Here is a 72,089-nt window from a genome sequence, read left to right as displayed (position 1 = left end):
AATATCAAAGAGGTGAACGTAACCAAGCTGGTGCAAATGCTTTCAGTGCTTGATTTGGATATTTTGAGTATGTCAGCTATGTCCTGCATAGTATAATGTTCATTATTCTCAATTATTGTTTCAATTTGATCACTATCAACTTCAACTAGTCTACGCAACCATAGAGCATTGTCCATCAGGAAATCTCCAGCACAAAACTTCACAGACCACTTTTGACACGTTTGATCAGTCACAGCACCTTCTCCATACACTGTGCAAATCTTTTTGTGCGTTTCAGTTGCGTTTTTACCTTTCTTGAAATAATAAAGCATAAAATGCCAAAAATGTTGTGTTTATTCTTCCATCTTCAATATTAAAATGGCTATACAAAAATTCACCAATTTTGATGTCTTTTTTAAAATGCACGCTGATGTGAGAGCTGTCACACACAATCTAACAAAATTATTTCAAATGAAGTTAAAGACAACTAAGTGCTACTAGAGCCATCTTATGGAAAAAACAGAACTTTTCGGCTCACCCAATACATTCCCACCAACAGTGCACAAGGGTTCTTACCTTTTCTCCACATCTTTGCCAACACCTGTTGTTTCTTGTCTTTTTGATAACAGCCATTCTGACAGGTGTGAGGTGATATCTTATTGTGGTTTTGATTTGCATTTCCCTGATGATTAATGATGTTGAACATCTTTTCATGTGTCAGTTGGCCATGTGTATGTCTTCTTTGGAAAAAAATGTCTATTCAGGTGTTCTGCTCATTTTTAATTGGGTTGTCTGGTTTCTTTGATATTGAGTTAAATGAGTTCTTTACATATTTTGAATGTCAACCAATTATTGGATATATAGCTTGCAATATCTTCTCCCATTCAGTAGGCTGCCTTTTTGTTTTGTTGGTGGTTTCTTCTGTTGTACAAAAGTTTTTTGGTTTGACGTAGTCCCATTTGTTTATTTTTGCTTTATTGCCCTTGCCTGAGGAGACATATCCAATAAATTTTGCTAAGACAGATGTCAGAGAGGTTACTGCCTATGTTTTCTTTGAGGAGTTTTATGGTTTCAGGTTCTATATTTAAACCTTTAATCCATTTCGAGTTTATTTTTGTATATGGTGTAAGAAAGTGCTCCAGATTCATTTTTTTCTTGTACCTGTCCTGTTTTCTCAGCACCGTTTATTGAAGAAGTTGTCTTTTCCCCATTGTATATTCTTGCCATCCTCATCATAGGTTAACTGACCATATTTCTAGACACTCATATTCTGTTCCATTGATCTATGTGTCTGTTTTTTGTGTCAGTACCATATATTTTGATTACTATAGCCTCGTAGCATAGTTTCAAGTCGGGAGCATGATATCTCCAGCTTTGTTCTTTTTTCCCAAGATTGCTTTGGTTATTCAGGGTCTTTTATGGTTCCATACAGATTTTACGATTATTTGTTCTAGTTCTGTGAAAAAAATGTCATTGGAATTTTGATAGGGACTGTATTAAATCAGTAGATTCCTTTGAGTACTATGGACATTTTTTATGATATTGATTAGCCCAATCCATAAGCACAGAATATCTTTCCATTATTTGTATCTTCTTTAATTCCTTGCACTAATGTCTTATAATTTTCAATATATAGGTCTTTCACCTCCTTGGATAAATTTACTTCAAGGTGTTCTATTACTTTTGATGCAATTGTAAATGGGATTATTTTCTTAATTACTTTTGAATAGTTTGTTATTAGGGTATAGAAATGCAACAGATTTTTGTATATTAATCTTGTATCCTAAACTTTACTGAATTCATTTATTAGTTCTAACAGTTTTGTTGTGGAGATTTTGGTTTTTTTTTTTTTTTTTTTTTTGTATAGTATCATGTCCTCTACAAACTGTGACAGTTTTACATCTTCCTTTTCCAATTTGGATAACTTTCATTTCTTTTTCTTGCCTAATAGCTGCAGCTAAGATTTCCAATACATGTACAATAGAGGTGGCAAGAGTGAGGATCCTTGTCTTGTTCCTTGTTCCTTTCAGCATCCTTGTTCCTTGTTCCTTGCTCCTTTCAGCGTCCCGGTTCCTAGTTCCTTTCAGCTTTTTACCATTAAGTATGAAGTTAGCTGTGGGTTTGTCATATACAGCTTTTATTATGTTGAGGTATATTCCCTCTATACTCACATTATTCAGAATTTTTATCATAAATGGCTGTTGAATTTTGTCAAAAACTTTTTATGCATCTACTGAAATGATAATGATTTTTATCCTTTTTTTGTTAATGTGGTGTAACACATTGATTGATTTATAAATGTTAAACCATCCTTGCATCCCCGGAATAAATTTCACTTAATCATGGTATATGATCCTTTGGCTTGCTAATATTTTGTTGAGAATTTCTGCATCTATGTTCATCAGTGATATTGGCCTGAAATTTTCTTTTTTTGTAGTCTTTGGTTTTAGTATTGGGGTAATGCTGGCCTTGTAAACTGAACTTGAAAGTGTCCCTTTTTTCTTAAAATTTTCAGAATAATTTGAGAAAGATAGGTATTAACTCCTCTTTAAATATTTGGTAGAATTCACCTATGAAGTCATCTGGACTGGACTTTTGTCTTGGGGGAGTTTTTTGATTACTGATTCAATTTTGTTACTAATAATTAGACTATTCAGATTTTCTACCCCAGTTTTCTTTTCTTTTCTATTTTCATGGAATATTCTTTTCTATCCTTTCACCTTCAGTCTATTTTGTCTTTATATCTAAGAAGAGTCTCTTATAGGCAGCCTATTGATGGGTTTTATTTTTTATTCATTCTGCTACCCTATGTCTCTTGATTGAGCCATTTGTCCATTTACATTTAAAATAATTATTTCTAGGTATGTATTTATTGAAATTTACTTTATTGTTCTCTGGTTATTAGTTCCTTTCTTAAATTAATAGTTTGTAGACTCATTTGCTCTCCAGATTGATGTATATCATCATATAGTTAATATTTAAACATGAAATTATTTCAACTATAGAAGTTAGTCACAAATTGTTTTGAAGTTTATTAAAATGTTTTATGTTGCAAGAGTATGGAAAACTTCTAGAAAAATTCAAAAAAAATGACACAGCACTGCCAACAAAAATAAAGTAATTAAAATTTGGAGGGCCCATGTTTTATTCCCAATGTATGTACTATCCTTGTCTAACACTCTGTCAGAAATTTTACTGTGTTAGAAAATTAGAAAGCAAAATTTAGCTATTTTATAAGTATATCCATTAACTATATGCCTTGGTATCAAACAAGTATCTTCAGAACTCCTTATTAATGGACTTCTTTTAATAAGACAATAACAGTTGTTCCAAAATCACAGTTTCTTCCAAGTTTTTTATCATTCTTAAAATGGATACTTCCTAATTAACCTAATTTTGCTTCAGATCACATGTGCTATAAATGAAGTGTCTGATGTTCAGCAATATCACTTTTACACCTGCATAAAATTAATATTTCATCATTTAAAAAATACAAAATGCCATTTCATTATAGAGTATTTTGAGAATACAGGAAAAAATAATCATTCATAGGCCTACAATCTAAAACAATTACCATTAACATTTTGACCTACTGTTTTTCAAATATTTTCCTAAACATAGTTGTTTTGTAATTCTTGTTTGCTATATAGACAATATTGCACAGGAATTAAGAATGTGAGCTCAGCATCAGCCAGAATAGGTTTGAAATCATGTTCAACTACTCATTTATTTTATTCCTTAGTTTCTTCACCTGTAAAATTGGTATCATAAGTGTAGGAATTTTTAACTCTGAAGGCAGTAGTAAAAATTAAATAGGATAACATATAAGTAAAAGCTTTGGCATAGGAACTATTCTAAATTAGTGCATAACTGTGTATGTATAATACATTTGTGAATTTAATTCTGTAATCTTTTTATACATATGTTGTAAACATAAGACTTTTTCATGTGTTACAGAAACTTCTCAATCATTTTCAATGTTATGATATTCTTTGAAGTTTATATATATCCATTAAAACATATTTAAATGTTTAAATATATATTAGTAAAAGCAACTGTGATAAAGGATCCAAATAATAATAAACTTCTGTCAATTGTGCATCTGAAATCAGCAAATTTAAAATTTTTTCATAATTATTTAGATATTTATTAAAAATAAATAAAAATTTACAGCAAAACTAACATTTATTTTGTTCTTTTTCTGTTTCTCTCGCTAGAGGCAATTGGTATAAATTTTATGTGTAAATTTTATACATTTACATTTATATACCCTATACATATATGAACTTATAAGTATTATAGTACTATTTTTCAAATTTATACAAATATTATCATACTTTGATTAACATTATCATCTGTACAAGAGTTATATTTCTCCAATTAATAAGTCTCGTTCATTATTTTGTCTTTGTTAATCTGAATAACAGCCCCCAAATATTGCCCATGTCCTAATCCCTGGAACCACTGAATGTTACCTTACATGGCAGAAGACACTTTGCAGATGTGACTATCTGACACTGATCAGGAGATTATCTTCAATTATGCAGGCATAAGAATCCTTATAAGAGAGATGCAGAAGGAGTCAGAGTCAGAGGAAAAGGCCATGTGATGTTAGAAGCAGAGACTGGAGTGATGTGCTTTGAAGATGGAGGAAGGGGCCACAAGCCAAGGAATACAGGTAGCCACTAGAAGCTGAAAGGGCAAGGAAACAGAATCTCCAGAAAAAAACCAGCCCCTCAAGTTATTTTAGACTTCTGACCTCCAGAAATGTCTATTGATATGTTTGTGTTCTATTAAGCTACTAAATTTGTTGTAATTTGTTACAATAGCATATTTTTGGAAACTAATACACTATCCCATAGTAATATTCATATTTTATTTGATTTTTTGTTTCACTTAGTTTTCATAGTTTTAGGTGTAACATTTAGTATCGATTCTTTTATGAGTAGATCAAGCAAACAACAAAAGCCAAGTTTAAAAACACCAATTTGAGGTGAATGCAATCCTTTTGATGTACTATAATTATTCATATAATGTATTTATCTTAGTTTGAGTGTTCTGTTTCTTTTCCATAGTTTTTGATTTGCATGCTTATCTCCCCACCCTGTCTTCTTCATTTCTATTAGGTTGATATGATTTTTCCATGTGTTGTCTTCTGCTAGTTTGACAGCTACAAATTTAATTCTGTATCTTTGTAATTATCCATAATTTTTCAACATACAGAAACATATTAACTCACAAACTCTAAAGTTATTTGGAAATTTATCCTCTTTTAAATGGAATAACTTAGCCTATTTTAACTACCCACTACATCAGTCCTATCCATTTATCACATATTGACCATTGTTTTCTGTATCTCACTCCTTCCTTTTGCATTTTATTCTTACTGAAAAGTATTCTTTAATAGTTAATTCAGCATGAATATGTATGCTCTAAACTGTTTTCACTTTTGTATGTTTGAAAATGTAATTTTACCCTAAATCTTGACTGTTCTTTAGCTCGATGTAGAATTCTAGCTTGACAGTCACCTCAATATTATTGTTGCCAAAGTGATGACAACTCACTGTTGAATGTTATTCCTTGATATGTAATTGGTGTCTTTTGTATAGCTTTTTTTTTTCTTTTTTATTTAGCATTCAGATTTTTCCTTAGAAAATGAATGTATTTATTTTTATTTATCTTAATGGGCTCTCACTGAATTTTACGCCAGTTTTTCTTCAATTCTAGAAAAACCTGTTATATCTTCAAATATTGTAATTCTAATAAGTCATCTAATGTTGACTTCCAGAACTATTTCTGGATGCTTTAAACATACCATTTATTCTTTTATCTCTTTAACTCTTTGTGTAGATTTCTGGGTAAATTAACCAACACTATCTTCCATACTTCTAATGCTTTCTTTAACTGAGTAATTTCTAGAATTCAGCCCAAATACTGTGATACTATTTTTTAATATTCAATGACTATAATTTTCACTCCTAATATTTTTAATTGTTTATTTTTATAAATAATCTGTTTTTGATTAGTATCTGCTATTTCCATATCACAAATTATCATTTTTGTGTATGCTATTTTTTCCATTATCACTTGGAGGAAACTAAACATACTTAAATTATTTTTAGAGTACTCTATAACTTACACTTATTTTAAGACAAATTGCTGACAATTGGATCTTAGTGGGTAGTTTTCTTCAAGCTCTTTGAAGAGGTTTTTTGTTGTAATATTCATCTTGGATGTGAGCATGCTCTTGCTTTCTCTCTCAATCTGTGTGTGTGTGTGTGTGTGTGTGTGAGTGTGTGTGTGTGTATCTGGTTATGCTTCCACTATGGTCAACTGCCACTTCACCCCCAGTCTTGTGCATTCCTTCATGAGAATGAGGTTTTCTAACCTCATATCATATAATTAATGTCATAGATCTTTTCCCTGACACAGTGAACACCTTGGCACAAATCCCATTTTCTGGCCACCTCCTCCTTCTTTCAAACTTACTACTGGCAAAGTTTTATAGATTTGGCAACTCCAGAGAGCTGCCACAGTTTGTCTCTACATTTTAAAGGAGTACAGCCCCAGATCCTAATATAAAATGATGGGCCTCACTGAGTCCTCAGTGATATGATGGGAAATTTGGTGATAATCACCATACTGGAATCAAAATCTCCAAGGCTCTTGCTGAAAATCATGAGCTTCATGGGATTACCCGCCATGTAACACTGTGAGAATAGTTTTCCACTTCTGAACTATAGAGAAATTTGTCATCTTTTGAGCATAGTCATGAATTTATTATACTTTAATATTTGCTCATTATTGCTATATGTTATCTGGGGTTCCAGAGAATTATAGTATGTGCTAATCATACTGTCTCTATTACAATGCAATAGATATCTATATATATATTTTTTTTCTACTTTGGGTTATTTTTTAGGCCACATTTCCAGAAATGGAATTATTAATTATGAGAATTATGTACTTTCTTAATTCTCTTGATATTACTGCCAAATTTCTATTCTAAATGGTTAACATTCAATTTTGTATTGCTGTTTCCAACGGCACTTTTTATTTTAAACTAAAAATGCTGTAAAGGGCTGACAAATATTTTAATACCATTTTTATCTGACACAGTCATAAAACCTGCTCTAATTCCTGAGGCTTTAAAACATCCTAAGTGTACTATATTTAAGTGTTTTATCCCATTCCCCATAACTGTTGTGCTTATGAAACGCAAGAAATAATTCATGTTTTCTTCTGTTACAATCAACACTGTAAACTGAATTATCTTTCAGTCAGAAAGTCTGCAATAGGAAGAATAATCCCCAAAGATCAGGGCTGAATGAGTCATCGGTGTGATAGACTGAACTTCCTTGAAGATTTTTGGAGAAACCCACTGATGAATGGAGAAATACAGAATTCTCACAGTGCTGCCAGTATAGGAACTGGGACACAGACACAATTAAATATACATTCTTAGTAAAATAGAAAATGAAGGGAAATTGTAAAAACTAATACGTATTTTTCACACTATAAAAGTAACTGACCCAAAATATATGAAAAATTACTAGTTCATAGCAAAGTGAGAGAACCAAACACACAGTATCAGGAAACTGTTTGCCCTTGGCCAAGAGTTACTTATTAGATTACTTATTTTGTTAAGAAATAAAAATAAAATGTGTTAGTCTATTAGTCACTTGATAAATATGACAATATTTAGCTGGCTTTTATTCACTACATTTACTAACTTCTTTTGGCAACACGCTAACATAGCAAAAGCCTTCCTGAAAGTTTTTCAAGATATTTAGTGATATATAGCATGGGTGAAATAGAATCAAATAAATTCTGCACTCTTTCAGCATGCATTCCAGGACAGTTGCTGAAAATTTGAATGACATATTGAGCCTGACTTGTAGAAGAATGAAAGTGTTACTGTGTCCTTAGTTCTAAGTAAAGAAGTGTGCTAGGGACATAAGAGGAGGAGAGGAACAAAAAGCCAGAGTCTCTTAGTTGAGCTTGGATTGGTTGGTTCCACTGATTCAGGGAACTTGGAAGCTGAGATATAGATGGGAGTACTATTTAGCAGCAAGAACTTCCTTATAAGGGAATGCATACATTTGGGTCTTAGGACACAAATATTCCTTGACTACTCCACCTAGAATTACAGAATCCAAACAACCAATTTCAGCAGCTTTATTTTTCCCCCTCTGTCATAGGAGATGGTGGTTTTGCAAAAACAATTATGATAATGTAATAGACAGAAAGACACCAGCAGACAACAGATCTAGATATTAGTTCCTTTAATGCAATTAAAAGCAAAATAATTTTTGCAGTTATGAAAAGATAAAATAGAGTTGACCCTTGAATAACACAGTGATTAGGGGTGCCAAACCTCACAGAGTGGAAAATCCACCTACTGCTATCTCTGCCTCAAAAACAAAGAAGTTGATAAATGATTCACCCAAGGGTAGGAAGCTGAAACAGTTTGGACAGAATCAGGACTCAAACCATACTTTTTTTTTTTTATACAGCAGGTTCTTATTAGTTATCTATTTTATACACATCAGTGTATATATGTCAATCCCAATCTCCCAATTCATCCCACCACCAACCCCCCACTTACCCCCTTTCATGTCCATACGTTTGTTCTCTACATCTGTGTCTCTATTTCTGCCTTGCAAACTGGTTTATCCGTACCATTTTTCTAGATTCCACATATATGCATTAATATACGATATTTGTTTTTCCCTTTCTGACTTACTTCACTCCATATGACAGTCTCTAGGTCCATCCACGTCTCTACAAATGACCCAATTTCGTTCCTTTTCATGGCTGAGTAATATTCCATTGTATATATGTGTCACTCCCTCTTTATCTATTTGTCTGTCGATGGGCATTTAGGTTGCTTCCATGACCTGGCTATTGTAAATAGTGCCGCAATGAACGCTGGCGTGCATGAGTCTTTTTGAATTATAGTCAAACCATAATTCTTTTGATTCCACATAATGTGGTCTCTAATTGAGCACAAACTTTTCCTCACATTTAGTTAATTTAAACATCTGTAAAATGAAAATACAGGTACCATATTTATTTGGAAAAAAATTCATGTATAATTGGACCCATGCACTTCAAACCTGTATTTATCAAGGGTCATCTGTACTTTCTGAAAGACAGAGTGATACTACTATCTGGGGACTAGCTTCACTGTATTGAAATTCCAAGAAGGCACCCAACTGTAAATGATAATTTCATATCTTTCAAGGGGTAAACTTTGCCAATCTCACTTTATGGCAGGGTGATTAAACCATTTTGATTTCTTTTAACACTACTGGGGACTCTCTCTGGCTACCTGCCTGCCTGTCTACCTTTTGCAAATAATTTCAGAACATTACCAAAGGATTACTATAAATTTGAGTGAATCATTTAACTATTTTTCAGGTACACAATTCATTTAAGAGGCTTTGGATTCTGGACAGCCTGAATTCTACTACTTCTTTTTTTTTTTTTTAACAAATTTATTTATTTATTTATTTCTGGCTGCATTGGGTCTTCGTTGCTGCGCGGGGGCTTTCTCTAGTGCCAGCAAGTGGGGGCTACTCTTCATTGTCGTGCGCAGGCTTGACTTCTCTGGTTGTGGAGCATGGGCTCTAGGCAGGCGGGCTTCCATAGTTTTGGCACATGGGATCAGTAGTGGTGGCTCGTGGGCTCTAGAGCACAGGCTCAGTAGTTGTGGCACATGGGCTTAGTTGCTCTGTGGCATGTGGGATCTTCCCAGACCAGGGCTCGAACCCATGTCTCCTGCACTGGCAAGGAGATTCTTAACCACTGCACCACCAGGGAAGTCCCCTGAATTGTATTTCTGCAGGTGGTATTTCCATCAATGAAAAGCTGTTGGGTGTTTAAAATCAGGCAAGTCCAGTTTTATATCCAAGAGTATACAAGAAAGGTCATCAGTCTTGGCAGTTGAACTTTTGAGAAAGAAGAAAAAATTAAATATCGCTAAGCAGAGATATGTTATTTTTTCTCTGTGTTTGGATCTCTTTTTCCAACTCATGTTTTTTTAATGATAAATTGAGATAGGTGGGTACGTTTACTTTTGGAGTTGGCCTTGCTCTTTGAGATTCTCTGCAGAAAGAAAGGCTGGAAGAGTCCGATCAGGCTCTCTTCTTATTTAATTTTTATGTTAAAGGTCCAAGAGTCTCCAGGCTTACACACATTCCAACCCAGTTGCTCTTCGTTGGTGAGCAGACAACAAAATTTTGAGAAAATTGCCTAGATATCAACAGAGGATACACTTTCTTGCTATTTATTCCATAATATATATGGTAAAAGGCTGGTTTAAGATTCAGATTCAAGACCTCCTTTTCTTACCTCCCTACCCCCAAATTTTAGGGCAATATATGCTACTATAAGAACTTGAAAGAGTCCATGTATTTTGCAAGTGCCTATCTTACTCTTGTCTATACTTTCACTCAGATTATCTTCTGGGTTTTAATATTAATATAACCAAGGAACATATGTACATAAATAAACAGCACTAAAGTCTTTGGAATATAGTTTAGGATAAGAACCTTGCTTCTTTTATACTATCATTCAGTTTATTAAATAAACATTGACATTTATGTCACAGAGTATTCTGCATTTGTTTTCCTCTAAGAGTTCTATAGTATCCGGTCTTACATTTAGGTATTTAATCCTAAATACCTAAATTTTGAGTTTACTTTGCTGTATGATGTTAAAGTGTTTTAATTTCCTTTTTTTTACATGTAGCTGTCCAGTTTTCCTAGCACCATTTATTGAAGAGACTGTCTTTCCTCCATTGTATAGTCTTGCCTCCTTTGTCATAGATTAATTGACCATAGGTGAGTGGGTTTATTTCTTGGCTTTCTATCCTGTTCCATTGATCTATATTTCTGTTTTTGTTCCAGTACCATATTGTTTTGATGACTGAAGCTTTGTAGTGTAGTCTGAAGTCAGGGATCCTGAGTTCTCCAGCTCGGTTTTTCTTTCTCAAGATTGCTTTGGCTATTTGGGGTCTTTTGTGTCTCCATACAAATTTTAAGATTCTTTCATTCCAGTTCTGTGAAAAATTCCATTGGTGATTTGATAGGGATTGCATTTAATCTGCAGATTGCCTTGGATACTACAGTTGTTTTGACAGTATTTATTCTTCCAATCCAAGAACATGGTATATCTTTCCATCTGTGTGATCTTCGACTTCTTTCATCAGTGTTTTATATAGTTTTCAGAGTATAGGTCTTTTGTCTCCTTAGGTAGGTTTATTCCTAGATATTTCATTCTTTTTGATATGACGGTAAATGGTTGTTTAATTTCTCTTTCTAATCTTTCATTTTTAGTGTATAGAAATGCAACAGACTTCCATGTATTAATTTTGTATCCTGCAACTTTACCAAATTCATTGATGAGCTCTAGTAGTTTTCTGGTAGCATCTTTAGGATTTTCTATGTATAGTATCATGTCATCTGCAAACAGTGACAGTTTTATTTTTTCTTTTCCAGTGTGTATTCCTTTTACTTCTTTTTCTTCTCTGATTGCCATGGCCAGGACTTCCAAAACTATGTTGAATAAAAGTGGTGAGTGGACATCCTTGTCTTGTTCCTGACAATGCTTTCAGCTTTTCACTGTTGATTATGATGTTAGCTGTAGGTTTGTCATATATGGCCTTTATCATGTTGAGGTAAGTTCCCTCTATGCCTACTTTCTGGAGAGTTTTTATGGATGGATATTGAATTTTCTCAAAAGCTTTTTCTGCACCTATTGAGATGATCATATGGTTTTTGTTCTTCAATTTGTTAATGTCATGTATCACACTGATTGAGTTGAGATACTGAAAAATTCTTGCATCTCTGGGATAAATACCACTTGATCATGGTGTATGATCCTTTTAATGTATTGTTGGATTTGGATTACAAGTATTTTGTTGAGGACCCATCTCCCAGAGTAATGGAAATAAAAAAACAAATGGGACCTAATTAAACTCAAAAGCTTTTGCACAGCAAAGGAAATGGTAAACAAAACAAAAAGACAACCCACAGAATGGGAGAAAATATTTGCATACATTGAGACTGACAATGGATTAGTCTCTAAAATTTACAAACAGATGATGAGGCTCAGTATCATAAAACCAACCCAATCAAAAAATGGGCAGAAGACCTACATAGACATTTCTCTAAATGGCAGATGGCTAAGAAGCATATGAAAAGATGTTCAACCTCATTAATTATTAGAGAAATGCAAGTCAAAACTACAATGGAATATCACCTCACACCAGTCAGAATGGCCATCAGCAAAAAAATCTACAAACAATAAATGCTGGAGAGGATGTGGAGAAAAAAGAACCCTCCTAGCCCGTTGGTGGGAATGTAAATTGGTACTGCCACTATGGAGTATGGTATGGAGGTTCCTTAGGAAAGTAAAAACAGAGCTACCATGTGATCCAGCAATCCTACTCCTGGGCATATATCCAGTGAAAAACATGGTTTGAAAGGATACATGCACCCCAATACTCATTGCAGCACTGTTTACAATAGCCATGACATGAAAGCAACCTAAATGTCCACTGACAGAATGGATAAAGAAGATGTGGTACATATATACAGTGGAATATTACTCAGCCATTAAAAAGAATGAAATAATGCCATTTGCAGCAACATGGATGGACCTGGAGATTATCATCTTAAGTGAAGTAATTCAGATAAAGACAAATATATGATATCGCTTATATGTAGAATCTAAAAAGAATTATACAAACGAACTTACTAACAAAACAGAAACAGACTCACAGACTTAGAAAATGAACTTATGGTTACCAAGGGGGAATGGTGGGGTGGGGGGAGGGACAGATTGGGAGTTTGGGATTGACATATACACACTGCTATATTTTAAAAAATAACCAACAAGGACCTACTGTATAGCACAGGGAACTCTGCTCAATATTCTATAATAATCTAAGTGGGAAAATAATTTGAAAAACAATAGATACATGTATAACTGAATCACTTTGCTGTATACCTGAAACTAACACATTGTTAATCAACTGTACTCCAATATAAAATAAATTTTTTTTAAAAAAGCATTGACAGAGTTGTCTATTATGTACATGCCATTAGAGATATCTTACTTGTAAGGCTTAATCTGTGTCAGACAGTCTTCTATGAAAAAGTTAATGTTATAGCAAATCAAAAGACAGGTTTCAATATAATTCCCATTTTAAAGATGTTAAAAATGAGATATGGAGACATTAATTGACTCTCCCAAGGTAACAGAGTTAATAAAATGGGGAGTTGGGATCGGAACTCAGGCAATCTGGTTCTAGAATACTTATTTTGACCACTGAACAATGGAAGATGAACATTACATAGTTTTGTTTCATGTTTTTCCCCCTTGAGAACATTACAATCTATTGATGACAAAGTTTAGGTATGAGATGATCTTTCTAATGACAGATGTCTTGTTTTATTACTATGCTTGCTGCGTCACTATTCATTACCTCTCTATCCATCCCAGAATCACAGGCTCTCTAGGATACTATCCCAGACAGATATGACCATCCTAGTTTTTCAACAGAGGAGTTTGGGAAGTGAATCTTCTTATTAATCCCATATTTCTTCCTATTAATCATACTAAAAGTAATCCCATGCTTACTATTTGCATTCTCTTTCATGAACATACATTCCTCAGGCTGCAGATTCGTCTCTCATTTGCTCTCAACTGTTATAATATATAAACATTAAAATAAATATTATTAAACACTGTTATTTATTTTGGTTTTCTTTCAAGGATATTCCTACATTTCTTATTGGGTAACTACATATTTATTCAATCCTATCTCATGAATCTTTTCTTAAGTTAATTTTAGAGTTCAGAATTGGACATTATTCTTTAGCCTAGTTGTACTCAGTCTAAGGTACAGGAGAAAGACTGCCTCTGGTTTTCCAGGTATCATGTAAATATTTATTGATCTCAATATTTGATTACTTTTCTAGCAAGGAAATTTGCCAAACTTGCAAACTTTCTAGCAAGTTTGCCAAACTTGTCTTTACTATGTAACTAAATATGTTTGCTTAATTTTATGACTGGCAGAAATTATTTTCATTTCACTTTTATACAATTTGAGAGACTGTTCTTCCAAAATTATACATTTATCTCTATGTCTACTGAAATGCATCTTTTAAGACTTTTAACAAGTTGAATTCTTTACCAATGGCATTTTAAAATGTCTTACTCCAAACAATGCTTTTCAAAAATACTAGCCATAAATTTAGATGTAGTTAATTAAGATAGAATCAACATTTTAAATGTAAGAATACTCTATTTCAGTAAAACATAACTTTGTATTATAACTAATATAAGTCGGTACACTGAAGTATAAAGATTTTCTAATATTTTGGAAATCATAATGATGGCATTAGCTGTGTAGTTTTATAAATCTTGCCTAAACACTCTGAGTAAATTAAGATATTAGACTAGATAATCCCTTAAGATAATTTGCTATGTTATCAATGCCAGTCTATCCACATAATGCCAGCTTGTACATAAACTATATAGTTTGAGGGAATTATCCATCATGTGGAGCTTTGTGAAGTAATTCAAACCATCATGGAGACACTCAGAAATTTCACAGTATGATCTCACCACATCTAATGCCAGAAAATAAAAATGGGCTAAACTAAAATAATGATATTAAGAATTATCTCTGGGGGCTTCCCTGGTGGCGCAGTGGTTGAGAGTCCGCCTGCCGATGCAGGGGACACGGGTTCGTGCCCCGGTCTGGGAAGATCCCACATGCCGCGGAGTGGCTGGGCCTGTGAGCCATGGCCGCTGAGCCTGCGCGTCCGGAGCCTGTCCTCCGCAACGGGAGAGGCCACAACAGTGAGAGGCCCGCGTAACGCATAAAAAAAAAAAAAAAAAAAAAAAAAGAATTATCTCTGAATTTACCTTACATCAATATCTGCCCTCTGACACTTGACATTTTTTATTATCCTTCTTCTGATTGTGACAAAATCTTTTAGACAAGATGCTCTCCCGAGTTGATTCATACACTCTTGTTTCCTATCCTTCTTGATACTGCATTTGAAAGGAAAACTTAAGAAGTTTTGCTCACTTTCTCTTGTTTCAGCACCTCTATTGTACTGAATCGCACATTCTGTTCTCTCTGAGTAAAATACTTTTTCTCCCCTTAGATCTGTGTCTTCTCAGACTGAGAAGCAATATATTTACAGTTGTTGTGATTACTATATGAGTTAGTGTATTGGAACAGTACCTGATGTATATGTTAACTGTTAGAGAAAAGGGGGAAAAGCTACATTAAAATAATGTGGCATACCCCTTTCTTAGATAGAGTTTGGTGAACATTATTAGACATCTTGTCATCATATAATACTTGATGGATTTCTTTTTTATCTTCTCTGCTGGACAGTGAGCTACTCGAGAGCTGGTACTATGGCTCATTCATCTCCACATCATCAATGCTTAATACAATGGCACCAATGGAGTTTAGTGGTTTCAAGTAACAGATAAAACTCAGTTGAGAGATCTTAAATTTTATTCATCTGAATTGCTCACCAATAATTTTTGTGAAAAAAACACTTATGTTGAGAGAAGTATAATTACTGCTTCCAAGTTTTCCTCGAGCTTAATTCAATTCCATGTCAAATTGTTTTTCTTCTCCAAGTAAGATATACTGGGGCACTTGAGATATACTGACTCATATTTAACTTATATTTCTGAATGAATTAAATCAGGGGTCAACAAACACTCTTTCTGTAAAAAACCCAATAGTAAATATTAGAAGCTTTGTGGGCCATACGATCTCTGTCACAACTACTCAACTCTGCTGTTGCAGTGAGAAATGAGCCATAGACAATAAATAAATGAGAGTACAACTGTTCAATCACACTTTTTTTATAAAAATGGGCAGTGGGGGGCTTCCCTGGTGGCACAGTTGTTGAGAGTCCGCCTGCCGATGCAGGGGACACGGGTTCATGCCCCGGTCCAGGAAGATCCCACATGCCGCGGAGCAGATGGGCCCATGAGCCATGGCCACTGAGCCTGCGCATCCGGAGCCTGTGCTCCGCAATGGGAGAGGCCACAATAGTGAGAGGCCCACATAGGAGAGGCCACAACAGTGAGAGGCCCACATACTGCAAAAAAAAAAAAAAAAAATGGGCAGTGGGCCAGAATTAGCCCATGAACCATAGTCTGCTGAGCACCTGGATTAAATCAATAAATTGTTTATACTAAAAGCTGCGACTTCACTGCATGGTGTTAGGTTAATTGACTTATCTAGTTCTCATTAAGGTATATAAATGCTTTGTCCTCATTTGTTATAATATCTTGTAAAATAAAGAGTTTGGATTAGATCAGTTTCCTCAAAAGGCTATGTCAAAATACATTGATAAGTGCTACTTGAATAAAAATTATGTGATTAATGCATTTAGAATAAGGCATTTAATTAGTTCTCTTTACTATGTGTTGCAATATGTATTAATATGCTTAGACTTTATAACTGTCTAATTGGAGATATAGTAGTCAATGTCTCCCAAACCTATTTGATAAGAAAAAAATTTTTCCAATAACACTTTCACTGGACTAGTATCCAAGGGAACATATCTTGGAGAACACTGGAAAATACGAACACTACTATGCCTTTAAGCTCTGACTTTCTACTTAATATGAAATTCAAACAAATTTTTTCAGAATATAGTGCCTCATTTATTAGAAACAATGATGGTCACTGTTTCAACAGGGAAATGGGACCTTTTAACATTTTTAGAATCTTTCCATAGGGAACTTCTTACAATCAGTAGGGGTAGTCTCATTTTCTTTCCTCAGAATCTCACCTGATTTCAACCATTTCTTGCGGAAAAAATGTCCTGGCTATTCATTATAATTTATTGTAATCTTTCCTCTTTGTTAGCTCTTCTGGGAAAGACTGTAATTATCTTCAAATATTAATTTTTCTCTTCTTTCTTTAGTCTTTGAACTCCCACATTTTAGTTGAGTAAATGAGCCCCTAGTTGGAGATTATATTCACAGCCTCCATTGCAGCCAGCTTGGAATGCGTGTTTAAATTCTGGGAACTAGGATACTGGCTCCTCCCAGGTCACCTTCATTGAATGGAAACTGCTGGTCCTCCATTTCCTCTTCTCCCATCTGCGGGCTGAGAAGTGGACATGGTTGTGGTGAACCACCTCTGGTCATGTCACGAGGCGACTGGCAGTAGGGGCCTAAACAACAAAGTACAAGAAGCCCCGATGCCTACCTGACCTGATGGAGCAAAGAAACCTATCACCTTGCCACTCCTAGAACGTCATGCTTAACACAAAAGAGAAGTAAACTTCTATCTTATTTATACCACTGGCATTTTTTTTTTGATGTAGTTAAACAAATAACCTTAGTAATATACTTTAAAAATGTCAGAATTTGGGGCTTCCCTGGTGGTGTAGTGGTTGAGAGTCCACCTGCCGATGCAGGGGACACGGGTTCATGCCCCAGTCCGGGAAGATCCCACATGCTGCAGAGCAGCTGGGCCCGTGAGCCATGGCCGCTGAGCCTGCACATCCGGAGCAAATCAGAATTTGGAATTATTTCTGTTTCTGCTTTATAGTCCACTGTGCTGACTCTGGTCTACTGGTCAGAATTACCAATCAAACTGGCTTATAACCTTAACCCATACTTTTCCCTGTAGACTGGTAACACCCTGGTATTACAACTGGACCGCCTCAGATGGAACCAACCTAGAGGAAAGTCTGGATTACTTATATGGAATCATAATTTCATAGATTAGGTCCTAGAGGTAGAAACAGAGACATTCTTCTCTTTCTATGTTTAGTCAGATGGTGACACATATTTTACTATCTGCATGTACTTTGGCAGAAACCACTTCTCTTTCATCAACTACTTTGGATCACTTACTTACAAGACTGACAAAGGGGAGATATATTTGAACAAACATCTGTGAATGTGTTTCTGTGTATGTGCATTTAACTGCACAGCATTTTCTGAATTACCTATTTTAATTAAAAAAAATTTTTTTTTAAGATGTTGGGGGTAGGAGTTTATTAATTTATTTATTTTTGCTGTGCTGGGTCTTCGTTTCTGTGCGAGGGCTTTCTCTAGCTGTGACAAGAGGGGGCCATTCTTCATCGCGGTGCACGGGCCTCTCACTATCGCCGCCTCTCTTGTTGCGGAGCACAGGCTCCAGACGCGCAGGCTCAGTAGTTGTGGCTCATGGGCCTAGTTGCTCCGCGGCATGTGGGATCCTCCCAGACCAGGGCTCGAACCCGTGTCCCCTGCATTAGCAGGCAGATTCTCAACCACTGAGCCACCAGGGAAGCCCACATACTATTTTTGGTTATCCGTGCTTCTGTAGTCTTCCATCAGCATAGATAATCAAATGTGTTCAGTTAACAAACATGAATGTCTGGAAGGCATTAATAAAGCTTGCGAAATGCATTAGTACGTATTATTTTTATGCTGAATGGAATTAACTAGAAAGATTAGTGTACATGTTAAAGAAATACAGAGCAATTTGATTACAGCTCCCTGTGGTTACAACGTTTTATATGAACAATAACAAAATCTTAGGTGAAACATGATTATAATTTTTTATTGCAGTAAATAGTCCATCTGATGGCTGTTACTTGAATTAATAAAATTCAAAAAGCTGTATTTTATTATAATGAAGATTCATTCACATAATTACTTATCTGCATAAACTTTAGATTCAATATAGGAAACAGGCAATTCAAGTGCTATCACTAATAAGAAAAAAAGTTTTAAAAATTAAACCTTTGATTCTAGCTTGATTTTATCCCTTTGCAACCAATTTTATAAACTAATATATTATGCACATTTTGGAAATTTTATGGCTTTTTATTTTTAAAAATAACCTAAATGCCACATTAACAATTTTTAAAAACCCAACTCAATTATAGATGCGTAAGTTCATTTCGGGATATATATATTATGAGTTGGGAAATGTCATCACATCCTTCATCTTCACATTTTTTATGGCTTCCTGTGGTGAACACCTGTGGCTTGTTGGCAATGAGTTTGCTTCTCAGGACTATTAAGCACTCTATATTTTTAGAGTGGATCAACTCAGAGTTATTTAACACAGGTGTTTCTATAATTATGATACATTGGGAAATCTATAGTACTCAATAGCTTTCAGGTTCCCACTTCTACCAGGGTGATAAAATCCTCTGTCCCTTATGCAGTGCAGCTTCACTGACGTATTAATAGAAAGTTAAACATAAGTTTGCTTAATTGACTTTTAATAAACTAGGCAGATACTTCCTTTTAAACATTTGACATTTAGTAACACACAGAATAGTTTTTGCAAGTGGATTATTTTCATAAGGCAGGCCAAGTTACCTCAAATATCTCAAAGAAATATCAGATATTATATTTAAAGACTATACTGATCATATATTTACATTAATAGAATTTTTGGAGCCCCTTTATTTTATGCACTATTGCATGTACTTTGCCTTGGAATACATTTATATATCTGGCATACCCACTTAATTTTTACATTCCAAAATATAAAAGAAATACTTTAATATTATATGTTGTGGAAAATATAATATGCACATGTGCGGGCTTAATTTTAAGGCAGAGCATACATAGAGAGCAGTTATCTTCAGACAAATAAAATTATCAATCCTAGCCCATCTCCTTCATCTGATTTTAGATATCTCAAAACTTTGCTTTAAAGCCATTAGTACTGCAGTATGGTCTACACTGACTTTTAGATTCTTAGCAATAGAAACACTTGAATGTGACACCACCAAAGGTAAATATCTTTCTCAAAGAAACATGAATTTATAGGGAACTCATTTGGTTTAGTAGTACCCTAATGTCACCTTCACTTTCATATTCAGTACTTCCCCTCGTCCCATCCTCTCTGAAGTGGAGGTGAGGGGCTTGTTCAAATTAATTACCAACACTAATAACAAGGGAGAGGAGGGGAGAACTGTGGCCTCAGCAACCTTGGTGTATGCATGAATTGACTCCGCGGTGGAGCCGCCGCTGGGGCTTTGGACTCTTTCATTCAGGTTTGCATACCCTTGCCTAAATAAGTCACGGGATAAATAGCAAGCACCTAATCAATATTGCCAAGTACGTGTCTGGGTAAATGGTAGCTGAAGAGAGAGTCCTCAGCCCTCCTGAGATTCTCAGACCCTTCTGTCTTTACAAACGTTTCCAGAACATCATGGTGATTCCTTCTGCTACTATCGCTGCTGACAACTCTATCTGCACTAACAGATAAGAACATCATTCAGAAAAAAAAACAGCAAAAAGTTACAGTATAGATATTGAACAACAGAAGCACAATAACGTCTTTAACACCTGATGGACAAATAACATAAAATAGAGGAGTTAACAACCATAAAAAGTAATACTCTAGTCCTCATATCCTCCTCTGGGCCTCCCCTCCCCCCAAAATTCAGTTTGATGAATAGTGTTTTTATAGTTCTAATAATGTAATAGCAAGTTTTGATTTTCCTGCATTCGTAGGCTAACATGAGTCTGCAAAGACAACACCATTCATTTTGACATATAATTTTACTTTATTTTTTGGTATGTCTTTCTACCATAACGTTGGATGACATTTAACTTTATAAATAAGGTTTAGCTTAAATTTTCCAGAAAAACTGTGTGAATGAACTAAAATAAAGAAATAAAAAGGCAGATTCTCTTCTCAGCTTTACTGAGGAACACGATAAGCACCAGAGACCAAACAGGAAAAGTGAGACTTCTCTCCTTACTCACAATAGTTGTTTCATTCTCTTGCTGGAAATGTCCTCATCTCTAGCATCTTTTATATGTCTTTGCCCATCAAAATGGACTTCAGTAAAGAAGTATCTATCAGCTCTTTATACTTTCAAGTGATTGAAGGTGGAAAATATCACTCCCAAGGAACTACATGCTAACTCACCTTTAAAAAATGCAAGAGGGAAGAGATATGGGAACATATGTATATGTATAACTGATTCCCTTTGTTATAAAGCAGAAACTAACAAACCATTGTAAAGCAATTATACTCCAATAAAGATGTAAAAAAAAAAAGAAAAAAGAAAAATGCAATAAGCTGTCTTCTATTGACGGGGCTTCGGTTCAGCAATGCTGTGGGAAGGGCGGTTAGTAAAGTGCTTTAAGGGAAGACTTTTCATCAGGAAGTGGAAAAACATTGCCCTGGAAAACAGTTTTAAGCATTGAGGCACTAGAGTTCTAATGTCTCTTTGTAAGAAACGTGAAGGCCAGGTATATTCATGTTTTCCTTTTTTATCATCCTCTGGCCATTCCACTCCATTGAATGTACCTTCTATTCATTTCAGACTATTATAACTTCCCAAGTGTCACTGCAGACTTGCAAATATTTTTTTTCTGTTTTCTCTGCTTATAACACAGGTCTCCTGGAGTATCCTGAGTAACTACTGTGCATCTTCAAAATTAAATTTAAATGTTTCTTTCCCTGACTTCATCCCTCCATTAACTCCTATTTCCCATCAAACTCTTCGCTGATTAATTTTAGTCTTTCAGCACTGTATAAATACCTGCAGTTTAATTCTCATCAATGTTCTTGTAACTCTTCATTTGCTTCCCAACACATTAAACTTAAAGCCAGGAGCCATATCTTCTTTGCCTTTGTTTCTCAAGGACCATGAAAACAGTATTACTAAAATCTTTGAAGATATGATAACTATTCTGCAATGTTCTTGTCTTTTGTGTGTTTCTTTACAGTTTGTCAACTATAATAAAGTATCTTGGATTATTTTAGCTTTTTCCCTACCTCTTTTTTTAAGAAAAACTTTAATGCCTATTTGTTAATGTTTAGATTTAGAATAAGATTTTGTCTCACCTACCAGGAAATGTCTATAACTTCTTTCTTTATTCTACCTTCTCTGGAAATTTTAATGTGTTCTACCAAAGATGTCTATTAAAATTGAAGTTTAAAATGGATGCCGTTATTTGTATTATTTAGTGAAATATCCTAATTTGGGTAAATTTGTTTAAATGGCTTCAGTGAAAGCAGAGGTTTTCTGTTTTCTAAATAATCTCCATACTCTAACTTCCTTTGCTTTTAATGGTAATTTTTTCTTATCTCCTCATTTCCATTCTAGGACTTTGTAGAATTAATTGTTGCCATCAAATTAACAATGACCATTGTTTTTTGTCTTTAAATACTAGGAAATTCATAAAAGGGCATGAACTGGAGCCATGTATGCAAGTGTACTTAAGAATCTATGTGCTGTCAACAAACACATCTGGTCCTTAATCCCTGCTGTGACAATAAAAGCTGCCTATTCTGCAGAAAGAAATTTAAGTTCAGATGTGAGCTCTTCCACTTTAAAAGAGAAAGAAAAACTTATTTAAGCATCACAGTTATACAACAGGAAAAATATATCTTTTCAGCACCATGTAGCAAACACTTATATATCCCCACTCATCCTGTGTCAAAATTTTGTCCCTCTTTCTTAAAGTGAAACATAAATATCTAGTACACCTAATCTTCTAAATTATAGCAGTAGTGCCAAATCTTTATCTATGAGTTCCTGTTCACCAAATATATTTTAAGTGCATGGGTTATCTTGTTCTCACAACAAACATGTAGTTAGAAATCCCTTTACAGAGAGGGAAATTGAGGTTTAGAAAAGAAAAATAACTTGCTTGAGGTAACACACCTGGTTAGTGGTAGAGCTAACATTTAAACCCAGATAGCCAACCTCCAAAGTCCCCACTTTTAAACGAAAATACCACACATCCCCTAACACTATATTCGATTGCTGTTTGATTCTGGACCCACATTTTTACTAATCTTCATACTATATGTTAATATTTGGACATTAACATCAAATCAAATGCTTTCATATACAGCATTAATGATAACCTTGATGGTGACCTTAGCAGATTGTTCATAAATAAGATTTGACTGTTAAAATTCCTCAATTGGTGTGTCCTTCCTGACTGATTTAACTGCTGAAACAACTAATGCAGCGTTTCTTTTCCTCTCTTAAGATACTATTGAGTGATTTATTGCTAAGCACAGGTTTTTAGTGTGAAAAGTTTTCTGATATAGTTGATGAATTGGGCCTAGGAAAAAAACACCTCTCTTAAACACCGTTTTCTGAATCAACCGAGTATGATATTAGGTTCAGAGAGAAGTGCTGTCTCCATTGGGACCACATATCTCTTTGATTTGAGTAGTCTTCCTGGCTACCCTGGTCAGGATGAATTATGGTGTGGAAAAGCTTGTATCAGGAGATATAAGCAGTCAGAGAGAGAAGGATAAACAGAAAGTCATTTTTAAGCCAAAATGATCCCCATTATTTTGGTTCATTGCTGGATTATGTATTTTCTTGCAATGAAAAAGGAAATTACTTACCTCCCAAATATACTGTTAATTATAATGTGGGGTCATTAAGAGGTAGAACACAATTTTAGATTTATATGTATAAGTGTGGAGAAGCTGCTGCCCACTTTCACATAGCAGTTAATAATACAGACACTATTAGAACTCAAGAATATCAATTCCAAATCTGCAGTTTTGGACTGTTTTCCTAACTGTCTCCATCCTTGAACTTTGTCAAACTGAAGTTCCCTACAATAATATTTAAATTTGATAACTAGGTATTATAAACAGAACAATTGGTAAAATGTTTTTGTTTTAAATGAATTCAGTATTTTCCCTAAAATATCTTATTCTGAAATATTGAGGGTAAAATAAAAACAAAACAAACAAAAAGTATATAAAATATTCCATTTGTTTGTGATTTTTAATTCTCATGTCCTAAAGCTTAACATTTAATCAACAGAATGATTCATTTAAAATATAAATCTGATCATGTCATTTTTCTTCAAAAGATTACAACATTCATCTGTTGATGGACACTTAGGTTGCTTCCATGTCCTGGCTATTGTAAATAGAGCTGCAATGAACATTTTGGTACATGACTCTTTTTGAATTATGGTTTTCTCAGGGTATATGCCCAGTACTGGGATTGCTGGGTCGTATGGTAGTTCTATTTGTAGTTTTTCAAGGAACCTCTATACTGTTCTCCATAGTGGCTGTATCAATTTACATTCCCACCAACAGTGCAAGAGTATTCCCTTTTCTCCACACCCTCTCCAGCATTTACTGTTTCTAGATTTTTTGATGATGGCCATTCTGACCGGTGTGAGATGATATCTCATTGTAGTTTTGATTTGCATTTCTCTAATGATTAATGATGTTGAGCATTCTTTCATGTGTTTGTTGGAAATCTGTATATCTTCTTTGGAGAAATGTCTATTTAGGTCTTCTACCCATTTTTGGATTGGGTTGTTTGTTTTTTTGTTATTGAGCTGCATGAGCTGCTTGTAAATTTTGGAGATTAATCCTTTGTCAGTTGCTTCATTTGCAAATATTTTCTCCCATTCTGAGGGTTGTCTTTTGGTCTGGTTTATGGTTTCCTTTGCTGTGCAAAAGCTTTGAAGTTTCATTAGGTCCCATTTGTTTATTTTTGTTTTTATTTCCATTTCTTTAGGAGGTGGGTCAAAAAGGATCTTGCTGTGATTTATGTCATAGAGTATTCTGCCTATGTTTTCCTCTAAAGGTTTGATAGTGTCTGGCCTTATATTTAGGTCTTTAATCCATTTTGAGTTTATTTTTGTGTATGGTGTTAGGGAGTGTTCTAATTCCATACTTTTACATGTACTTGTCCAGTTTTCCCAGCACCACTTATTGAAGAGGCTGTCTTTTCTCCACTGTATATTCTTGCCTCCTTTATCAAAGATAAGGTGACCATATATGCGTGGGTTTATCTCTGGGCTTTCTATCCTGTTCCATTGATCTATATTTCTGTTTTTGTGCCAGTACCATACTGTCTTTATTACTGTAGCTTTGTAGTATAGTCTGAAGTCAGGGAGCCTGATTCCTCCAGCTCCATTTTTCATTCTAAAGATTGCTTGTGGCACATATATACAATGGAATATTACTCAGCCATAAAAAGAAATGAAATTGAGTTATTTGTAGTGAGGTAGATGGACCTACAGTCTGTCATACAGAGTGAAGTAAGTCAGAAAGAGAAAAACAAATACCGTATGCTAACATATATATATGGAATCTAAGGAAAAAATAAAAGGTCATGAAGATCCTAGGGGTAAGATGGAAATAAGGACACCGACCTACTAGAACATGGACTTGAAGATACGGGGAGGGGGAAGGGTAAGTTGTGACAAAGTGAAAGAGTGGCATGGACATATATACACTACCAAACGTAAAATAGATAGCTAGTGGGAAGCAGCCGCATAGCACAGAGAGATCAGCTCATTGGTTCGTGACCACCTAGAGGGGTGGGATAGGGAGGGTGGGAGGGAGCAAGATGCAAGAGGGAAGAGATATGGGAACATATGTATAACTGATTCACTTTGTTATAAAGCAGAAACTAACACAGCATTGTAAAGCAATTATACTCCAATAAAGATGTTAAAAAAAAAAAAGACTACAACAGTTTCCCATTACACTTAGAATAGACGAAAACTAAGATCTTTCTCAAGATGCAAGGGAGCATTTTGGAAATTTTTCGAAGTGCTTTGTTTATCCTACTGACTATGACACACTGTATTTGGTAAGGCGAGAGAGCAGGAGTTCTGAAATTCAAAGACAATACCACACAACAAAGAATTGCTCTGCATGTTTCAGTATTTTTTATTGCCTGGCTTAGACCCAAACACCACTTTAAATGTAAATTACTTTCCCATTCAGAGAAGACAAAAATGATGCAAATCAGGTGAAGTTAGGACTGTGTTTTCATCAAAACTTTGCCAAGCAAGCATTGTTCACTTTTTTGAGCAATCAGAAAGCCGTAACCCAAAGTGTCTGTAGTGCTGAGTTGCCAATACAGACTACAGGCATAGCTGCAAGGGTCACAGTAATTCTACATATGAGGGCAAGCATCTAGCAGCTTTATTGTGTCATAAAGTATAGCTGTGCCTTTGTATTGAAATGCATACTTTTATAGGTTACTTTATTTTTATTTTTTCTTCATATTACTGTTAGGATAGTATATTACCTTTAAAAACACTATGCATACATTGGTTAAACAATCTATGGTTTTCATTTAAAGATGGTAAAAAATGTAGAGAAGGAAAAAAAAACTTTTTCCTCCACCCTCCTAGTTTCTCTGGCTGGGGCCCTGTGAATTACACTGACAAAAGACAGATTAACAAGAGAAAAAACAAATGGAGTTTTCTAGAGTGTGTAGTGTGCATCCTTGCAGGAGAAACTCAGTGATGAGTAACTTAAAGGAATGGTTAGAAATTTAGCTTATCTAGAATGTTAACGATAAATGTGTAGAGAAGTGACAGACAAAAGAAAAGACTTTAGGCTTCCAATGTGGCAAACTGTGGGAAGGCAAACATATGGGGGAAATTAATGGAGTAATGTTTATGCTGGTCCATTTCAGTGCCAACTTTTCCTCTTCATTGTGGTCTTGAAACTTCCCAGGAGAGGGGATATATGGCAATCCTCATATCTCAAAGGTTTAGTCAGATAAGGGAAACTCTGGGAAAGCTTCTTTTCCCTCTGTTGAACTTCAAATGATTTTAGCTCAAAATAAGGGGCATATTTTGGGGTGTCATATTCCAATTCCCTATTTTTTATATACACACACACACACATTTGTCAAAAGCAGAGGTGCTCAACTCAATACATTCAGGAAGAACTGTCTCTCACACCTTCTCTCCCTGGCTGACATTAAGACTTAAACTGCTATCATCTTTATTAGTTACTAAGTTCCAGATGTATTATTCTCCTTGTATTTTTTTTCTTTTTTCTTTTTTTTTTTTTTTTGCGGTACGTGGGCCTCTCACTGTTGTGGCCTCTCCCGTTGCGGAGCACAGGCTCCGGACGCGCAGGCTCAGCGGCCATGGCTCACGGGCCCAGCCGCTCTGCGGCATGTGGGATCTTCCCGGACCGGGGCACGAACCCGTGTCCTCTGCATCAGCAGGCAGACTCTCAACCACTGCGCTACCAGGGAAGCCCTCTCCTTATATGTTTTGAACACTCTCCTAATCATGCTCCTACCTCAAGGACTTGTACTTGTTGTTCCCTCTACCTGGAATGCTGGAGCCTCAAACAGTCACATAGGTATCCCCTCCCTTTCATCAAGGTTTTATTTAAAAGTGACTTTATCTGAGAGGAGTACTTTGTCAGTTCTAGCGAAAAATAGCAACTCTCTGTCACTACTTATTGTCCTCTCTGCTTCCTATATCCCCATAGCATTTATCACCACTCTACAGCATGACATGTAATGGTATGAGCTTCTTGAACTAATTTTTTGTCTCTTTCTTTCTCTTTCTCATTAAATATAAATTTCTTAAAAACCTGTAGAGTTAATTTATCTACAATCATATATATATATATATATATATGTATATACACACACACATTCAACTCTTCCCGTTTCTAAAGGCACAATGCAATGGAAGTGTGAAAGAGAACAGTGACAAGGAATGCTTGGGATTAACATTTCCCAAATGTTTTACGTTTAAGGGGAAAACAGATTTACACCTAGTTTAAAGGACAAAGATCTACTATAAATGGGACTCAAAATATCATCTGAGTGAACGCACAATCAGCAAAGTATTTGAAGCACGAATTACAAGGACAGGGAAGCATCTTTGGTAAAGATGCTGATAGAGACCTTTTAATGGTTCTACAGAAAAACAAGGTGACATTGGTTTTATTGAAAGGAAAAATATTAGCCTCTAGTATTTTTAAAATGCAGACAAATTACAGGTTTAGAGTCAAGAGTCTACTGCATCTCTGCATACTGAATGACTGTTGAGAAATAAGTACTTTCTTGAAATGATATTGAAAAGCACAGTGTAAGCTTTTGTAAAGAATATGTGAGAGGACTTCCCTAGTGCACAGTGGTTAGGAATCCGCCTGCCAATGCAGGGGACATGGGTTTGAGCCCTGGTCCGGGAAGATCCCACATGTCATGGAGCAACTACTGCCCGTGGGCCACAACTACTGAGCCTGCACTCTAGAGCCCACGAGCCACAACTACAGAAGCCTGTGCGCCTAAAGCCGGTGCTCCACAAGAGAAACCACCACAACAAGAGAAGCCTGCGCACCACAACGAAGAGTAGCCCCTGCTCTCTGCAACTAGAGAAAGCCCACATGCAGCAATGAAGACCCAACACAGCCAAAACTAAACTAAATAAATAAATTTATTTATTTTTTAAAGCCTTAAAAAAAAAAGAACATGTGAGAAAGATAAAAAGGAGAAGGGTATAATTCTTGATCTAAAATGAAGAACCAGGGAAGTGAATATCAAAAATAGCATATACACCAAAGTTAGCTATCAATTGATTATTTTGGGGGACTTCCCTGGTGGCGCAGTGGTTAAGAATCTGCCTGCCAATGCAGGGGTCATGGGTTCAAGCCCTGGTCCGGGAAGATCCCACATGCCACAGAGCAACTAAGCCAGTACACCACAACTACTGAGCCTGTGCTCTAGAGCCCATGAGCCACAACTACTGAAGCCCACGCACCTAGACCTGTGCTCTGTAACAAGAGAAGTCACCGCAATGAGAAGCCTACACGCCACAACAAAGAGTAGCCCCTGCTCGCCGCAACTAGAGAAAGCGCGCACGCAGCAACAAAGACCCAACGCAGCCAAAAACAAACAAACAAATAAATGTATAAAAGAAATCAATGGATTATTTTAACATGTGTAAGCCATACGTGTTAATGGAAATACTCTATGCTAGTTTTTTTTTTTTTCTTTTTTTCCTCAATCAATACTGGCTGAAGGAGAATTTGTATTTTATGTACAGAAAACTCAACAGTATACATTAAGCCCAGTTTGGTGGCCAGTTCCTTGCCTTTTGCCTTTTCCAGCTTGGCAATGCGAGCCACCAATTTCAGATCCAGGACATGGCCTCCCCCAGTGACAGCGGACCTCATCATATCTGTCACTGTAACTGGTCCTGATAGTTTCCACCTGCTTAGCCAGAGATCCTTTGTCTTCTCAGTTAACTTGTGTGAAGGTGATGGTGATAGGTCTTGCTGTGGACTAGATGCCCCAGCCTGGCCTTCCCCTTGATAACGCAGTAGGAAACGCCCACTTTAAGATACAGGACAGGGAAGAAGATAACCAGCCCAACGGGACCCAAATCATGTGCAGTTACTACCAGTTGAGCCTTCTTGTTCTCCACCAAGGTGGGGGCAGTATTAACCCCTGCTCGAAGAACAGGTGGCCTCTTCGTGGGGGCATCCCCTTTGCTGGCAGCTTTTTTCTCAGGCAGAGTCAACAATCTCTTGCTTTCTGTCTGATATGTACTTGTGGGCCAGCTTTAGCAGCTGTGTAGCTGTTTGGCTGTCCAAGGGTTGGTTAACTGGGTGAACTGGTTAACTGCAGGAGGCACTTTCAACTGCTCATAGAGGACAGCCCTTTGCCACTGCAGTTCAATGCAGCTTGGCCATTTCACAAATAGGTGAAGTGCCTTTTGGGTTGGAAGTCCCGCCCAGTGACAAAATTCTTGGGCCTTTCCTCAAACAGGGGATTTACCATCTTCTTGGCCTCCTGCTTCTTCTTCAGGGACGAGGGCTAGCTTCACAATAACTCTATCAAGTAAATGCCATTATTTTCCACTGTTAACAAAATGAAAATAGCATAAAATCACGTAACTGATATGTAGTGAGACCAGGATTTGGACACAATTTGACAGTCACCAGAAATGATCATTTTAATCGTGAAATATAAATAACCATGTATAGTAAATTTTTTTTAAATCGATTCTTTTACCAACAGTCCACGAAAAGAAATGAGAATACTCAATGTTCTTTTTGAGACACTATGTCTGACATTCATAACACATACTCCTATCATGAAGGAATAATCCCTAGTTATTCATAGACATCTGGAAACTTTGGAAAACCCAAACCAATGGTACAGTTTATAAAAAGAATGAAGGGAAAAAAAGGAGGAAAAGAGGGAGGAAGGGCAGAGCCAAGTCATTTTATAGCTTTTAGTCTGTAAAACTCTTACTCATTCTTTGTGACCAAATTAAAATATCTCCTCCCTCAAAAGTTTTCCATCACCAGTGCATTTTTTGTTCCTGGTTCCCCTGTGCTACCACGATATTTTCTTCAAATTACTGCAGTAGCACAAAAATTCTTACCTAACGTTAGTTATATAATAAACTGTGCTATTTAAATGTATAACACATCAGATATTATGAAATGTAGAATGAATTTTTATGTAGAAAGTGTCATCAATTTACGATTGAGTTTCTGTTTACTTGCTTGATGAGAGATTTTAGGATGTTACTCAACTAACAACACGGCAATACGATTGAAAAAAATTTATAGAATGGAAAATCAGTTTCCTGTCACAATGAGATAAATATGATAAAGATAAATCCAAGTATCAAAAGCATATATGTTGTTTTGTTTACATGCTGCAGTTATGTGTTCATAAAACAATTATATCACAGCAAAAGAGAAAGTAAAAATACTGTTTGTAAGCCAGCTGGTAACCAATCCATCTTCCTCATATTCCTTAGCCCTAAGTAAACCTAATGACATGGAAAACATTTTGTAAGTATCTTGTCATGTTTACACAAAATGTTCAAACAAGATGTAATAGCTGCTATTACAGTGTGAAAAGGCTGCTTGAGCAATAGAAATCTTAAATATGTTACTTTGCAAACAGCAATACTAACACAGCAGAGCTCAATAACAACTGATGCACACTTATACAAGAAGTCATTCAACTGCTGGTAGCTGCTGATGAAATATGATATTGATATATCTCCAAAATATGTGCACTTCTTTCATGAGACCTATTGTAAAGACCTCATCTATATCTCTTGTAGCAAAGATGTTAAATTTAATGGGTGTGCAATGAAAGCAGAAACACAGATGAAAATCCAGATGATTTTGTTTTCTTGATAAACAATTAAATGGCACCATTGCCAAATTTATACACCTATGACTGAGCACTCAGGTGATTTTTTTTTTTTTTTTTTTTTGAGGTATGTGGGCCTCTCACTTGTGGTCTCTCCCGTTGCAGAGCACAGGCTCCAGACGCGCAGGCTCAGCGGCCATGGCTCGCGGGCCCAGCCACTCCGCGGCATGTGGGATCTTCCCGGACCGGGGCATGAACCCGTGTCCCCTGCATTGGCAGGCGGACTCTCAACCACTGCACCACCAGGGAAGCCCCCTCAGATGATTTTTTAAAGCAGCAAGTGGAGCAAATATAAAAGAAATTTAAAGCAAACAACTGAAAGTTACAGCCTTAACTCTGTTTGGAAATGTATTCAGATGGCCTCTTCTGCAAGCAGTATATAAAGTGTTAACTTGTCAGATTGCTTAAATTAAACTGCATCTCACCATGGAAGATATCTCCAAATCCATAAGTTAAAGAAAAGATAAAACAACCTCAGACACTCACTATAAAGGAGGAACAAAAAAAAAAACTTGCTTCTCCCTGACCTTAGCTGAAAATGAGCGTCTAATATTTCAAAAGTGCATTGCAGTGTCTACAACAGGAATCTGGCAGGTGACAGTGAGGAAGTTGCTGTTCTTTGCTATAACATTAAGCTTTCAATACTTAACTGTTAAAATGTTTAAAAGTTAAGTTGTGATAATAACAAGTGCTTGTTAAAATTTCCTATTTATTCTTAAAAACAGAATTTTTGTGAGAGTGATATTTGCCCTCACTCTCAGCTTTGGTCGAGACACAGAATTTGGGCAATAAATCCAAAAGAAATAGAGGAAATAGAAATAAAACCAAATGCAACCTTGTCAAAGAACACAGCCCCTTATTTTGACAGTTTAGAGAACTGAATTAGCTTTTTAAGAAAAGTTTTACATTTTCTTATGTAACCTGGAGGTTGAACAACTCTTTTTGATGTATCCAAAATGGAAATTTACTTTGATCACCCATTGCCCCTTTAAAATATACCTAGTGTGGTAATTGCCAGGGGTCTCCTGCCCACTCTTAGATAAAATTTCTTCTAGGGATACTTTAAATTGTTATTCACAGACACAATTCAGTAATTAGAATGTTTAGTCCAAGATATTCATCACCACGAGGAATTTTGATTTAATAGCGTACTTTTAGGACTTTATATTAACACCAGCCTTTTTCAGGCTGGATGCCTTCAAGATTAAAAATGGTAGAGTTGGCTTCTCTATTTATTCAGCTAAACTTCTCTCACAAACAACTCCTTCCCTGCCCTCTTTTCTAGATGCTGTTTTCAAGGTAAGGACAGATCTTACTTTAACCATCATTCAGCTCTAATTTCCTGACATATTTTGCAAGGGTTTCTTTTCTGAGTTCTTCTGACATTCTCTGCAGGCCACCTCTCCCCCCCCTGCCTTTCTCTTGACTTTGTTCTAGGTGGCCCTTTGCCACTCTTTCCTGAGCTCTAAATATGCACCTTCAGCTTCTTGCTGCTTCATTCCCTCCGTGACTCCAGGTGGCGCTCTTGGACAGAAGTCAGGATGGCTTGCTCTCTACGCAGTTCACATCAGCTAGGAGAGAACCCTATAGGCATTCATCTATTGTTAGGACGTATCCAGGGAGTGTATGTAGGTCGACCCCAAAATAGCATCACTCTCCGAAGAGTTATTAAGTCCTTTTTCTTTCGCAAGAGTTCCAAGGTGAGAGTCAGACCCTAGTCCACCCTGCCTCCCAAATGAAGGCGTAACGCATCAAGCTTTCTATAGATCCCTGTGAGAGCCTGCGCCCCACGTGAATGTTTAAGCAGAGAGAGGGAGAAGGGGAGGGAAGGAATATCACATCCTACCTGGAGGAGGGGAGGTAGAGAATATCACATCACATGTTTATTCAAAAATATTTTCCTCCCAATATCTTCTTCCCCCCAAACCCTCTCTCCTTTCTTTCTCTTCATCCCTTATATACTTGAGGTGAGAGGATTCAAAACACTAAGATCAACTTATTTTAATTATTTTAAATTTTCTTTGTAGATTCTTCAAATGGTGATTCATCTTTGGAATGTCATATCTACTGCACATTAGAGTCAAACTTAAGCTGTTCTACTTAAAGTCTTTATTATATAATAGTGAAATGACACTGGCTTCAGAAAGCATCTTAGATACTTAATTATATCCAGATGCACTTATAAGAAGCATGTGAGCAAGAAAACAGGAAGAGATTAAAGGAAGCATGAAAGAATCAGGCCATAGACCAAAAGAGACAATCAGTTTCTGACAGTATCCTGGAATACATCTTCTGTTGAAAGAGAATGATGTTGAAGATATAAAATAGATTCCTGCAGGATTTGTTCACTTATTTGTTCATTTGTTCATTCATTCATCAATTCATCAAAATAAATGTGACTATCTTGAATGTGACAGACTAAATGCAGTGAGCTGGAATGCTGTGTAAGAATATAAAATATTAGTCATATTTTACAGAACTAGTTATAATACCTTTCTAATGAGAAGTTCACATAACATCTTCCAAATTTTCTTATAAAAAATTTAACAAGTGACATGATACGATGTTCAATGTAGGAGCATAAAACATGTTTTGCTTCTTGCCCGCTACCTAATAGTACTGGCTTAATTTCCTTTTAGTATGTTATAATGGGGATTTGAGCTGGGCATTTTTATTCTATTAATTATGAGTCCCTCAGATTTTGAAATGAGAAGTCAACAGAAATACACCACTCTTGAAAATTAACAGAGCTTTTCCAGATTTAATCTGGTGATCTCAACCATGTTAAACTACTCATACGTTTAATTTTTTAAAAAGTCTTTCAGTGATGACAAATTATTTAATCATAAAGTCAATTATGTATACACAAACACGAAACTAGTAAGAAACTATTATACTATTTACACAACTACAAAACCAAAAAAATTACTAAATTTAAAGTACATTAAATATTGAGGAATTAGATAATAAATTGATGTAATGTGGCAGATAATGTTTTGCTGAAACTAAATCACCTCTTAAAATACAAGAACAATTTTGCCACACCAACATGGGTTTTTTGAATTCCACATACTTATTCTAGTTTTAGGTATGTGATGATTCCATTCTGGAATCAATTTTAGTGTTATTATTCAAACTACTCTAAAATGATTATACCATGAGGTCACTTGACCTTGGCTTAGCAAGAATATTTTATTTATTTTTTCCTCGGCCTCCATTCTTTCCCATTAACCTGAAACCATTAAAACGTAAAATGATTCACTGACTTAATAAATCATAAAATAAATCCACTTACTGAATTCATTCTGTAATGGTGCCATTATAGTTGTAATTAACTATGTAGCTCTAAGGTAACTGTTGAAATAATGCAGAATATACTACATTGTTTAAACTTAAAATTGAAGTAAATGTAGACACTTAAAGTTTTCTCATGGTAACCACCAAGGAGAAGGAGGAGAGGGAGGAGGAAGAGTGGGAGAAGAAAAAAGAGAAATTTTCAGGACCTTCAGGAATATATGGCTCCCCGGGAGATACCCATTTAGACCTTGTGCTCCTGTGTAATCTAAAGTACAAAGTTTAAAGTTAGTTTATAAAACCGTATTTAATTTTATATTAGCCTATATAATTAATATATTCCTTTTTAAGAGTTTTATTTATTATTTTTAAATATTTGATATATATATACAAAATACTTGTGGCATGCATATACATTTTGAAGCATAAAAGAGTACCTGAGAACCTACAATTTAAGAACTGCAACTTACTACAAGGAACCCTATCACTCTCCATGTAACACTTTCCTCTTTCAGGATTCCAAATCCCTGATAGCTCCCTTCCCAGTCAAGAGGTAATAACAACCTGAATTTTAAACTTATCATACTTGGCCTTTATATATATTTTTTCTTTGTTTTTTTTCTTTCTTTTTTTTTTTTTTTTTGTGGTACGCGGGCCTCTCACTGTTGTGGCCTCTCCCGTTGCGGAGCACAGGCTCCGGACGCGCAGGCTCAGCGGCCATGCCTCACGGGCCCAGCCGCTCCGCGGCATGTGGGATCTTCCCGGACCGGGGCATGAACCCGTGTCCCCTGCATCGGCAGGCGGGCTCTCAACCACTGCGCCACCAGGGAAGCCCTTTTATTTATATGTTATCACGTTTACAGTTAAACAATGTATTGTTTCATTTTACTTATTTTTCATTTTTTAAAAGAATAATATCCATATAGTACTTTGTGGGTTTTTCCCCCCTTATTTACTTGTTGCTGGCTCACTTTCATTATTCTACCTTTTTCTCCTCATAGAGTTTAAAGTTAATTTATATTCATTTCTTGAAATGTCAACATTGAAGTCCATGAGAGTCTAAATCTGTTGTGGCTTTTTTGTCCCACAGATTCTTGTTAGTGGTGATTGTGTGTGTGTGTGTGTGTGTGTGATATTTGACTGTGGAAACCTGGTGCCTAAATTAATGATGCTTTCCCTCAGAGAGAACTTTCATTTCCTTCTGCTGACATGGGACCATCCCATGGCCATGGTCTTATCTCCTGCTGGTACTGACACAATTAATCCCTCTACCCCACAGAGAACCCTACCATTCCCATAAGCTTAGTACTATTTTTGGCCACTGAGAGTCTTCTAGAGTGTGTTGCAAGCCCCCAAATCCATAAGATTTATGTTTCAGCAGAATTTAGTTCTTTCATAGTTAAGCTTCCAACAGTATCTAGTCAGGAAGATACTGTTCAAATATTTATGATACTTGTGTAGAAGGAAGTACCATAGCTGGTCTGTTCCAATTACACCTGCTTATTTTTTATCATATATATGTAATAATGGAATTCATTTTTTAAAAAATCAAGAATTTCCATATAACCAAAGAACAGAGAATGAAGAATCATGGGATTTTAATGAATTGCTTGTTCACACTTAGCGATATTTTTTTCCAAATTGTATTAAAAAAATGTGTATCAATCAAGTGTATATCAATTTAATATAATCAATATAAATATTCTTCATATTATTGAGTTTCTCTGTGGAAAGCCTTGTGTGTGTTTGTTAGAGGGGAGTTGGAAGCCAAAGAACAGCTTCTTATTCTAGTTTTGATGTTCTTTTGTCTAGTCATATAATTTGCATAGAAAGAGATCATCAGCCTCTCGTTGGTATCACATGAGCTTGAATTAACAATATATAATTTATACATTAGCATATTAAAATATATTAGTTTACATTGGAAGATTCCAGTTACTTAAATTATGGAATTTTCTAGTCAATTGCCTCTCTTCTACTTCTTATATTCAAGCTATTTCAAAATGAAGTTATTAACAGTAGAACTGTTTTGACAGAGATGGGTACCTAAGCTAAGTTTGACCAATATAATTTCTTAGCATAAGAATATATAATTGCTTCATATGGATTGGTCATGGAATGAAGAGACAGGTCATGAGAGTTATGGTGGCTAGCTTCTATGGACCATGAAGATAAGGGAACAGAAAAGACTAGTCTATAGAGAAGACAGACTAAAGCAGCAGAAGAGAAAGATAAGAAATGAAAGGTGGAAATAAAGATTCTCAGTGCTTCTTATTGCATGGTTCCAATGTCTTTTTTAGGACCTCCTATCCTTGTGTTCCATGAGATGCTACTATGCCCTTAAAATATATGTATTTTTTACTGTTTTGCCTTTTCTTTCTTGCATTTATTCTGTTATTTGCAACCAAAGACCTAAACTAATTTTAATATAAACGTTGGTAAAAGCACAAAAAAGAAAATTTCTCTATTAGCAAGATTGTTATGTTTACCAGATCCACTATGTGACTCTGGTTAAGTTACTTCACCTGTCTTGTGTAAAATGCAAGTATGATATTCCGACCTCTTGTGACAATTAAGTGAATTAGTACATAAACAATGCTTAAAACAGTGCCTTCTCGTGGTAAGAATTATGTGTGTTGACTCTTGCTTGTATTATCCCCATTTTGTAAGAATTTTAAATTTGTTGATTCCATGCCACATGCCACATTTTAATACAGCAGGACGCAATATGCTAATTCATTATGAAGTTGGTTAGCAGTGCTTCTTTAAGGGAGAGGAGACAGATAAATGAGAAAAATTAAAATAATTACTCATAAGCCAGTGCTTTATTTGATAGATGAAAAATATATTTTTAAAAAGTTTAAAAGTAAACCTTTTTAAAACATGTTTGCCACATTTTAGGTTGCTGTTTCTAATACGTACCACATCGTCATTCTGGAAATAAACCAAATAGTCTCAATAGTTACAATAATGAAAAGTGACAATCCTTAAATATGTCACGTTTTCTCTCCGTGGTTTCACGTTCAACACAACCTGCTGCTTTAATATAAAAAGACACTTGAAATGAAAATATCTCACTATTAATGAAACATGTAGTCAAGGTCACAGTAATTTCTTGTCTGTGAAGTACTTGTCTGTGAAGCAGTGAAGTACTTCCTTTAGATTCTTAGCCTTCTCTTGAAGAACTGATGTGCTCAAGCTTTAAATAAACTAAACTGGTCTCTCTCGTGTCAGAATATAGGCCAGGTGGCCAGAAAGATAACATGACAACTTTAGGAAGGAATTTCCTACTGCTTCACACCTTATGAACTAATTCTTTCATTCCTCTTCAAATGCTGGCAAGCAAAGCAAGAATGTTCTTGTGAGAGGATGGAAGGAAGAAAAAGCACATTACAATTCAGTAGGGCAAATTCATAAGTGAATATAGCCATATATTTCTAAAACTAAACCCAAATGTTGCCTCTTTTTTTCCTGTCTTCAAAAGGCTAAATTATACATATAATTTAAATATGTAAATCTATATCTATCTATATATCTATATATACATATACAGCATTTTGAACAATGGATCTAGGGACCCTATCTCTACGTTGTCAAGCAGAAAATGGAAAACTGCATGATGTTTATCACAATTTGAGTAAAATTTAAAATTATTGTGAAAACTATCAAAGTATATAAAATAGATTCATGTGATATGTTAAGCTAACATTTTTTTTTCCTGGAAAGGAAGTGGCTTGGGGTTTTATAAAATTGGCCTCAACAGCTGTATGCAGTCCTGTCGATAGACTGGTTGTCACACTCGTAACATTTCTGTAATGGAGGCTCAGGAAATATTCTTCCTCGGCCAAATACACCGTCTAAAAATTAAGTGTTGTCTGTGGTCATAGGTGCTCGATTTGCACCCTGTCTGCTTGGACTATGAGACAGCTAGGAGGGTAACCCTCAGAAGATGGGCACTGTGTTGGTTTTCTACTGCTGTCGTAACAAATACTACAAAGAATGACTTAAAACAAGACACATTTAGTGTCTGACAGCTCTGTAGATCAGAAGTCTGACAGGTTTCCCCTGGCAACATCAAGGGCTTGACAGGACTGAGTTCTTTTCTACAAGGCCTTAGGGGAGAATTTGTTCCCTTTTCTCTTCCAGCTTCTTGAGGTTCCCCTCACACCTTGGATCAAGATCACCTTTTCCAAATTCAAAAAGGCAGACTGAATCCTCACATTGCATCCTTCTAACTTCCCTTTCTGCATTTCTCTTCTACTTTTTAGTGGGAACATTAGGCCCATCCCGATAATCTAGAATAACCTCCTTATGGTAAGGTCCACTGCTCAGCAAATTTATTTCCACCTGCAACTTTAATTACCTTTTGCCATGTGACACAATATATGCACAGGTTCCTGGGATTAGGACGTGGGTACCCTAGGGGTGAGGAAATGCATTAGTCTGCCTCCTATAGAGGCAGTATGTACTTTCTCTGCTGTATTGCTCAATCGATGCCAATTTTCATAAAAGACATCATCAATTTAATAACCTGATGCCTGCATTTGATAAAAATTTACAATTTTGGTTATAAAATAGAACCATTATTTGACGTTCATGTAAGAGACCAGTTACCGTCAATAAGAAGACAGAATAATCATTGGAAAAACTATCTGTTTTACTTCAAAGTGAAATGAGGAACAAACTGTGGATGCAATTTACTCTATTTATTGAAAATCAAAATAATGAGTGTCATATGGAGTATTCATTATTCCTTTGATGAACTCAGTTTGGCACTTTTACAAACAATGGAGCAAACTGGGAATATGACCACGTGATAAAACCAAGCAGGGTAGTTAAGACACACAGATACAGTAACTTTAAGGGGAAATAAGAACACTAAATACAATGTGAATAGAGTAAACGAAACAAATCAATTACTAATTTTATATTAAAAATCAACATCATCTTCTTTAAAGACCTTGACAAAATAAATAAATTAAGCATAGCATGCATGAAACACAACCCTTCATTTTTAGAGTTTCCATTTTTGAGAAGAATTATTTCAACTTATGTATGATTTCCCTAGAAATAACCAAAAAAATGAACATTTGTAGTATCTTGCATAACTGCACTTCAGGTCCTCCTGACATATAGTAAAACTAATTCTAAGCATTTATTATGTGTAAGAAACAAAGATTTTGCATACTTTTAATTCATGCAGCCTTCAAAGAATTAACACACAAGAAGTCAGTATTATCCCCATTTCAGAGACTTAGAAACTGAAGCACAGAGAGATTAAATGACTTGTTTAGAAATATCTAGGCAGTAAGAGGTAGAGCTGACATTTCTAAACCGTTCATCGTGGCTCCACAACCAGAACTATTAAGTGGTGCCCTCCTGCCTTCTGACTTGGGTTACATACAAATATTTTCTCTCTTAAACATAAGATGGCTAACACTTTGAATGGTTGAGTTTTGAGCAGTTATCTTATATATATTTTTATATATATGTAAAATATATATATATAGTGGGGGATTCATTTCACATAGTATTCGATGATTTAAATCTTCGAAAGATTGTTATTATGATCTTCCCAGGGAGAATTAATTATACATTATATGATATTCATATAATGTATAATATATAACACATGTGTGTTAGTCATCCATTTACTATGTTTTCAACCTCAAAATACAGACTTCATGCCTTCCAAATGTATAGCACTCTGTAAAAATTAAATGATAAACAGAAACCTCAATTAAATAGAGTCAGGAGACCAGAAGGGGGGTGCTCTCACACCCTGAGACAATAGCAGAGCCCAAGAAGAACTCCCCTTCTTTCCTGGTGAGAACTCAGCCAATCAAAAGTCATGGACTCTTTGTTTATTCTAGCCCTCCAACTCCCTTTTCCTCTCTTTAAGTGTTCTCCTTCCATTGCCATGCAGGCACTTGCATACGGCTTGCTGATACTTGTGATTCTCTGCTAATACTGAATAAACTTATCTTTGCTGGACAAACATCTGGCAGTCTCTTTGTTTCAGATCAACATTTGGTGGTCCATACAGGGACCGGTGAAGACCCACAAATGCTCCAGGGCTGGTGAGCAAATAGGTGTGATACCTTCAATTGAGCCCACTGTTGTTCACTGCTTTTCTCACTGACCCTGGTGTTTGAATGCACATCTCTTTCTCCTGAATCCAAGCTCACACGCTCTTTGCATTTGAAGCTTTCCAGGCTTTATTCAGGATCTATTTTAAGGTTCTGTCTTTCTGGTTAAGGCCTTCTTCTGTATATGGGTACTTGTTTGGTACTTCGGTGTGACTTTGACATCAGACTGTTTCAACCAAAGCTGGCTGAAAATACCTTTGGCCCATTCCTTTAAGAAAAGGGGCTGCTGCACTAAAATTGTACCAGTTGTCCAGCCTTCAGCCCATTCCTATGAAATAGGGGTCATTCTATGGAAATTGGCTGAAAAGTCTTTGGCATGGCTCTTCTTGGACTAAGCTATTTCCTTAGAATTGGCTGGGATTAGCTTGAAAGCTGACTGAATTGCACTATTTGAGCTGTAAATTATCAAGCTGTTGGAAAACTGTTCTTCTACTCTAGAGAAAAACCTCTCAGAAATGTGATTCCAATTATCGAAATATTTTGAGGGTGCCCTCAGCTACAAGGACTCTGGCTGATTTTATGTTTAAAAACGATGATCCTTCCTCATATGCCTTTCTAAATAAATGGGCCAACCTGACCAAAAGCAATTCAGAATACCAATGGTCATTATGGGGAACTTTTGAAATCCCCAAACTTAATAACTGTAAAACCTAACTGGATTACAATAGCTTAAAATTTTCAGAACTTATTGGAATGTTTATTGTGATTGGTGTTTTTGAGGCTTCCAAACATTATCAGAAGCCTAAAATTGCCTCTCTGCAAAACAAGATTTTAAGATTAACTAAGGCAAACAAATGATTAAAGAAAGATAAAAAGGCCCCCAAAGTTCAAGGCTTTTCTTCCCTGGCTTCCTTGTCTTAGGCTCAGCCTCTGCCACCATCTTGTCTCTCTCCTTTGGCTCCTGGTGGCCAGAATCCACCACTGATACCATCTTCCTCCTTCCCTTCTATGCTGCCTATGCTTTCTCTATACCCTCAAATCCCCCTTTTCCTTTGCTCAAAAATTCTCTCTACTTTCTTTTCCTCTGAACTTTTACGTACCTGTCCCTTTAAAATTAAGACTTCTGAGGATCCAGCAGCTTAACCCTTTAATGTCTTATATTCCCTGGACTAAAGCTGAACTAAGAGCCACAGTCAAAGATTTTCCCAAAGTAACCAAAGATTCTCACATATTTGCTGAGGAATTTAATACAGTCATACAAATTTATCAACCTGGTTTCCCTGACTTATATAAGCCAGTTCATATGCTTGTAAGTGAAGGCCAGGCCCAGCATTGGATGAAAATCATTAATTGGGAAAATCCTGAAAGGTCTCTAAGAATAACAACTGGGAGACCAGCCCACTGCTCTCCCACACCATATATGATATGATCAGGCCTGGGCAATTGCTAGGTGACTTCACTGAGCAATTCCTAGGGATCTTCCAAAGCCTGTTGATTGGAACAGAATTCAGGTTGTACACAAAACATCTAATGAACCTGTTCATGACTACTGTAATCAACTTCAGATCGCTTTTAAAGAAAATTTTGGTCTTCCTTCAAATGTTGATTTTTTACCCAGGTAGCTTTAAATCTGTATTTATTAATGGGGTGAACCAGGATCTTTGCCTTACAGTAAAAAGGACCAGGATGGAATGGGGAACTATGTCCACTCCAAATTTAGTTAATCTGGCCAACCAGCTCTCTCACACTCTAGCTGTCACCTCAAAAAAAGACCACCAAAGTTTTTAATCTTCAAGTCCAGTAATTGAGGGCTTCCTAATGAAACCAAAACCCTGCTACTCTGTGCTATTAGTGCAAAGAGCAAGGACCTTGGAAAAGAGATTGTTTGCAAATTTACGCACTTTAGGTGCCTTCACCTCACTTAGCCAGCCTTTCCAACCTCCAGTTCTCAATGAAGGGACTCCAAGCAACCATAGGGGTCTTCCCAGTCCTTGCTTTTAATTACCTTGGAGAAACATTTCTCCAGATTGTGAATGAATCTCTTCCACCCCAAACTGACATTGAAGCCACATTCTAGAAGTTGAACCCCACTACTGTAAAACAGTCCCCGCCCTGAAGCAGTAAAATAGTTCAAAGAGTAGGGACCTCTATCCAGTGTCTCCACACTGAAATCAAGGCTTTGGCAGGGACTGCAATCCCATTTTAGACGTGAAGTCCTTCTCCGAACTCACAGGTTACCGGCAAAATTAATTCCCTTATAACTTTAAAGGATGGAGACCCTCAGCATTAAGAGGCCATTCGTTGTTCTCTATCCCATGGCCTTCACAGCATGGCAGTTGGTGTCCTCAAAGCTAACACGGGAGCATCTTTCTGATGCTTCACTTTCCTTTAAATGGTCTGCCTCACTAAATCAGGTCCACTCAAGAAAATCTCCCTATTGGTCAAGTCAAAGTGAACTGATTGGTGATCTAAACACAGGGATAGCATCCCATCATATGCACAGGTTCATTATACTCAAGAGGAGGGAATTCCATAGGGCACATATATCAGGGGGCAGAACACATGAAGTGTCTTAGAATTCTGTCTACCAGAGATCATTTTCCCAATTTTAATACAAACATAATAAACTTCCTTTCTTCCAGGTGACCAGATTAGAAAGGGCTTTAACTCTTAAAAATTAGCAATTCAATGGATGTTGTTTTAACATACAGATACATGCTTTTTATGTACTTTTTAAATGTAAAATGCTACATTCTGTCTATTTGAAGATAGTCTTTTAGCTATGCTGAAGTTTTCCGCACTTCAAATTCTCTATCCCTCTTCTTTGCCAAACTGTTGTTTGAAAACTTAAATATGAAAAATTACATACTTGCATTTATTTAAAAATTATTTGTGGTAAATATATTAATGTTGTACTTTTATATTAACTTAATATATTTTAATATACTTTGTTGAAAGATTGAGACTTCATTTTATTTAAAAGCAAATAAACTGAACTATGTTAATGAAAAACAGACATAACAGCTTAAGTATGATATAAAACTTCTAAGAATTTAAGGGACTGAAAGCACCTAACTGAATCAAGCATGTTCATGGTTTATAGAAGGTAGCTAAACTACCATGGGTGCCTCAAAATAGGTGAAAAATCTAATCACCCTTTGGGAGTCTCTGGAAGTGAGAAACTTAAGGTCAGGCTAGCATGAATAATAATAAAAGGAAAATATTGTCATCTTTACACTTTTGTTTTCTAGCCCTCAAAAATATTTCCCATAGTGAGTAAATTCTTTCTCCAACTTTTAATCTTATACTCACTTTTCTAGATGCAAGTGGGAGATTCTATACTGCAAGAAATATTTTCCAGCTTCATGGCAGGAACCAAAATAATATTAGCTGAAATGTGGAATTATCTCCTGCATTGGGACTGGGAGGCCAATCAGGGAAAGCCTTATGTATTATAGCATCTCCTGTGATAGTTTTTAGAATTTGGTGAAAACCTTATGTATTATAGTATATCTCCTGTGATAGTTTTTAGAAGTTGGTATATCTCATAATGAATTTCACCTGGTGGCAATCTACTGAGATAACATATGGCCATAGCAGATGCTTAGCTACAGCGTGACCTGCAACTGAAAGTTCATTGTAAAGATAAGCAACGTTAGCACTCCTCTATATAGTAGGTAATTTGACTAAAAATATATCTACTTATTATTCATAGATGATAATCGTGGACTTTTTGAATATGCATGACCACCTGGGGGGGATAGGAAGGATGGGAGGGAGACGCAAGAGGGAGGAGATATGGGGATATATGTATATGTATAGCTGATTCACTTTGTTATAAAGCAGAAACTAACACACCATCGTAAAGCAATTATACTCCAATAAAAATGTTAATAATAAAAAGAAATAAAGAAAAAGAAACAGTGAGGGCTTCCCTGGTGGCGCAGTAGTTGAGAGTCCACCTGCCGATGCGGGGGACACGGGTTCATGCCCCGGTCTGGGAAGATCCCACATGCCGCGGAGGGGCTGGGCCCGTGAGCCATGGTCGCTGAGCCTGCGCGTCCGGAGCCTGTGCTCCGCAAGGGGAGAGGCCACAACAGTGAGAGGCCCGCATATCGCCAAAAAAAATAAAAAATGAAATAGTGAAAAAATAAAAAAAGCAAAGCTTAAATGATTTATATTGTTCACATAAGGTAATTGCGTCCCATTAAACAAAATTAATTCTCACATTTAATTATCTGTTTATAACCTAGTTCTTTAATATTCAGAATATCATTTCTCAAGAAACAATGTAATAAATAGTGCTTATATTCTCAAGCTAGCATGTTCTCTTCAGTCAGTTGATACTTTAAAACAATGCAAGTTAATGATAATATAGTTAAATACGTAATTATTATTCTAGCATAGTTTATTGCTATAAAATAAAACAAACTACTAGTAAAAGTACTTAGTATAGTCAAGTTAATTAGGTTATTATAAGAACTTTTGGTTACTCCCTTGGCTTCTAAATATAAATGATACTAAGTTTTATTAAATACTATTTCACTTCAAGTCATATACTTTGCATTCCTTATAACATATATCCAGCACTGTTCATAATTCACATGCCTGTCAGCTTTGATTAGAATATGCTCCTATCTCGCCAGTAAAATACAAAGACAGTCTGATTTATTGCCCTTAGCACAGCCCTATTACATAATATGTATTCTTTCAGATTATCGATTGTCACAGGTTCTTGAGGTCATTAACCCTCTGAGCCATATGAATTCCCTTATTATGGGTTATTTCCTGGATGTTTAAAATTTTGTGTACGTGATCTTTGCAGCTGTTTTTGTTGTTGTTGCTGTTGTTTTTACTTGTTTTCTCCCTGTAGGAGGATTCTTCCATTTCAGTTACCTACTGTTGAGTAACCAGTCATGTTACTCATGAACTATTGGTTTAAGACAACAAATTATTATTTCTCATGGTCTTGTGGTTTGACAACTCTCAAACAGATGGCTCTTGCCTGGCATTACTCATGTCATGTGGTTGTGACATTGATATACTGTTATTAATTAGAATACATAGTTTATTCCAAATTCCTTAGATTTTACCTAATGCCTTTTTTTCTGTTCCAGGATCCCATCCAAGATACGACATTACATTTGACTGTGATTTTTTCCTGAGGCTCTTTTCATCTGTAACAATTTCTCAGACTGTCCTTATTTTTGCTGATCTGGACAGTTTTCAGGAGGACTGTTCAGGTACAATATTGGGATTTCGCTGATATTTTTCTCATGATTACAGTAGGGCTATGTGTTTGGAGAGGAAGACCACAAAGGTGAAGTGCCATTTTCATCACATCATAATAAGGGTACATATTATCAACATGAATTAACACAATTTCTGTTGACCTTGATCTCATGGCTGAGGTAGCGTTTGCCAAGTTTCTCACACTCTGAAATTCCTCTTTTTTCCTCACTTCCTATACTGTACTCTTCAGAAGAAGGTTACTATGGCAGTCCACACTTAAGAAGTGGGGATTTATGCACAACTTCTTCGAAGGCAGAATATGTCTATACATAAATTATTTGAATTGTTTTACACATGAGAGTTTTTTATTCTCCCCATTTATTTAGATATTTAAGTCATTTACTCATATCAGTACGGACTCATAAATATTTTTATTCGGGGCCATTATGCAATTTTACTTCATGCTCAAAATGCTGGGAGTTCTTTCAGTTGCACCAACTATGCATCTTTGCCATATTCCCATAAATATGTGCGGTGGATATTCCATGATCATTTTTTATATTTTGTATATTATGGGCACCAGTACTAAATCAGCCATTTCTCCAAGGAGCCCTGGCTCCTTTTATTGGAGAATGGTATTAGAAATCAAGATTTGAGTGCTGGGGATGCTTGCTGCTACTGGAGTCTTTGCTTCAAGGCTCTTTCAGCTGAAAGAGAATGGAAATATATGCCTGTTTACTATTATGTATTTTCATTTATCTATATATATTTCTATATGTAACCATCTGCATCTATATTGAACTATGCACAAACTCATTCTGATGTTTCCATCTAGACTTCATTACCCCAGGGCTCATTTTAGCCTCCTTCTCATGCTTATCTGTAAATCATTCCAAGAGTGAAAACCTTAGCTCCCATCAAATGCCATTAATTTACACAATTTCTTCAGTCCTGTGTACATGAATAGAGTATCAATATTGTTAACCTGCACCCTTAATGGAAGAAATTTCATCAGTTAGTGTACAGTGCCTATGTCCAGTTTATTTGCCTTTGGACTAACAGACTCTAGTCCTTTCCAAAGTTACTTAGGTCAGCACTATTTTTGTCACCCCAGTCAATAAGGTTGTTGCATATATTTGTAATACAGTTAGATTTATTCTGCTTCTTTGCATATCTAGTAATTTTTTGTTGTATGCTAGACATTATAAATGCTATAATGTTGAGAATAAATTTTGTCTTAAGTTTTTTTTTGGGGGGGTCAGGTAGTTAATTTAATAATGGGTCAGCTCTATCTTTAGGATATTTATTTTTAGCTTGTTTAGGGTAGGCCTATAAAATCTCTCATGAGAATCACCTTAATCCTGAGGCAGGGCCTTACAGGGTTTTAACTGAATGCCTGTGGTGTTTAAATATGTCTCCTGACTGCTTGTTTGGAATTTTTACATATCCCAGTATACTGTGCAGTTTCCACTGCTCCAAGGTAATTTTTCTCTGTCAGTCTACGGAGACTCACACTGTATCTTCACCATATATTTATTATATGATCAAAAACTTAGAGACTCCTGTATGAATTTGTGAACCTTCTTCTCTGTTCAACACCCTGTCACACAAATTTCAGCAAACCTTGCTGCCATGAAGTCTAATCTCTCTACCTTACTAACTTTTCAAGGGTTCCACAATCAACCTCAGCGCTACTTCCCAGCACTGCAATTTGGAAAGTGCCTCCAGGCAAAGTGTAGGATCATCATACTGACTTCTCTTTTCTTAGATATCATAGAATAATGCTGCTTATGTCCAACATCTGAAAAACAATTCTTTGTTTTTTTTTTTTGTTTTTTTTTTTTCCAGGAGAGCTAGTCTAGTAATCTGGTGGCAATTACTCCATTATAGCTAGAAGCAGAAATCTCATAGTGACAGTTTGAGACAACTTTTTTGATTTCTATTTGAGAAAACTGAGTTTTAGAAAATTTAAGTATCTTGCCCAAGGTTGGAGGAGAGTTACACACCCCAGTGGGTCTACTGCCCAAGAGAGCCAGTCTAAGAATTTACTCCTGCTTCAACTAAATGTGCTTACATCAGCTTTGTAGAATCTTAAGATAAAGCACTGTGGACAAAAGTTATGCCCTTTAAAACACTTTACTGTAACCCAGTGAATTGGATATGAAGGACCAGTTAGATATGATACCATAATGACATAACATATTGTTTGAGGTTAATATGCCTATAAAGTTTTAGATGTGTATTTACAATGAAAATAAATATTTATAGTAAGTGTATACTTAATTCAATCACTCCTGATTTCAGTATTATATCTACATGCATAATGTTATAAGCACAATTAAATAAACAGAGGAAAGAGGAACAAAATATATACTACTATAGTCTCAAGTATATCAGATTAATCCTGTTAGAGTATGAATTGCATCCATTGCCATTATTTTAGAAATCATTAAATCTTTTAGATGGGGAAGGAAATGAAAAATGAAATAGGACATAGCAAGCATTCTGAGGTTGAACAATGATATATACCATCGCATTAGATGCATATTAAAGTAGATTGCTAGACAGAGAAACTGACAAATAACAGTCAGACAGATAAATGGAATATGTGTAACAGGCATGTCAACTCCAGTTCTAGATGGAGAGATAAATGAAGTAGACCAAGCACCTGAATACAGATATTCCCTTAAGTATGGTCCTACAGATACAGACCTTGATCCTGCCATATGCATCACTGCCATCTACATTACATATACATATACTGAAATATTCTGAAAGAAGTTAAAATCTTTAAAGGAAGTCAATTCATTTAATTTATTTATTGTTTTATGTCTGCTCCATGAGGAAGAGGTATAAAGGAAATAGGATAGACTTCAGGCATGAAGGAAGCTGTACCTAAGTGGATAAGAGCAAAATTTCTTCCTCACTTTGAATCTGGGGACTACATCTTTTTGGCTGTGGAAATTTCAACTGGCTCTTAATACCTCAAAGTCGCTCATTGAAAAATAGGTGTTTAATCAAAGCAATAATGAGGTGTCACCTCACACCGGTCAGAATGGCCGTCATCAAAAAATCTACAAACAATAAATGCTGGGGAGGGTGTGGAGAAAAGGGAACCCTCTTGCACTGTTGGTGGGAATGTAAATTGATACAGCCACTAGGGAGAACAGTATGGAGGTTCCTTAAAAAACTAAAAGTAGAATTACCATACGACCCAGCAATCCCACTACTGGGCATATACCCTGAGAAAACCATAATTCAAAAAGAGTCATGTACCAAAATGTTCATTGCAGCTCTATTTACAATAGCCAGGACATGGAAGCAACCTAAGTGTCTATCGACAGATGAATGGATAAAGAAGATGTGGCACATATAAACAATGGAATATCACTCAGCCATAAAAAGAAACAAAATTGAACTATTTGTAGTGAGGTGGATGAACCTAGAGACTTTCATACAGAGTGAAATAAGTCAGAAAGAGAAAAACAAATACCATATGCTAACACATATATATGGAATCTAAAATAATATATATGGTTCTGATGAAACTAGAGGCAGGAGAGGAATAAAGACACAGAGGTAGAGAATGGACTTGAGGACAAGGGGAGGGGGAAGGGTAAGCTGAGACGAAGTGAGAGAGTAGCATTGACATATATACACTACCAAATGTAAAACAGATAGCTAGTGGGAAGCGGCTGCACAGCACAGGGAGATCAGCTCGGTGCTTTGTGACCTCCTAGAGGGGTGGGATAGGGAGAGTGGGAGGGAGACACAAGAGGGAGGGTATTTGGCGATATACATATAGCTGATTCACTTTGTTATACAGCACAGACTAACACAACATTGTAAAGGAATTATACTCCAATAAAGATGTTAAAAAAATAAATAAAAATAGGTGTAATAGGTGCTATAAAATAAAACTTATTTTTATATAACACCTAAGATTATATAATATACCATGTAAAAAACAGTATAGGAAACACAGTAACCACTTATTAAATGCATATCTTAGCATTTCTTATGAACATATATCATCTATGAACAAATTTTTTTTTTCAAAGTTGATTCCAGTATATATCAGAATTTCCATGTTAAACCCCTATACTCCAGGAGATGACTACCCACAAGACTACAGACATTTCTGGACCTTATCTATATGAGGCAATATTTATTATTACATCTGTCTTAGTTTTAATGATGATATATGCAATCCACCTTCGGGTAAGCTATATAGTGTTTAATATTACCATTTAGAACACAGTATTTGAAAATATTTGAAAAGCAACTTACCTATATGTAATTCTGATACCAGTTACCCATCTTTTCAAGAAGGAAAACATTCCATCTTTCCTAAGATTGAATTAAAAATGACAAGGACACTCAGCCTCCAAAATGTTACTGATGCTGAAAATACCTTCTATTAACACCACATTCTCTAAACCTAGTGAAATTTGGAGAGAAGAATGAAGGAGGATATTCCCCATGTTTCCAAGTTCAAGAGGAGGGATAACATTTATTTCCTGGACTTGAATACAAGAATAGAAAAAAATAAGAAACATACCTTTCATGAATGGATTTGTCAAGGCCCCCTGTGTTTAAAATTGTAATGACCTAAAATGATAGAGCAAGTGGAGTGTACAGCTGTGGGAGCTGAGAAACAACCATGTTTGTTTGTAAAGCAAACAGCGGTGTGATAGAAAAGAAGCAAGATGCCTGATGTGATCAAAATACCAGTGTCACAGTTTCAAAAAGAGAATCTCATTTCCAGCAAAATAGAAAGCACAACTACAGACTAAGTGCAGACATTAAATTTTTATAAAGGCCAGCCTAGTCCAGTATACACATGCTATAAACACTCAATAAAATCACGTTCAGTTTGACTGACTTGGACATGAAGAATGAATGTACAGTACTATATAAAATCAAAAGATTTAAAAAGATTAAAATTGAAATGACCCTCCTATAGAAAGAAAATATTCCTTTTGGGCTATTTTTTATTTCTCTTACCTAACATTTAGATGTTTACATGTTTCAAAATATTTTAATTCACACATACATACACACACACAGACACACAAACTTCAAAAACTCTGATTACTTACAAAATTCCTGTGAAGTACAAAGAAAAACAAGGACTATTAATTTCTATTTTATATAATACAAAACTGAAATCCAAAGAGATAAAGGTTTGGCCAATTTTCATAAAACAGTAATCAATAAAGCATGAGTGAAAACCAGCCCCCCAAATCTTGAGTTTTTGTTTTGTTTTGTTTTCCCATCACTACAGAATAGGGAGATGTTTATAAAGAATTCACTGCCAAGTATATGAAGACAGACCCTTTTATATCCCATTATTTCATGGTCACAATACTATGCGGTTGTCAGAAAAGATAAATTTCTCCAATGAGAGACTTTACGTAAGCTGTTAGAATTTCCACAGTAACTACAAAGTCAGGTCAATAATGTCCACTGGTGAATTTAGTACAAGAGATCAGTCTTCTCAGTGATCTTAGGAGGTTTGATGGAAAAAGATCCTGGGGGGAGGCGATAGCTTGCGTAGCTTAGTGCCCTTAACTCCACACTTGGCTTTATCTTACCCTCATAACTCAACTATCCTGAAATAACACAGAGATTCCTACATCATGATCTTGACTCTGCAGTTCTCATGTTTTAGCCTACTCTTAGTTTTATATTTTGTAGTAATTTTAAAGAATCTTATAGAAAGGTTATAAAATGAAGAAAACAATATGAGTATAATCATTGTTTTTTATTAAATTTTTCTTTCCTTTGGTGTAAAGTATCTCTCATTATCTACCCTGTATCTTCTCAGGTTATGCAGTATACATGTGGAGGGCACGGCTACTGAAGAGAAACTTTCCAGGTGACAAAGCCAGTTATTTTCAGGATTTATAAACTTGTAGTATATTTAAAAGTATAATTTTAGTGAAAATTCACATAATGTAATTGAGCATATGTAAGTCCATTTAGATATCTATTCAAGCTCTTTTCATGAAGGTAATTGCTTTTTGGCAGAACGTTGGCTTTTTAACATTCTTCGCATTCAGTGTGGAGCAGAAAACAGAAGGAACCAAGAGAAGAACCTGGAACATTTTTCAAGTGGCCTAAACATAAAGTTCTGAGAATCTCTGGTATTTTCTTGACTTTTACAATGACTTCACGTAAAAAGTCAGTAAATATACATTCAAGTTGCTAATAACAATTCAGAATCTGTTTTTTCCACCCCAAAGTTGAATTATTTAGGGGATTGAATAAAGCATGCAATTTCCACATGCAAATGCACGAGAAGGAAGGGGAGCGTTCAATACATGCACAACTGTAGTTGCAAAATCTCAAAACTTGCCTATGCAAGTTGTAAGGATGGCACGTTTCCTTTCTATGTGGATTTTGGCAGGCAGATAAAATAAAGGACCACTAAATAACTGTATGCACAAAGGAGATAGGCATTTCAGAGAAGAAAAGCATATTTAGAACGGAGAACAAGTTAGAAAACACAGATATATTGGAGCACATAGCTGACTGGAGTCAGCTGTATTTCTATGGAAACTTTATTTCTTTAATTTGGATAAGTTCCAAAAAGTGGAACCATTTTTTACAGTCCTTCTATGGCACAGAGTAAACAGATACAGTTTACCTAAGCACACTGAGCAGATGAAAAATTCCACAGGCTTATAAAACCAAAGTGGTCTCTTCTTCAAATATTCAGCCTCTGGTGATGGCGAATGTGTTTGTTTTCTGAGAATTGCAGGTTAAATGAATCAGACAGTTAATGGAATCTAATTTCTTCAGAGGCAGATACTTCTAGAGAGAACCTCAACCAAGATGAAAAACTTCCACCTCCAGAATCCATTAAAATAGTTTAATCTAAATTATAATCTGTCAAACTTTGTAAAAGTAGTTTTGTATAAAATCAGAAAATATTAAGCCATTCATTAATTTAGGCTGTATCCTTGAGGAAAAATTTCTTTACCTGCCTAATGTCGAGATTTGACACTGATTCCACAATGCGCTGGTGAATCAATATCATATTAACTACACTTATAAATAAGTGATCGTTTATTTACAAAGAATACTGATAGCCTGTGTAATTAATCCTTACTATCATAATGGTACAGCTATACTAATTATAGTATAACAGTGAATAAAGATGATAAGGTCTCATATAATGTCACAGCTATAATACTGGCATTAACAGCCTAGAGTTCTCTAGTCAATATATTGAAATCTTACTTCACCTTTCTGTCTAGTATAGGTTAAGAATTTAATGACCTCTTTAGGAGCTTTCCAATATTGTAATCTCTCTAAATAAGTATTCTCAAAAAATATTGTTCATACAGATTACCAAGACTTCTCAGGTGGCTTAAGATTTGCTGGTGCCTTAGTAAGAGTAAAGACCTACTTCCTTCTTATTTAAATAAGACTATTTCAGAAGTAGAATATACATTCAGAAGCTGTTTATTAGAAGGTAACAACATAAAACAACTAACTAACTGAAATGTCTAAATATTCAGTTTCACAACCAATATAGGAGGCTTTGCCAGACTAGATCTGCTTTAAGTCCTCTGCTGCCCACATGCAATAGTAAAATGTGAAGTGGAGCTTAAGAGGTGAATGTATAACTGAGTTCAGGAATATCTTGCTATCTAAATTAGTTCCAGGATATTTTTTCAAGTATGCAATTTGTGTGAAAAGACAACCCAATGATTTTCAGCATCCCTAACCCTATTCTAAACTTGGAAATAAATATCTCTCATTTCTATTTTTCTATTATAAAGCTTTGGAGGGACAATTAAGTATTAACTATTTGGCTTCTCACATTTGACTTTGAAAAGATTTGATCAAACAATTTAAAAAATGAGCTGAGGATTTAAAAAGAAAGATACACGTCTCTAGGTATGCTGGTTCATGGGAGCTCCCCAAATGTAATCTGAAACTGGTCCCCTATGCAATGGGCAGAGACACTGAAGAGAGAGGCAGAGCACTCCAGATTGACGGCTGCTAATTTTAAAAAGCAAGGGAATTTACTTATGAGGCCTATATTAGGCAGCTGCAAGATGAATAGATTTCCATACCTGCCCACCAGAATCTTAAAAATTAAGATTAACTGGGTTCAGTCACATACCCAGGAGGCCTTAACCAGGTTCAATCACATACCTAGGCCCAGACAGTCTCAACATCACACTTCCATCTCAAAGCTGTCTCCTTGGAGCAGCTTCTGCGATTGGGGAAGGCAAGTGGAACACACATTCCAGGGACAGGGGAAGGAGTGGGGAGCCTCCAATGGCCCAGTCCAGCTTGCAGGTCAACTGGCAGTCACATTTTTTGATGACCTCTTCTAAGGAGGTATAACTCTCACAGTCTGCAGTCAATGCCTATATCCCCTGAATACTATGCTAAGGTCAAACATAATAACTCTGGGAGCTAAATTGAGATGAAAGACAAAATCTAAATACAACCCAAGGTATTGCCCCAATAATTTTAGTACAAAAATACTTTACTGTACAGTGATATGAAAAGAAACAGGGGAAAAATTATATTTAGAAACGATCACTCTGTTCAGGCTGAGACAACAAAATGCCACAGACTAGGTAGTTTAAACAACAGGAATTAACTTTCTCGTAGTTCTAGAGGCAAGAAGTCCAAGATCAGGGTGCTAGCATGGTCAGTTTCTGGTGAGAGTATTCTTCCCATCTTGGGGGTGGCTGCCATCTCACTGTGTTCTCACATGAATTCTTTTTTGGGCACTCAGGGAGAGTGAAAGAGAAAGACAGAGAAGAGCAGGGAACACTCTCATATTTCTTCTTTTAAGGACACTAATCTTATCAGATCAGGAACCCACCCTTGTGACCTCATTTAACCTCACTGCCTTAAAGGCCCCAATTCTAGATATAGCCAAACTGGTGGTTAGAGCTTCAACGTATAAATTTGTGGGGCACACAAACATTCAGTCCATAACAAGAACTACATGATTTGTATTACAGGGAGCGTATGTACCTGCTGGGGAAAAGGTAAAAGTAGATGATCGTCTTCAATCATTGAACTTGTCGCTTTAAACAGCCTGCAATACCTAACTATTTATGCTGCATCTAGTCAAACTACCCCAATCTTAGCAAATAATATTCTTTATATAGCAAATTCTCATTTCAGGCTACACTGAAGATAAAGTAAGTGCAACTCACTTTATATAAATGTTAGGAAATTTCCAAATAACCTCCCATTTTAATCTAGTCTGACTTAGAGTCAGCTCATATCAATATATACTTTTATAAGATGTTTGGACCACTGATTTTTTCCCAAACATTGTGAAATGAATAACTGAGTCACTAAATTAACCCAAAATAATTTAAAATGTAAATGTAAAATTGTCTAAGAAGGAAAATGACCGAAAGTGTAAATTACTGGAAATTGCACCATGGTCTTTGTTTATTACTTTGCATAAATAAATTAAGATGGCCATAACATTTTATATTAAACAGAATGCTCTCACCTACAGCCCTGAAAGACAGTGTATGAGAACCTTATTAAGACTGATCACTTCAGGTGCAGAATCAAGATGGCGGTGTGGCAAGATGCGGAGTTCGCGTCTCCCCACAACTAGGGTGCCTGCAGGATGCTGGTGGGAGACCTTGACACCCAAGGTGACGGGAGGAACCCTCAAGCAAACTGGTAGGGTGTGGGGGGATTAAGGGGGGAGGAGAAGTGGAGGTCAGATAGGACCAGCACCCCTGAGGGGTGGCTGAGAGGGGGGAGTGTTTCCCACGCCTGGAGGGACCCTTGGGGGCTCAGATCAGAGGGGAGCAGGCTCAGTGCATCCCCTGCCCAATCAGCTGGAGAAGTCTGCACAGCTCTCAGGCTCAGTCCTATAGCCTCAGAGGCCCCCTCTGGGCCACGTGGGTCCTGGGGGCATAGGAGGGAAGCTGGAAGAGAGCAGGAGAGGCAGGCAGGAGGGGCCCTCCAGGACTGGAGCAGTGGGAGAGGAATGGAGGGCTTGGCCCTGCCCACTCGAGCCTCAGAAGCCTACTGAGCTCCCAGGCCAGGTCCCCTGCCCTGTAAAGCCCCCTCCAGGCCACATGGGTCCTGGGGACATAGGAGGGAGGTGGGGGGAGAGCAGGAGAGGCAGGCAGGAGGGGCCCTCCGGGACTGGACGAGAGGCAGAGAAGCTGAGGACGTGTGCCCTGCCCACTCGAGCCCAGGAAGTTGCTGGGCTCCCAGGTGGGGGCCCCACCCTCTGAGACCACAGGCGGGAGGCACATCTAGGCCCCTTCTGTTCAATAGAGCCTAAGGCCCACACTCCACACCCCCCAAGGGCCTTTTTCATCCCTGGGGGTCCTAAGCATAGGACCTGCCCACCACCTAAACCCCGCCCCTGCTTAGGCCCCACCTCCACAGCCAAGGCCTTTTCCACCTTTTTTTTTCTTCTCCTCTCTTTTACTATTGTGGTTCTGTTTTACCTTCTGGTTGTTGTTTCGTCTATATTTTTATTTTAATATTCTTTCTAACATACCTGTTAGTTTCCTAGTCTAATTTTATTTTTTTACTTTGTTATTGTTCTCCCCTCGCTTTTTTTTGCCACTCCGCGCAGCTTGCAGAATCTTCATTCATGAGCCTGGGGTCGGTCCGAAGCTCCTGCACTGGGAGGTCCAAGTCTGAATCACTGGACTAACAGAGAACCTCAGACCCCAGGGAATATTCATCTGAGTGAGGTCTCCTGGAGGTCCTCATCTCAGCACCAAGACCCAGCTCTACCCAACAGCCTACAAACTCCAGTGTTGGAAGCCTCAGGCCAAACAACCTGAGGAAACACAATCCCACTCATCAGAAAAAAAATAAGATGGCAAAAAAAAAGTCACAGATGAAGGAGCAAGGTAAAAAACTACAAAACCAAATAAATGAAGAGGAAATAGGCAATATACCTAAAAAAGAATTCACAGAAATGGTGGTAAAGATGATCCAGAATCTCAGAAATAGAATGGAGGCATGGATTGAGAAAATACAAGAAATAATAAAGATCTAGAAGAACTAAAGAACAAACAAACAGAGATGAACAACACAATAAGTGAAATGAAAAATCCACTACAAGGCATCAATAACAGAATAACTTAGGCAAAAGAATGAATAAGTGAGCTGGAAGACACAATGGTGGAAATAACTGCTGAGGAGAAGAATAAGGAGAAAAGAACAAAAAGAATTAAAGACAATCTCAGAGACCTCTGGGACAACACTAAACACAACAACATTCAAATTATAGGGGTTCCAGAAGAGGAAGAGAAAAAGAAAGGGTCTGAGAAAATAGTTGAAGAGATTATAGAGGAAAACTTCCTTAACATGGGAAAGAAAATAGTCACCCAAGTCCAGGAATCACAGGGAGTCCCATACAGAATACACCCGAGGAGAAACACTCCAAGACACATATTAATCAAACTAACAAAAATTAAATTCAAAGAAAAGTTAAAAGCAGCAAGGGAAAAACAACAAATAACATACAAAGGAAACTCCTCAGCTGACTTTTCAGCAGAAACTCTGCAGGCCAGAAGGGAGTGGAAGGATATACTTAAAGTGATGAAAGAGAAAAACCTACAACCAAGATACTCTAGCCAGCAAGGATCTCATTCAGATTTGATGGAGAAATCAAAAGCTTTTCAGACAAGCAAAATGCTAAGAGAATTCAGCAGCATCAAACCAGCTTAACAACAAATGCTAAAGAAACCTTTAGGCAGGAAACACAAGAGAAGAAAAAGGACTCACAAAAACAACCCAAAACAATTAAGGAAATGGTAATAGGAACATACATATTGATAATAACCTTGAATGTAAATGGATTAAATGCCCCAACCAAAAGACACAGACTGGCAGAATGGATACAAAAATAAGACCCATATACATGCTGTCTACAAGAGACCCACTTCAGACCTAGGGACACATACAGACTGAAAGTGAAGGGATGGAAAAGATATTCCATGCAAATGGAAATCAAAAGAAAGCTGGAGTAGCAATACTCGTATCAGACAAAATAGACTTTAAAATAAAGACTGTTAAAGGAGACAAGGAAGCACACTACATAATGATCAAGGGATCAATCCAAGAAGAAGATATAAACAATTATAAATGTTTATGCACCCACATAGGAGCACCTCAATACATAAAGCAAATGCTAACAACAATGAAAGGGGAAATCAACACTAACACAATAATAGTAGGGGACTTTCACACCTCACTTACACCAATGGACAGATCAACCAAAAAGAAAATAAATAAGGAAACACAAGCTTTAAATGACACAATAGACCAGATAGATTTAATGGATAATTATAGATCATTCCATCCAAAAGGGGTAGAATACACTTTCTTTTCAAGTGCACACAGAACATTCTCCAGGACAGATCACATCTTGGATCACAAATCAAGCCTCAGAAAATTTAAGAAAATTGAAATCGTATCAAGCATCTTTTCTGACCACAACACTATGAGATTGGAAAACAATTACAGGAAAAACACTGTGAAAAACACAAATAGATGGAGGCTAAACAGTGTGCTACTAAATAACTAAGAGATCACTGAAGAAATCAAAGAATAAATAAAAACATACATAGAAACAAATGACAATGAAAACACGACGACCCAAACCTACGGGACGCTGCAAAAGCAGCTCTATGAGGGAAGTTTATAGCAATTCAATCTCACCTCAAGAAGCAAGAAAAACCTCAAATAAACAATCTAACCCTATACCTAAAGCAATGAGGGAAAGAAAAACAAAGAAAACCCAAAGTCAGTAGAAGGAAAAAAAAATCATAACGATTAGAGCAGACGTAAATGAAACAGAAATGAAGAAAACAATTGCAAAGATCAATAAACCTAAAAGCCGGCTCTTTGAGAAGATAAACAAAATTAATAAACCCTTAGCCAGACTCATCAAGAAAAAAAGGGAGAGGATGCAAATCAGTAAAATTAGAAATGAAAAAGGAGAGATCACAACTGATACCACAGAAATACAAAGGATTATATGAGACTACTACAAACAACTATATGCCAATAAAATGGACAACCACGAAGAAATGGACAAATTCTTGGAAAGGTACAATTTTCCAAGACAGAGCCAGGAAGAATTAGAAAATATAAACAGACCTATCACAAGTAAAGAAATTGAAACTGTAATTAAAAATCGTCCAACAAACAAAAAGTCCAGGACCAGATGGCTTCACAAGCGAATTCTATCAAACATTTAGAGAAGAGCTAACACCATCCTTCTCAAACTCTTCCAAAAAATTGAACAGGAAAGAACACTCCCAAATTTGTTCTGTGAAGCCACCATCACCCTGATACCAAAACCAGAAAAAGGTATCACAACAAAAGAAAATTATAGAGCAATATCACTGAAGAACATAGATGTAAACATCCTGAACAAAATACTAGCAAACAGACTCCAACAACATATTAAAAGGATCATACACCATGATCAAGTGGGATTTATCCCAGGGATACAAGGATTCTTCAATATATGCAAATCAATCAATGTGATCCACCATATTAACAAATTAAGGAATAAAAACCGTATGATCATCTCAATAGATACAGAAAAAGCTTTTGACAAAATTCAGCACCAATTTATGATAAAAACTCTCCAGAAACTGGGCACAGCGGGAACCCACCTCAACATAATAAAGGCCAAGTATGACAAACCCACAGCAAACATCATACTCAATGGTGAAAAACTGAAATCATTTCCACTAAGATCAGGAACAAGATAAGGATGTCCACTCTCACCACTATTATTTAACATAGTTTTGGAAATCCTAGCCATGGCAATCAGAGAAGAACAAGAAATAAAAAGAATACAAATTGGAAAAGAAGAAGTAAAACTGTCACTGTTGGCAGGTGACATGACACCATACATAGAATATCCTAAACATGCCAGCAGAAAACTCCTAGAACTAATCAACAAATTTGATAAGGTTGCAGGACACAAAATTAATGCACAGAAATCTCTGGCATTCCTATATACTAACAACGAAAAATCAGAAAGACAAATTAAGGAAACACTCCCATTTACCACTGCAACAAAAAGAATAAAATACCGGGCTTCCCTGGTGGCACAGTGGTTGAGAGTCTGCCTGCCAATGCAGGGGACACGGGTTCGTGCCCCGGTCCAGGAAGATACCACATGCCGCAGAGCGGCTAGGCCCGTGAGCCATGGCCACTGAGCCTGCGCATCCGGAGCCTGTGCTCCGTAATGGGAGAGGCCACAACACTGAGAGGCCCACGTACCACAAAAAAAAAAAAAAAAGAATAAAATACCTAGCAGTAAACCTACCTCAGGAGGCAAAAACTTGTACTCTGAAAACTATAAAACACTGATGAAACAAAGATGACATAAACAGATGGAGAAATATACCATGCTCTTGGATTGGAAGAATCAATATTTTGAAAATGACTACTACCCAAAGCAATCTACAGATTCAATGCAATCCCTATCAAATTACCAATGGCATTCTTCACAGAATTAGAACAAAAAATTTTACAATTCATATGGAAACACAAAAGATCCCAAATAGACAAAGCAATCTTGAGAAAGAAAAATAGAGCTGGAGGAATCAGGCTCCCCAACTTCAAACTATACTACAGAGCTACAGTAATCAAGACAGTATGCTACTGGCACAAAAAGAGAAATATAGATCAATGGTACAGGATAGAAAGCCCAGAGATAAACGCATACTCATATGGCCACTAATTTACAACAAAAGAGGCAAGAATATACAATGGAGAAAAGACGGCCTCTTCAATGAGTGGTGCTGGGAAAACTGGACAGCTACATGTAAAAGAATGAAATTAGAATACTTCCTAACAGCATACACAAAAATAAACTCAAAATGGATTAAAGACCTAAATGTTAAGACCAGACACTATAAAACTCTTAGAGGAAAACATAGGAAAAACACTCTGACATAAACCACAGCAAGATCTTTCTTGACCCACCTCCTAATGAAAATAAAAACAAAAATAAACAAATGGGACCTAATGAAACTTAAAAGCTTTTGCACAGCAAAGGAAACCATAAACAAGATGAAAAGACAACCCTCAGAATGGGAGAAAATATTTGCAAATGAAACAACAGACAAAGGATTAATGTCCAAAATATACAAGAAGCTCATGGAGCTCAATATCAAAATAACAAACAATCCAATTAAAAAATGGGCAGAAGACCTAAATATACATTTCACCAAAGAAGACATACAGATGGCGAAGAAGCACATGAAAGGATGCTCAACATCACTAATTATTAGAGAAATGCAAATCAAAACTACAATGAGGTATCACCTCACACCAGTCACAGTGGCCATCTTCAAAAAAGCTACAAACCATAAATGCTGGAAGGGGTGTAGTGAAAAGGGAAACCTAGTTCACTGTTGGTAGGAATGTAAATTGATACGACCACTATGGAGAACAGTATGGAGGTTCCTTAAGAAACTAAAAATAGAACTACTATACCATACAACCCAGCAATCCCACGACTGGGCATATACCCTGAGAAAACCATAATTCAAAAATAGACATGTAGCACAATATTCATTGCAGCACTATTTACAATAGCCAGGACATGGAAGCAACCTAAGTGTCCATCGACAGATGAATGGATAAAGAAGATGTGGCACATATATACAATGGAATATTAGCCATAAAAAGAAACGAAATTGAGTTATTTCTGCTGAGGTGGATGGACCTAGAGTCTGTCACACAGAGTGAAGTAAATCATAAAGAGAAAAGCAAATACTGTATGCTAACACATATATGTGGAATCTAAAAAAAAAAAAATGGTACTGATGAACCTAGTGGCAGGGCAGGAATAAAGATGTAGACATAGAGAATGGATTTGAGGACATGGGGAGGAGGGGAAAGCTGGGGTGAAGTGAGAGTAGCATCAACACATATACACTACCAAATATAAAATAGCTAGTGGGAAGCAGCAGCATAGCACAGGGAGTTCAGCTCGGTGCTTTGCAACAACCTAGAGGGGTGGGTTAGGGAGGGTGGGAGGGAGGCTCAAGAGGGAGGGGATATGGGGATGTATGTGTGCATGTGGCTGATTCACTCTGTTGTGTGACAGAGGCTAGTGCGGTATTGTGCAATTATACTCCAATAACAATCTATTAAAAAAAATCAGCTGACACACACACACACACACACACAAATGAGTGATCACTTCAAGATAGTACACATAGATGCTCTCTACTGGTGATATAATAATGGAGATCTCAAACTGGAATTCAATAACATTTTTTGAGATCTTCAAATTAACTGTAAACTCTTTAAAATAAACATATGATGCATTATATATATAAACATGTACGTATATAATATATATGTCATATATATTGATGAGAGTATTAATAAATATGAGTGTACACTCTATAAATGGGATGAATGTGGATGTTACAGTAAGATGTGCAGTGTTTGAATATAGGTACTTTCCCTCTCTATATATGAGGTAAAAAAGAGGATAACCATAGTAGCTACTTCATAAAACTATTGTGATAAATAAATGGGATAATACATTTAAAATAATAAGAACAATGCTTAGCCTATAGGAGATCCTAGATCAATGTTATACATCACGATCATCATTCCCGCCACCACATCCATCATCATCATCACCATCTTCACCACCAAGTACAACAGGTGATTTCCGTCTCTATATTTGCCTTTGGATACCAAGTAGTCCCACTGGACATATCAGAGCCTGATAAGAAAAGAACAAAGGCAAACTTAATAGGCAAATAACCCTTTCCTGGCATGTGGAGGCCAAATGGTATCATGCTCCATTGCACTGATTTCACAGTGATTCAAAGAGAAGACTGTTAGGACAATGTTGAGTCATCTCTCGGCACATGGTAGTACTGACGAGTCATTCCCATTCTCCCATTATCGGGTTAGAAACAGTAAGAATAGAAATTTATTTCTAGCCTTTGGTCTATGTGTATTTCTACATTATTAACATTAAAACAGTAACATTTAACCCTGAAATCAATGAGAAATGTTTCACTTTAAAGGGTGAACTATCTACCACATAAGTATAGGAAATATTTCAACAATAGAAGGAAGATCACTTGTCTGTCTGTCCTCAAAACTGACAGGTTGATAAAAGCTTTGGACTGTCAATGGATTTTAAATTCTCTAAGCCATAAACTTTTTCTGGCAAAGTGAATGAGTTTATCTTAGAAGCCTCACGAGGCTCTAACAGTTGGTGATTCAATACATTACACAGAAATTATATCATCTTAATGTAAGCCATAAATATACATACTGCTTTTTGATCAATGTGGATATCAACAATGTTTAGTGAAATGAACATCAAAATAAAAATTAGAAAGAACAAAACTGTGCAAGCAGTAAGGGCAATCTCAAAGACATATCAGTCTACAACTTAAGGAGCTTACTATCATGGACTTAGGTAAACTGTGTTTTTTTCTAATTCCATAATAATAAAAGATGACATACCTAAGCTACTGTGATTCTGAATCCTATCCATGACCAGAAAAGCTACACATAAGCGTATGTAATGTATATCCATCTCCCTTAAGAGACTTCAGATACTAGGCTAATTAAAGTAAACATTATTCTATTCTTACTTTATAAATGCTTAATGTACTATTGAATCTTAATAAATATTTAATAATATTAGGAACCAACAGAGTGACAAAGTCATTTTCCCTTTATAGATACAGTGTTTTAACTGAAGTAAAGGAACTTTATAAAGTCCAAATGTTCTATAACTAGAGTATTCAGAACCCATAATTGTTAGGAGACCTCCATAGCGGTATCTATATTAGCATTTAAATGGAGCAATATTTTTTGAAACCAGTACCTCTGTTGAAATAATATCGTAGATTAACAGAAAACAATCTGTTGAGCTATGATGTGACATTTTTCAATAAAATACATAAACTGCTTCAAAAAATTGCCCAGAATAGATTTAATCCATTTCTGTTATTTAATTTTAGTTCCAACTAAACTTTCTATTTCTCACTCCAGGAAAATTCCTTCAAAGCTATTCTTGGTTAGAACTAATAAAACTGACATGTATATGTGCTTCTATGTAAGACTGCATATATATGTAGCTATAAAAAAAATCTGTGCAGTCTTTAAAGTTTGTATTATGAGGAAGAAGAACTGAAGACAAAATTAGATTTGCTTTTGACAGTGAGTTTCAAGCTTTCTATGGAAAAATAAAATGATTTTTTCTTTGTTTTTGTTTTGTATTTTTTTTTGAATGAATTTTATCCAAAACACCCCCTTCTTTTAAAATCTCTTCCCTAGCTCTTCTAGTTAGCTGGGATTACATAAAGTGAATTTGAGGTATAAGTCATGGTTTGGGTTGCTTTTTGCATACCATGTGTACTGTGAAGTAGAAAAAGTTCCTTCATGGACCGAGCAAGGAAAGGAGAAGGAACACGTGTGTGAAAAAGAAAATGTGTCATCTTCCTTGGTCCCGCACCCTTGTATCTTCTTAATGGACTCTCCTCCTTTTCCCAATGTATGTTTTGATTTCTTGAAACTTAAGGTTTTTGAATGACAAATTTTATAATACAAAAATTTCTAGAGACTAAATAAATATGTAGGAAAATGGATAAGGCTAATTATTGAATTTCTTTCTTTCAACTAAAACTATAAACTCTCCTAAGTAGAAAGTATATAAATATCTTGAGATATTTTTTTGAAGAAGTATAGTAATTTCAAGAACATACTATCCAAATGGTGGGTTAAGACAATTGATTTGTCTCATGCTATTACCAGAGTTTATAAATATTTGTTCACACTGAGATTTATTCAGAATTGGTTGAGGTTGCCGGATGGACATTAGATGAAAAATTTAAGCTATGCTCAGATGGACTGAATATAAATAAAGAAGTAGGTTTAATTTTCAGATTATCTTTGATATCACTTAGCTATCTAAATATCATTTAGAAGTTTGTTATTTTTTTAATTCAATGTTTTGGAAAATGCAAAAGTGTTTCAATTCAAAGCACTGTAGAGAATTTTAGCACGGGATTAAGATCTGCTGTGATTCTATGTTCAGAATATCAGGACAAAGCATAATTTCAACATTGCATTCTCCAAGATATAACCTCCAATCAGGTATAAAAATGACTTCTTGTTGTCACTGCTGTTTTTAAAGCACTTAATCCTGATGCTTACTCCCTACTTCAAAGATGGGACACCTGCTCAATTCAGAAAAGCCTGTGCTAGACAATGCATATGACTGAATGACATCAAGTAATGACCCCGATCTGTTTTCTAGGGATAAATTATTGTTGGTTCAGTAGATTACACTCATTCATTTTTACCCTTCAACACAGAAGAGCATGTATTTTATAGGGCATCACAGTTACTTAAATGCCTTAGGAAATGTCTCTATACATAACCACGTGATCAATACGAACAAACTTAAAAATAATGATTTCATCTCTTTTTGTTGTTGTTAGTATTGTGCCTATATCTTTGCACATGTTAAAGTGATGAAACAAGAAGTCGTTAGACTGAGGTGGCACTAATGCCTTGGTGGCCTATATAAGCAAATCAAAACCTACGCCAGAGTCAATTCCATAAAGGCATTCATATCTCAGAAAAAAAAATTTAAGAACCACCAATCACAAACAGCAAACTAGGCTTTCCCAAATAAGGCAATGACTTAAGCTACAGCCAATCAACATCCTTGCTGTGCTTCTGGGTCTGCCCTGCCCTATGAAAGCATTTCCCCTAACTCCAGTCGGCAGAGCACTGCTAGTCACTTTTGATTTGGCCACTGCAGGATTAAAATCTATCTAATCAAGTAAACTCTTGAAAATTCTAATCTAGCTCAGTTTATCTTTTAACATAAAGAAAGATTATAAGAGAGGAAATGGTTTGGACCAAATTGTAGATACGCTTTTAACAGCCAATGCATTCAACACTGGGTGAAAAACACACATGTGGAGTAGAAAAAGCATATTTATCTGACCCAAAAGACTAAACTAACATTTTATCAGATATAATTCTAGATCATTTGAACGTTGGCTAATAGCATTCAGGTAAGAAACCTGTCTAACCAAGTTCTGCTATTTTCTAGATAAGGGCAGGTAAATTCCAAATTCTAAAATCCCCTTTGCCACTGTAGTCAGAGAAGATACTGATGATGTTACACAAAAAGCATCCTGTTTTTTTTCTTGTTACTGTCTAAGGCAGGATTAAGAACCTAAGTTTAGGTTTAAGCCCCAGTTTAGATTCAATCATGAATTTATTACTCCAGCAATAAAGAGTTAACATTAAAGATATTACTCTCATTTTGATGAAGAAAGCATAGTATAGATGGAACAATATGTTGATTTCAGATTAAAAAAAGAGCAGAACTGTAGAGTCCTGGGTGAAGAAACATAAGTGATTCTGGTGTGGCAGATAGAATTTTATTTTCCTCAAACCAATTCATTTTTCCACTCATCACACAAGAAGAATATATTACCAGTTACCTCTTGCTGATAAGTGTAACTTTGTTCTGGACACAGGAATATGACATTTTAAGCCTGGTTTTTGAAATGTCCTCTATTCTCTTGCATAATTATTGGCCTCAGTACTCAGGGGTGAATTCAAAGAGTTACAATAGACAAAGCCATACAGTGGAAGAAGTCTGGATACTTGTATCATCATACAGATTCTGTGGATTTCAAGAATCAGATGAGCCGAAACTCTGCATGCCTTTCATTCTTTCTGGAGATTCTGGATTTGATCTGTGGAGACTGAATGATGAAATTCTGTGTTGTCACTCTTAGAGCAAAAGTGAGGGCATTCTATGTATAAAAAGAAAGATGAAATGTAACATTTGGAAAAAGGGATGGAGGAGACGCCTCAGAGAGTCACTTGACCTTCATTAAACTATGAAATTAGAAACTGTTTTAAGACACTGAGATTTGGGGTTTTTTTATTAGAGAAATTATGAATTGTCCCTCTTAACACACACAAAAATACTGATGGCAGTATTTTAAAAATGGTGTTTAGAGCAAAATAACCCTTTTGAAAAATATGACTAAAAAACATATAATTATTGTAAACTTTGAATATTTAGAGACTTAGAATTCTCTGTGCATAGTAATATGGATACTAATTAAAGGGTATGGTCAGCCAAGAACATGATAATGTGGACATGAATAGTGTGAATTAGGCACAAAAGGATCAGTAATAGAAGAGAAATTCAAAACAAAAGAGAACAGAGTTAGTGCAGGGTTTTAAAATGTCATAGTTAGGAGGAAATTAAAAATTAGTATTTGAACCCCCATAGCCTATCATTTAGATTTTTGTGCATATGGGATTGATTTACTAATAAAATATTCATCTAGGTCCTACCATCTTAGATTAAATTTTTTGTCTTAATTTATAGAAAATTTATATCCATTGTATTTCATTGTATGACTCCCATTGATTTCTCCCTTAACATTTTCATTAACCTCCTTATTAAGAAGCATTCCTAATATTATTAATTGTTATTTGGTAGACCACATCTGACATGTACAGTAGGGATAATATTGACAAATTGGGCAAACAAGTTGAAAACAACACTGTGCCTGGTCTAACCTAAGAAAGATTGCTGTTCACTGTGCATTACACTCTAGGAAGTTTAAAGATTATTAAGGGAAATAATATGTCTTTAGTGTAGAATCATTATCATAATTCCATCTGTTATCATTATTTTAAAAAGTGTTATGGGAATAACGCTTGATCAGGTACTCCTTAGAATTAAGTATATCCCAGATATAAATCATTTTCTTATAGGTACATTTCTCAATTACCTGCTTTGTATTGTTTCTTTCAGTGAAACACCAAAAATGTCTTAGCAATCTTAAAATGAATAGTTTGTTCCTATATAATATACTCATCAACAGGAAGTAAAATACAGATGCAAATAAAATCTTATACTCCTTCTACTCTTTTTTTCTAGCAGCATCAGTGGTTCTGATAATGATCCGCTCTATTTTTCTTCATGATAATAACAATCTTTGACATTGTCTCATCCACAAATTCACATTATTATCCAGGCTGCATGCTGTAAATATGTTATCAAGCCTTGCTTTGGAGCATCTGGAACACCCTGGTTTTATTGTCTAAGAAAATACACAAAAGCAGAACATACAAAGCTACACACAATATTGGAACTGAGGTCAGTATCACTGGGCTAATATGTCAGTGGAAAGTGGGAAGCTAATTTAGGGTTCTGTTCCTTCCATCTCTATAGACAAGCCATTCCTTAGAGCTGTGAATCTTTGCTTTGTTTCCATATGTTTGTGGTGGGAATAGAGTAGGGGTAGTTCATTGTAATTATCTCTAGAGGACAAGGAAAACAGAAAATTAAGCTAAATATTAAAGTAATTAGGGACAAAATCATTGCTTTCAATTCTGAGATCATTCTTTCTATGTAATTTGAACAGTTTATAGACAAAATTGCCTAACTGAAAATGCAGCTTTGGATATTCTGATTCCTCATTTGATTCACAGTGACCAAATTTTCATTGTTTGGAGCCAGGGAATTCGTGTCCACCACAATTTGTGAGGTGTAAAACTGAGGCATGCTTTTAATTTGCATTCTTATATTTGCTCAAGCAATGCAACATCCTCCAAAGATGTTATTATTCATTCCTTATCATTCTGTCTTTTATGCATGGGAGTCAAATGCTCAATGGAGGAAAAACTTCCATGAAGTCAAAGTCTTTACCAATTATTTCATTATCATTTTGGTTTTAATAATGGTTTTACTGGAAGACAATTCTGGACTTCTCAAGAAACAGAATTTTTAAAAATTTTAAACTTGGAATATAATAGCATAATTTTATTGCAAGATTTGTTTTTTCAACTGGCCTAAGGGTTAGAGGAAAATAGATAAATGAGTTTCTGACTGTTGGTGATTTAATGTACCATCTGTTTGAAGGAAAAATATTCACAGTATTTTAAAGCCTTCTTTGAAAATTCTATTTAATGCTAGTACACAAATATCTGTCTATCTAATTCACAGAAAGTAACTTCTATGAGGGTAGGAACAGGGTTTTTGTGGCTCACTGTCAATTTCCAATAAGGAAATTAATGGCACAAAATAGACTCCTGATAAATAAATGCTATTTAAATTTTAACTAGTTGGATGGACAAAATGAAAGAGCAATGGGCTCAGATTTTTATAAATTCAGAACCTTTCACAAACTTGTCATATAAAACAGACCTTCTTCGGCCATCAATTTCCTTACTTATAAATGAGGGATTCTACTGTTCAGTTTCTATGACAGCTTTTGCTCCAAAGAAGTTCATTCTAGCTTCATCCCAAGATTCCCACTTTCAACAACGTGTGGCTGACAAAGATATGAGTCCCCAGGCCTCATTCACAGCCGCCACCTCCCACATTGTTAGAGATAGTCTTCCTCGCCTTCTCTTGCTCTCATCCCTGTCAGTGACCTTAGGTGTTTGGTATCAACATAGAGTGTTTAACAGGCTCATCTCTCCACCACAGAAGCCATAGAGGAAGCTGGACTGATGATTTTCTCTCTCCCTGGATCCTTAAGGGAGTTATTAAAATAGCACTTGTGTTGAAAAGGGAAACTTTTTTTCAAATTAGGCAGACTAAGCAAATAGAACAGAAGTGAAACAGGGTACTTTAGGGATATGAGCCAAAAACTTACGTAGGCTTCCTGAAAATAAAGTGCATTTTCTGCCTCAAGATAAGAAGCATATTCTTCCAAATAACCTGGAGTTTACTGATCCATAGTTCAGGCCCAGGTTAAATTTTTTTTCCATGGAAAGCGTTTACATAAACTACCCTTATAACAACCTAATGTCACGTTCCTTATGCCATTACACTTAAATGAACTATTTAGTTAGTAACACATAACTCATGCTAAGGTGGTTAATTTTACTACATTGTACATGATGCAAGCATGGAAATTATGTTAAAAAAAGAATATTATTTTATTCTCATTTGGTTGATAATTACACATAGGATGATACCCAAAAAAGTAAGAGTGCACACTCTCTGAAATTAAATTCTTACAATATTTAAACATTTATTTTTTTCTTTATATGCATTATAACAGCTGATTTCTAAAATCTGACAAATAAAATGAAAATTTACCATGGATGAACCCCTGTCCTAGTCTCCCTTTGCTGATGCTTCTTTAATTTCTTGATGACTTGATATTTTCGTCACAAAACATAATAGATTCATTTAGGAAAAATAGAATTATGGGGTCAAGATGATGTGCATTTCATCCAAGTTGAAAACTGAAAAACGTATCTTTCTCTGATTCTCACCTGATAATCATTAAACTGATTAAATAAACAACAACAACAAAACTTCCCTTTTAAAAACTCTTTTATTTTAAAAATTCTAATATTAAATTTAGCTCTTCAAGACCTTTCAAAATTTCTTGGACCCTCCCAAATTTTATTTGGCTTATTAGGGATATTTTGGCTTTATCCCTTTAGACTTCTCTTTTCCACTTCCTGTGTGCTTTTTTAAAAAATTTTTATTGGAGTATAGTTGATTTACAATGTTGTGTTAGTTCCTGATGTACAAGCAAAGTGAATAAGTTATACATATACATATATCCACTCTTTTTCAGATTCTTTTCCCATATAGGTCATTACAGAGTATTGAGTAGAGTTCTCTGTGCTATAAAGTAGGTTCTTATTAGTTATCCATTTTATATATAGTAGTGTGTACATGTCAACCCCAATCTCCCAATTTATCCCTCCCCCCATTTTCCCTCTGGTAACCATAAGTTTGTTTTCTACGTCTGTGACTCTATTTCTGTTTTGTAAATAAGTTCACTTGTATTCTTTTTTTTTTTTTTAGATTCCACATATAAGTTGAATGTAATTTGTCTTTCTCTGCCTGACTTACTTCACTCAGTATGACATCTCTAAGTCCATCCATATTGTTGCAAATGGCATTATTTCCCTTTAGACTGTTAATAACAATGTCAGGTAAGGTTGCAACTCTGCATTAGGAGACTAGAATCATAAGTTATAATCCCAACTCTACCAAATGATATTTGTCTTACTACTTGTTTTCATCTTTTCATTATAAAATTATGGGTTGCAACTACATCTCTAAGGCCTTCTTCAATCTCCAATTAACAAAAAGAAAGCAAATTACATTTTGTGGATTTTTTAAGCTTCAGATCCTTTGCTAGGACAGGGGAAACCTAGGACAAAGATGAAACAATCTTTTTTTCCCAAATGGCCTTTGGAATCAATTGGGAAGGATATAGTTGAGTGTGGACTGAACATGGGAGTAGTCAACCATCTCCAGATAACAACCAACTTCAGAGAGCAACCCTGAAGAAGAGACACACCTCACAGGAGTCGGTTTGTTTTTTTTTTTTAATTTATTATTTTTTTTGCAGTACGTGGGCCTCTCATTGTTGTGGCCTCTCCCGTTGCGGAGCATTGGCTCCGGACGCGCAGGCTCAGCGGCCATGGCTCACGGGCCCAGCCGCTTTGCGCGCAGCATGTGCGATCTTCCCGGACCGGGGCACGAACCCATGTCCCCTGCATCGGCAGGCAGACTCTCAACCGCTGCGCCCCCAGCGAAGACCCAGGAGTCGTTTTATACTCTCCTATTCTTCAATTGCTCCTCTTTTTACTGAGATGACTCTTCCTCATCCATTATACTCTAGCAATCTCTTTCCCATCTTCCCCACCACAATTACCTGAACACACTAAGCTTATTCCTGCCTCCAGGCCTTTTTATTTTCTCTTCCTTCTAACTGGCTTGCTCTTCTACTGGCTCCTTTTAAAAGGAGGTATTTACTTTTTAATCAAAGTCTTATATATATACATATCTATCTCTATATATATGCACACACACACATACACACACACACCTAATTTATAACTTGAAATGTATTTAAATGATTATAATAAAGAAGACAAAGACCTGCCTTCAGAGGCAATTCACTTCAACTTTGTAAGTTTCTTCTGGTTTATATCTATGTGTAACAACAAAGAAATTTGAGTTAAGGAAATTTTCCATTTTATGAAAATCTACAAGAGAATGTATGAGAGAAATAGACAGGATCCAGCAAGAGACTTGGCTCTTACAAGTGCCAAGTGTATGTCTAGTTACTCAGAAAAATATGTGGTCACCAAGTCCAGATTGAGGACTCTTAGATACGTAACATGGAGCCTAAGAACCTTTTCACCTGGGTGATTTTAATTAGCAATAAAACCACACAAAGCACCTATTTTTTTACCTAGACAATTAACTGAATCATTCTTTAAGTAAGTTCTAGTAAATGAAGCTATAATAATTTACCTTTTATGAAAATGGAAAAACAAACTTACAAAGTTAATATCATACCCTAAAACTGACTCAATAATGTACTTCAATGATTGTTTTCTAAACACCAGGAAATAGACTATCCCAGGGAACTTCAAATTATTAGTCTAATTTTAAACTGTATCTACTAAAAATAATTTATAGAAAAAAATCACAAAG

General features: G+C 36.0%; 1 pseudogene; it reads right to left on the bottom strand.

Moving 5' to 3' along the window:
• Positions 1-20,095: 20,095 nt before the first annotated feature.
• Positions 20,096-38,536, bottom strand: LOC116751125 (annotated as a pseudogene).
• Between the last annotated feature and the right edge of the window lie 33,553 nt (positions 38,537-72,089).

This window comes from Phocoena sinus, chromosome 3 (assembly GCF_008692025.1).
Source record: "Phocoena sinus isolate mPhoSin1 chromosome 3, mPhoSin1.pri, whole genome shotgun sequence".
In the NCBI taxonomy this organism is placed as follows: Eukaryota; Metazoa; Chordata; class Mammalia; order Artiodactyla; family Phocoenidae; genus Phocoena; species Phocoena sinus.
The sequence above is the reverse complement of the archived record's forward strand: the minus strand, read 5'-3'. Positions and strand labels throughout refer to the sequence as shown.